The 61,533-nt window shown below is 35.8% G+C and overlaps 1 protein-coding gene and 1 long non-coding RNA gene across 2 annotated transcripts; both read right to left on the bottom strand.

Annotated features, from left to right (window-relative positions):
• Nucleotides 1–1,208: 1,208 nt before the first annotated feature.
• ALDH1A1 (aldehyde dehydrogenase 1 family member A1) lies at nucleotides 1,209–32,321 on the bottom strand. Its single transcript, XM_071448605.1, has 14 exons — nucleotides 32,232–32,321; nucleotides 31,814–31,932; nucleotides 24,515–24,619; nucleotides 20,299–20,439; nucleotides 17,368–17,497; nucleotides 16,221–16,282; nucleotides 14,076–14,204; nucleotides 11,523–11,636; nucleotides 9,832–9,934; nucleotides 9,094–9,278; nucleotides 7,446–7,610; nucleotides 5,476–5,633; nucleotides 3,857–3,931; nucleotides 1,209–1,798 (listed from the first exon to the last, which is right to left on the bottom strand). Exons 2-14 carry the CDS (start codon nucleotides 31,901–31,903, stop codon nucleotides 1,726–1,728), a joined length of 1,530 nt encoding a protein of 509 aa, XP_071304706.1. The 5' UTR covers nucleotides 31,904–31,932; nucleotides 32,232–32,321; the 3' UTR covers nucleotides 1,209–1,725.
• A 14,746-nt stretch (nucleotides 32,322–47,067) lies between these two features.
• On the bottom strand, nucleotides 47,068–48,444 carry LOC139600454 (uncharacterized). Its single transcript, XR_011682550.1, has 3 exons — nucleotides 47,833–48,444; nucleotides 47,514–47,594; nucleotides 47,068–47,101 (listed from the first exon to the last, which is right to left on the bottom strand). It is a non-coding gene; the product is annotated as an uncharacterized lncRNA (long non-coding RNA).
• Nucleotides 48,445–61,533: the final 13,089 nt, after the last annotated feature.

Genomic DNA, 61,533 nt, shown 5'->3' with positions numbered 1-61,533 from the left:
AAGATTTTTTTGTTTGTTTTTTACCTTATTTGTAATTTATTTTTATTTCTATGCTTTCTTCTGTTTACTATCCTCTGCGGAAAAATCTCTGATAATTATTTTACAGTACACTATTACTTCTGATTAATTCTTCCTTCTTTTCCTTTATTAGTCTTTTACTTGTTTCTTATATGAGACCAGAATTCAATTTGTTTGAAAACTATGCCTTATGAAGCTACTTTAGAAGCATGAATATGGGATTTGGAATGGATACGTTCGAAAAATAGATGGTATAGAGGCTGTGGAGAGAAATACCACAAATTTTTTGTCCAGTTCTTAATGGAAAAAGGCATTCTGAGAAGAGTCATAGGCTGAAAGTCTCATCTGTATTTTGTTCCAACTATAATATTCAAAAGAAAATTAATTAAAAAGTGACCAGTTTATCCAAATGAACAGAACCCTTTTTCCTTTTTATACTGGGCAAATTCTCCATACTTGCTGCTTAAAAATTTTTGTTGTGCCATGTTCTTATTACTGGGCAGGGCTTGTACTGTGCACCAGGTTGTCTGTAAGGCTGAGCCCATGTAACAGAGTTGACTTGTGGCTCTGGATTCAGTCCTGAGAAAATATGAGCCTGTCAGCAGCAGGCTGTGACAGGCTGTCTGAAGGCCACCATCCCAGAGCTTACCTGGTGGCTGCTGGTGCTGAGAGGCCATCGGGGGTACTGGCAGCTGAGCTGCTAGAGAGCTGTGAAAGGCACCTTGGGACACAGGTGCTTAAAGAGGAACTTTAGGAGAATAAGCAGCTGTAAGGAACAGAGGAGGAAACAGGATGATAAAAGACAATGGATTAGAGGAGAAAAGAATAGGGAAGAGAACAGGCTAGTTACGTGAAAGTATGTGAGTACAGGAAAAATGTAGCAGGTGTAAATCACAAAGGAGATTGCCTTCCCTCCCCTCCTCTTCTTTTCTTCACTGTCTCTTGCCCATAAGTCTGTTAAGATTTGTTATGCACTTACCATAGCCAAGTACTGGCTCTTTGCAAATTGTTTACTGTTCTGTGTGTTCATGTTTTTCCAGTTGTAATATTGGCAAAATATTGGGGTATTTATCCTCCATGTAGCAGATGTAGTTTATTTCTGATGACCTGAACATGCCACTGGTGCCTCTGGTACATTTTGCCCAGTGATAAACTGGTATAATAGAAAAGACTAATGAAGGGAGAAGTACTAGGTTTTGTAGGCGAACTTTAATATTTTTTTAACATACATATTACATTCATGTAGCATGATGAACAACTTTAATAGTCTGAGAAATGTATCTAGAGAAACATAGAAACATCTGCTAACTACTCTTTAGCGTTTTTGTTAAGACCATAAAGCAATGCAAGGAGAACTTGACATCTAACACTTACAAGAGCACATAAATTCAAACTGTACTTGCAGAATATACTGAAAAAGGAAAATTTTCATAACACTACAGAGAACTACAACTGCAAACAAGAGTAGATACTTCCAGATTTGGGTTTTAAAATGAGTTAGCTGTGAACCAGATAGTAAAGATTTTTTTTCATAATCACATTGATTTTTTCTATGCTACTCCTTATATTGTTAATGTAAGAAGGGTACCTCTTATACAGTCAGAAAGCAGAAAAGCTAATGCGTTACTTGGACAACAAGACAACTGAGAATTCAGATAGCCTTTGCAGATTCATTTGAAGATGTTAATTTCTGCCCCTCAAACAGCATTACGAGTTCTTTTGAGGAATTTTGATGGTGACAGTCTTAACTTCTGTGTATTCATGAAGACCATATTCTCCCCTAGATAAAAGAGAACCAAGAGTAGCATTTATGCTAATGCTTTTTATATGAGTTTTTTCTGGATGGGATTTTCAGAGGTAGTGTGCAATTGGCTGGATATGTAACAAGTACACTGGACACATTTAGAAGACAGCTGTGCAGCTAGACTGCTCCTGGAAACCTTTTGAAAAGCTACAGCAATGGTCTCCTGATAAAAATGGCAGAGAGAGTAGTTTTATTTCTGTGAGTGGTGTTTAATTTAGAGTATTTCTAAGCCAGATTTCTGTACAGCAGATGAAGAGCATGTTAGATCTTCACAAGTATGTTCAGCAAGTTATTTGTAAAGCTCTTCTTCTGATGTCAAGAGCTTTCTCCAGAGTCAGAGTATGAACTTCATCTCAAGTAAATGGGGGACAAAATTATTCCACAATGAAAACTGAGACAGTGAAAAAAAGTCTTTGACATTATGAGCATGTTTCACCTTTGTGTTTCCAGTGATGAGATGAAGCTTTTTTGTATTCCTAACTATTTGACGTCTGATGTAGTCAAACTAGATAGATATAATTAGATAGATATATTAGCAAAACAGAAATCTGTGCTCAGGACACTTGTGCTGGGTGAAAATGTTTACTGATTCCCTTCATTTGTTGGAGAGGATTTTTGTTGGTGTATGACATTTGGTAGTTTAATTCATAATGGTGTTATCACTCCAAGAATTATATGGATAATTTTATTTTGGGATCTAGGAAGTGAGTGGCTTAACACAACCACATCCTACTTTTTTCAGTGTAGGTTTGTTTCTCCACTTCTCCTAAAAATGATTGTCACATATTTACAAATTTTCTCATGACAGACATCTATCTGGTGATGAGTTTTTCCTTGTCCTATAGTGGGAATATTCTTATTGGTCTGATAATTGTGAATTTGAACCTGAAAACTTTGTTAGAATGAAAGATTCTTTCATTTAAAATGTACTGTTATAGAGAACATTTTTGATAGTCTGTTATTTCCAGCAAATAAATCCAAAAAATATTTCTGAAAAAGACTGTAATTCAAAATTGATTATCTCCCAATTATTGGCACCTGCACCCAACAAAGGCAAAGCTGTATTGGATAAAAATGGCCTAAATTATTAAAGGATTTCAATTTCCAGTTTTCTAAAGCTTTCAACATTGGCTTGACTGTTTCCTTTGAAGTCAGTGGGAGCTTTGCCATCAGAAGCAGATTGTGCCCAGTGATGAGCAAGTATGAAAGCACTAGCCTTTATCTCTGAAGAAACTACATAAAGAGAAGCTCTGAAGTGCCTCACCCATACATATCTGTTTTAATCACTTCCAAGGATCCTTAGGAGTGTTATGTATTTATCTTAATAAAAAAAGAAGGCTTATATGTACTAATTTTTACTCATTGCTTTAAAAATAGTTTGTTCCCCTACACATGATATTTTTAACAAAGAATACAAGTAAGGCTGGATATGATTCAAGTTGAAACTGGATTAAAACTCAGAAGTCTGAAAAAATTGGATTAGTTTGTAATATATGTATGCTACTCTGCTTCTATTCTGGAAAAAAACAAAGATCAAAAGACTACAGAGGATTATTTTCATCAAAACTTTTTCACCTGGCTGGCACGCACTCTAAAAACATTAGTTTCACAAATTTTAACTGAAAAATTTTGCTTAAATCAAGGATTTTGGAAAGTCTTGTGTTTTCAAAACCTAGCATTTAAAGGGGATTTCACAAACAACCCACAGATTAATCTTCATGAAAATGAGAGTTTCTCTATATATGCAAAAACTGTAAACCATAAACACAATGGTCAGTTTTGCTTAGCAGTAAACCCTGATATACTGCGAATTATTCATATTGAAAAAGTGTGCCCCTAAGAAATTTTCTTACTTATTTTGTAGAGGAATTGCTGGTTGATGTTGCCTCTGACAACATGATGTCTCTAAGCACTCTAGAGACTTATTTGCCAAAGTCTCAAACAGGACATCCTAGTTATGCATATTTTAAGTCAGGGTTTGGAATTTCATTTTGAATTTCCTGTGAATCTACAGCTTTAAAACTATTTACTTACATTTCTCGTCCATTTCCCGACATCTTAAAACCTCCAAAGGGACATTGAGCAGACAATGCACTATAGCAATTAACCCTAGAAGAACAGAAAAATTACTTTTGACAGTGCTAAACAATTTTTTTTTTCACTTCTGAAAAATCAGAGGTTTTCTGTCACCTCTAAAAACCTTATGGTCATTGTCACAAACTGCATTGTCATAAATCTAAGTATTTACTTGCAAAAATATATGTAGTTTGAAGTTCAGATAAATGAAGCATCAAAAACAACTACAGTTATTATCAGGGTACTAAAACTCAGCAAGGGTCTTCAAGCTGAGAGAATGTCAAATCTTTCTCTGATCATTGCAATAAAATTTCTAATTTGTATACAAGCTCTCTCACAAAAGGTTGTCCACGGATAAGTGTTCTGCAGAAGAGTTTATGTACCTTTCCAATAGATAAATACAGGATAACTTCACTATATATTTAGGAAGTTTTGTTGGGTTCTACTCAGTTAAACCTTATTCTGTATTGTGGTTGAGAATGAAGACACAATAATGAGTAAGAAAGGAATTTCACAGGCAACTTTTTAGGTATGAAGAATTTTGGCAGAATGTGCATCCCATTTCCTAGCTGAGAAGCTTTTTTTGTATTACAACTTTGTCAAATCAAATATTCTCTATTTTCATATCTTATATTCTATCCTCCTTGCCAGTCAATTGGTTCCAACAAAAGAGATTCTGTTCATAGCTAGAGGATTCCTAGACCACCAGTCATGTAAGAGCAAATCCCAAATATTCCACTTCTATTCTAAACTTTCTTCCATATAAAGAATACCAACTCTGAAGGCAAGATTGTTAGCTTATTTTTGGAAAGCATATGTTCTTAGGTCACAGGACTTGGGCAGGAATTTTTGCTGGTTGCAAGTGCTTCCAGATAAAATGTAAATTGGACACAGGTTTTGCATTCAAGTAAAATTGGTTGTTCTCCTTCTGATGCATTGAAATAACTATAGGGAAATGCAGGTCTTTGTCAGTGATTGTCATTAGACCCTGCTATGCCTCCAAGCTTTCACTCTTTCATTTCTTAGCTTTTTTTTTTCCAGCTCCATATAGGTTGTCTCTTCTTTTCTATTGCTGGAAATAGTTGGCCTTGTAGTAGTCCTCCCAGCTTGTATATCCATTCTTTGTTCAATCACATTTTATCAACCTTTCCCATTACAGAAATGGAAAAGGCTCTGCCCAGGTTAATGGCCACCGAACCTCACATAATTAACTTCTTTACACAATATCAAAACTGATCTCATTAATTATCCATTGGGCTATCCCCAGATCCTGAAGTAAAGGGCACTCTCACAGAATTTTCTTTTGTTTCCTTTCTTTTTAGCAAGTAAATTTCCTTTTTTTGGACTAAGTTTGTTATAAAATTGTATGATGACTAACAAGAAGTAATTATTTAGTAACACATAAAATAGGGAAACATATGGGAAAGATAAACAGAAGAGACAATGATCTACCTCTATAAAGATGACAAAGAATAAATATTAAAAAAACCCCACCCAAAATACTGTGAATATGTCTCACAATTAGTGGTATTGACACCTGCAGATCTAAAGTAAGAATTAAAAAAACCTTTATTTACCATACTGTTCCAGCCTGAAGGGCAGCTGCAAATGTCAATGCTTTGTCAATGTCTTTGGTAAAAACTGCTGCTGCTAAGCCGTAGGTGGTATTATTTGCCCTCTTGATAACTTCATCTATGGTTTTAAACTTCATGATTTGTTGAACAGGTCCAAATATCTGTATCAAACACATGTAAACATATGACATGAACTAGAATAACTTACTTTTTGAAGTAATTGAGGTATTTTAAATTTACTTCTGTCAGATGGCCTTATTCCTGAATTAATTCAGTCAAGAGTGAATAAAGTTCTAAAAAATACTATAAGTTTGCATAAAGATTTTTGCAATATGAAAGAACTCAAGATTACCTATTGTAAATAATTCTTAAAACCACAAATTAACAATAAAAACAAATAAACAGTGATCAAAAAACACCCATCATAAAGGTAGTTAGCATGGTGTCACAGTGTGCTATGTATCTATACTGGTTACCAACAAACTTGTGTTTTCTGGACAAGCTCTATTTTTAAAGTCAAGAAAGACATTCAATTTTTCATTCATCTAAATTTATTGTTAGAATTTTATCCCTGCAGGTAGCTGCACAACCGAGAATGCACTCCAAAGGAAACAACTAATTCTGCTTTCCATGTGGGTGTCAGGTAAGAAAATAGTCCTTCAGATTCAGCTCCCCTGCTACCATTGTTCAGAGTTCTCAGCTAGAGGTGCCTGTGCCTATCACACCAAGACTATGTGGGCTGAGGGAGGCATTACAACATCTAACTAATTCTATTTCCATAGACTGTGAGCTTTCTACTTGACTGAGTTTTTAGTCAGTGCTGGTTTCTAACTAGAGTTCTAAGGATTGATTTCCATAGATCAGAAAACCACTGAACATTTCTCCAATGCTCAAGTGGTGAGCTTCAAAACTCATTCTTTAAACATTAATATTATTTAAACTGTCTTGGCTACTCACAGCTCCTTTGTTCATTGCACTTAAAATAATGTAAGGACTAGTTCTTGTACTGCTGACCAAAGGGCAACTAAGAGAACTGCAAAAAAATTGTAACTGTGCTGTTTCCTACTTAACTTATAGTGTGGTGGAAACAATCAAAATTCTGTCTCGTACAGGTCTATCATGTTTTACAACCCTCTTCCTGTCACAATTAATTCTAAATGCTGTGGTGTTCATTTTAACTCAGGCTGTTGGCTCTTGCTGGATGTAGTAAATATGTTTAGGAGGCTGCATCAGCTTTATAATATGAAGTAGTATAATGGACACCAATTGCAGCCCAATTGCAGCAGTTATTAATTAAGATAAATGTAAAAAAAACCACAGAGAAGAAGTCATGACTTGACTTTGAGTCTTTATGTAGAGAACCAGCTCAGACGGCAGCTCAGCACTCTCAAATGTCTCTGGTTCCAGACAGTCACCGGTCCCCTAGCATTGTCATCTTAGCTGGGACAGTAGCAGATTCTTCAATGAAGTGTAGACACATCTGCAAACTGATCTAATTTAAGTAATCCCACAGGGGCAAAATGAAATGCCACAAACAAAATGCCTCTGGAAGCGCAATCCACCTAGTTTCTCACATGGCAAAGTAGCTGCCTAGTGCACACAGGCACCACGTTAAGTGGCTCCTTAGGCAGTGTAAAACATTCACAAGTTGTGCCTCCAAGGTTTACAGGTCACTGTGACTTTGATATGTGAGACATGGGCAGTATGGAGCAATGCAAACGTCCAAACCTCAGCATTTATCTATGCAGGAGCCTTTGCTAGCACAGCAGCCTCATACTACTCTCTCTCCTTGAGCAATCTGGTGAAATGGGCACCAAAAAACAACAGAAGCACTTTAAACACCGCCAGGATGGAACAACAGGTTTAATGAGAGGATTTTCATGTAGTCACTTGACCTTCTACATGAATATTTTGTGCAGATATTTAAACAGATGACTTCCAGTGAGAGAAGAGACTGCTGAAGATTTATTTACCTCTTCTTTGGCGATGCGCATATCATCTGTAACATTAGAAAAAACTGTGGGCTGGATGAAGTAACCCTTGTCTCCCCATGGACCTCCTCCACATTCCAGTTTGGCTCCTTCTTTTTTTCCACTCTCAATTAGCTCCAGGATTTTTTTATATTGCTCCTTATCAATCTAAATGAAAAGATATTTCAGGAATGAAAACAACACACACTGATAACAGTTGGTCTTCTAACTTATTAACCTAAACCCGTGTCCCTGAGCTGGAGAAAAATATGGCTTTTTCTCTGTGGCAATACACCACAGTGAATAGACCTGATACAGACTATTATTTTTTGTTTCTAGAAAACATTACTCTAGAAAGCATAACAAGGAATCTGATGACAAAGAGAGATATCTAACATAACTACCATAAAAGAAATGCAGCTGCACCCATAATTACAATTTCACATTAAATGTGACCATACCAGTTCTAAAAGGAGTACATTTTCTAATCTGTAAAATAATTAAGCTTCAGCTAAAGGTTGCTAAGGACAAAAATAGATCAAAAAAGGCAAATTATGAGACTGGAGGAGAAAAGAGTCTTTATGATCATTCAAATATTTTCATCATTGTTTTTTTCACATGTTTAACTTCCTAAATTTTTTAGTAAGAGTGTATTTACATCTCTCATTTAAATTGTTAGCATGAAATTCAAACTCAATAAAGCCACAATAATTTGAGAGAACATTTCTGTTAATTTTATATTAGATGTATACCAGACACAGTTGGAGTTTACTTTTTTGAATTTTCCTGTCCTTTGACTTTTAAATTCATTCTGCTGCATTAATTTTCTTGTATCAAAATATATTCCAGGGTATCAAAATAATATTTTTAAATTTGCCATATATTTTGTGGCTTGGAGTGTATTTTTTTCCAATTTACTGGATGTCTTTTATTACTCAAAATGACTGTGATAACCAATAAGGAATATGTTACTCTATCAAATGCATGGGAGTGGTTTTGTCTCCTACTTTTTCTTTTTCTCTACTACAGCACTTTTTTCTATGCTTTTATTCCATGTCCTGCAGTATAAGCTGATGTGGGAATAAGACTAGATAACTATTGTAACAGTGTTGAGTTCACAGCATTGTGATAGTAATACTTTTTAATGCTGCATTTTAACACTCATTTGATGGGAAAGCTGTTGCTATGATCTTTTTAACAAAAGGAGAAAAAAAACCTCTGGCATTTTAACTGTGTAATATTCTAAAACGGAAAGCAGCATAATAAAAGTCTAGTGCCTTGAAAAAGGGGAAAAGATATTGAAACTCTTATTTCTTCAAGCTAGTCACTGATAGTGGCACTATCTGAATGAAAAGTTAGCAAGTTCTAACATGACATAGGTGATTGTACGTGCACTTTTACAGATCTTGCATTAGGGCTTTTTCAAAGCATTATAGTTTTTTATAATTGCTTCCCTTCAATAATAAAAAGAGATCTTAGGCCTGTGTTATTGGCACAAATGACAATCACTCTGATTTCTTCCTCTTTGTACTCCAGACTAACCTCTACAAAACTGTACTTAGCCTTTAAACTTCTGCAACAGTAGGTTTAGTAGGATGTAAAATTGTGGTATCATGACAGAATTAGTCTGAAAACATGTAATATTACTCACTTGAGGGCCTTGCTGCACACCCGGTTTCAAAGGATCCCCAAGAATATACTTCTTTGCTCTTTCAATGCTCCGACGAACAAACTCATCATAAATGGGCTCTTCCACAAAAATCCTAGATCCTGCTATACAACATTGTCCCTGGTGATAGAACAGACCAATGTGGGCAAATTCCACAGCAGCATCCACTGCAAAGAAATGCAGAGTTCATCAGATCATAAACCTGAATCATCACATAATAAATTATTTACTAACCTTTGTCACCCATCTAATTTCCCTTTCTAGCACTTTTTATTTTTATGGCCCTTTAAAACACAGATATAGAGCCATTTACTTATGTCCAAACTACCCTTCTCAAGAGCATCATGGTACATCTAGCTGAACACACATTCAGAAATCCTGTAGATTTAACATTATTTGCCCTGTCAGGAGTATCAACAAAAGTATTCAGACAGGAAGTTAATAAACCTGTTTAAGATCCTTCTATCTTCTTTTCAGTCTTCATTCGTGTTTCATTAGGATGATCATTAATTACATTTAGGGTGAACAGGCTTTCAGAGTTCCACATCTATTCAGGAGCAATTGATTTTTGTGGCAATCTAACTTAAAATTATGGCATGACCAGAAAACATTAAAAATTACTTCTTTTTTGAAAAGATTAAAATAATTTACTGACAAAGAAAGGAAAAAGCATGTTGGATTTGCAATAGTAGTAGTTCATATAATAAAATTGCTACTAACAATCTGCATCTGCAAATATAATGTTAGGACTTTTTCCTCCAAGTTCCAAGGTAACTCTCTTCAGATTGCTCTTCCCTGCTGCTTCTTTAATCAGTTTGCCAACCTAAAAGGTAGGAAGAGGACAGCTTCATGTCAAAAAGTTCGTAATGGCCTCTAAGTACTTCTTTGATTTCCTCAAAAGCGAAAATCAGTTAAGAGATTTGTACTATCCCAGTAATAAAATGAAAAATAAGTTAAAATAAAACAACTGAAAAGAGTCAGGGTACAGGGCACCCTATGAGCTGGAAATGTTTTCTAGAAGAATTTCCCCCTGTAATGTTAACTGCCAAAGATACATGGTACTTTTTTGGTTACTACCACTCTACTTCCACGTATCTCTAGTCTAAAGCAGGCACGGGTTGCTGCTGCACCTTTTACTCCCGATTAAGTTAAAATTCCTTTGTTTTATGCATGAGAAGGCTCTTTAATGCACAAAGTTTCTGAGACAATCTACATTGGCTGCATGGACACTCTTCCTTGTTTCAATTTCTCTCTTGGATGCTAGAAGAGCAGGAAATGAACGCTGCAAGCTAGGACCCTTAGGCCGCCTTTTTCTACTGATGATATAATTGAAGGAACTACTTACTATGAATTGCCCTGGAAAAGCTGTGAAGAAAAAATCTGCTTGTAGCTCTTGTGGCTTTGAACTCTAGCTGCCTGTGTGTAACAACCATCAGGCAAACTTTCTCCCTCTGTCAGCCTTCCTGCCATCATTTCTCATTGCTAAATTGCACGGCTGGAAGAGAACAGTCACCAAACTCTAGAATACATGGGTCCATCTGCCTTTGGAGGATCACTGGGCACTGGGAATTGTAGTTGTCACTGTCTATTGGTAACATCTGCGGGATATTTCTCAGATGTCAGGGTTTTGGGTTGTTTTCATTTCTCATTACTGTAGAGATGAAGGTTTCTGAGAGTAAGCATAGCTCTTGCACTCAGTGTGTACTGATCCCTGACATGAAGCAATGATATTTATCTTTGGAGTCTATATCCAAGAAGTTAAGAGGCCAGATGGCAGCTTTTCCATTAGCATGCATTTAGACAGACAATATAATGAACTGTATCAAAGAAATAGCTAAACCTTAATCCTATATATAGCCTGCAATGAGAAATATTCAATTATAGCACTTCACAGAGTGAAGCTTAGGGAAAATTAACAGCGACCTTCCTTTTAAACAGATACATATTCAAACACCCAGACCACCCAGATGGTACTAAGTATCAATGAAATACAAAAAATCTGTCACCTCACCTAAACGTGTGCAGACTGAAGAATGAGCTTTCCTAGGTACCTTCCTGTCATCCTGCTGTTATTAAACTCAAAGATAACAGAATATCTTTAAAAAGGAATGTTATGAAAAAGTTTTGGTTTGAAGGAGTAAAGACTTAAAATACCCTTGGTGTACTAGGATCTACTGAATCTCACAGACTGCCTTTGTTTAAAGGTCTTTCCAGCAATACAAACATTGTTTAAATATGTTTAAAGTTAATAATAACCAACAAATCATTAAACAGACTTTGTTTAACAAACCAGCAGCCTTAAGAAAGAAGAGAGTTAAAATAATTACACAGAATAAGTTAGACATTAAATCATTGCTGGGAATCAGAGGGGCACATTTCCTGCTTATATTTTCTTGCATTGATTATAGTACCTCTGTAGAGCCTGTGAAAGCTACTTTGTCTATATCCATATGGTGAGAAATTGCTGCTCCAGCGGTGGGTCCAAAGCCTGGCACAATATTCACCACTCCAGGTGGAAATCCTGCCTGAATTGGAAAAAAATCCTGTAAATCTGGGGGAGAATTATAACTATAAGAACATGTGTTGCATGGTACTCCCTTTTCAGTTCTCCAGCCATCTTTTCTTAGCCATATATTTATTCTCAGCCTTAGAGCCCCACAAGGTTTCATTCTCACATGATTTACACCCTCTTTCTTTCACCTGTCTTTTAGGTTACTGAACTCTTTTTTTTCTTTTTTTCCCCCAAAGAATATATTACTTTCATTTTTTGTCAGTGCCATTTTTTAAGAAATATTTTTAAAAATTTTCTCCCTCAGATGTATAAAGAAATATTGCTTACTTTCATGTCTGCTTCATTAGAACTGTTTGAATCAACAGATGTGCTTGCTGACTTCTGCACATTTATGTCCATGCTAGATGGAATTTAATTAATGATCTGCTACTGAAGTTAAGAAAAATGATGGAACTCTGGATGTAGGTTGAAAGTATAGTGGGTAACGAGAGTTTACAGCAAAAAAGAGGCAGATTAGCTACCAAGCATGAACAAGCAGGCTGAGATAGGCATAGTTTCAATATCTTGCACATTTTTTATGCAAATAAGCTTTTCCTATGGTTCAAAACAAATGTATTAGTTCCCATAAATCCTGTATTAGATATGTTCCATTCACAGCAAAATAAGCTATTTTCTTCCAGTAGCTTGTCAGGCAAACTTCAAGGATGTGAGAAGAGTAGATGGAATTTTGTTGGTTTATGAAGCAGCTGCACAATCTCAATGACACTTGAGGAACACGGAATTAAAATATCAAATAGATTCATATCCTGCATTATCACTTCAATAAGTCTCTTTATAACACTAAACAGGATTTTGGAATTACGTGCTAAAACTCCATTTTTTTTTGGAAAATGGTGAATTTCAGGTGGTGAGTTGGAGCTCCTAAAACTCATGTCCTGTATTTTGGATACCAGGTTGTTACTTTTGTTCAAGCAACTTTTATTCCTTACAGTTTCATGCTCAGATACAGTCTGTCAATGTTTGTTATGCTCATTTAATTTTCCAGATAAATATTTACCCTGAAATTTAGACAATGAGGTTCTTTCCATTTGCTGAGCATTGTCTTTCTTACTTAAGTTGTGTAGAGAAATCTCCCTTTGAGCATTTAATTTTCATGTTTGTTTTAGGAGCTCTTCTCTATATATTAGTAAGGGAGACTTGTGAGTGTCATTAAGCAAGATAGTGAAGGTTACCAGAAGAGACTATATATATATATTTTTTAAGTGGGATTTTGGGAACTAGAAAGTTAAATTAGACCTTCAGATATTTTCATAAGTCCAAAGCAGCTATTGAAGTCACCACTGTCAGGGATTTGGCATCCAATGTACTTTTTTTATTCTGGATATTTGTCACATTTCCCACTTCTGAGCTTGACTTTCAAGAAATCAGAATATCACAATAGATATTTCATTAGATCAGAACAGAATTGAGTTATTTTTCCTGTAAAGTTACTTTTTTCAGAGAAATACACTTTCGGATACTTATTGTTAAAAATTGATAGAGAAGGTTTCTCTCATATTTTTAAAAGCTATTCCTCCTCCCCAGTATTATCTAATAGCATTTACTATGTGATGCAATAAGAGCAGGACATGGCTCCAGTCTGATAAAAAATTTGTTTCTGTGTAATATTAACACACAACCAATCAGTGGGCTGTGCTGAATCACTGTTTTAAAGCAGAATTATAAAATGTGCCAAGTCACTTCCATTAAAACTCTGCAAGGTTACTGCACGGGTGATTATTGACATCTGTGCCAACCTTTGAACAACTTAGATTGTATTTGTTGATTTTATTGGGAAGAAAGCTAAACTGTTTAACTGTTCTCTTTGGGTGTTTGCTGGACTGAGCATAATAGCTTTGGAGACACTAGCTTTCTGAAGAAACTAGCACACCCCTTATTCAGGAGCGCAAAGTGTCTTCTCACAGTTTCTGTGTGAAGAGAATTCACAGGTTTGGCAGCAGTCACCAGCTTGATTTTACAGCTCCCTGTTAATAATAAACTTAGGTGGATAAAAACTTTGTTCAGTTAAAAAAAAAAAAAAAGCTGTACAAACAGGTTCTTTTCTGTGATAACTGTACTAATAAAGTCATTGCCACCCACCTCCAAATACTCTGCACTTGACTCCTTGTTTGCTTTTGACTCTGAAAGGTACTGTGCTTTTGTAATACAAAAATATTTGCTAAAGAATGGAGTTTACTAAATTGATGTTGTGGGATTTTTTGTGTGTGTACTAGGCTGAAAGATATGCATGCTTTTGCCCTGGTTTGGCTTCTCTGGTTTACAGCAAGGTGAGTTCCACAGTGCAAGATTAGGCATGCAATGAGCCTGTCTTATATTACCTTTGTGGCATTTCAGCTGCAGTGTACTCTTACACTTCTGAGAGGGGCAAATAACCCTGTTGTTGGTGACTTACCTCTTTAATTAAGGATCCCATGTAAAGGGCACTGAGTGGAGTTTGCTCTGCTGGTTTGACAACCACCGTGTTTCCACAACAAAGGGCAGGGGCAATCTTCCAGATGAACATAACCAATGGGAAGTTCCACTGAAAGACAGATGAGAAAGTCTATCCTATTTCTAATACATCACCAAAATACCTCAGCTTTTTCTATTATAATAGTGCAAATTTTCAGCTGGGTGGTTGAGCTTTTTGTTGAAATCCTTTCAGAAAGAAGATGTTTTGAAAAAAACAATTGGCAAGCCACGAAGTACAAACTGGGGATTTTTGTGTATGTGTAAGTCCAGGGAATCCAAGGTATTAGTTACAAGCTCAAAAGACAATGAGTGTACTCCTTTAACAAAGTATTGCAGGCAGTTTTTGGATTAGTAGTGCAATTGGGAGTTTTGCTATCTTGAATGGTCACATCCATCACCAATTCAGCTTTCTAAGGGAAAGAAGGTAATAACACATAATGCTGCCCCTGCCCTCTCCCCTGGAGGTTTCACTGGCTGCTGTCTGTTGTGAGCAGTTCAGGCAGATTGAAGAGCAGCTGAATGCTTTGGATCCCTTGTTCTGCAGGGTGAGGGACAACATGACCAGGGGAAAACAGCTTTGTCCCTTTGAGAATACTTACTATGGTTTGGGTGACATTGAGGTCATGAGCCTCAGCTCAACAGATACCTTTTTGAAATGGGGGAAAAGGCAGTTAAAAGTTATCTATTATGTTAGAATAGCTAGGAGGAATACATGCAACGCTTCTTTTTTTTTCTCTCCTTGTCTCCTTTCAGACTCACCCCAGCCCCAAAAATAATGGGAGCATAAATAATGTAAAGTGAGGGATTACAAGGTTTCTGCATATTCATTGTTGAAGTTGTACATACAACTTATGCAGTTGTACATACAACTGCATAAGTGAAAGGAAGTGGAAATTGTGAGCTATCAAAAGTAGTTTGCAACATACACATAGTCCTCACAGTTTTGGTTTATATAGAAAACTGTAGTTTGTTGGTTCATGTTTTGATGGAGGGAAAATGAAGATATACTAAGAAATACTTAACATTTTATAAGGGAAGTCAGTGTTTATACTATCTGCTGCTTATATTTCCAGGAGATAATTATATTTTAAATGGCCACATCTAGTCTAGCTCTTTATCTTAGCTTGACTGAGTGTTTTACTTGAAATGCCTTGTGTCTGACCTACAAGGGGATCTAAACCAGCAGTTTCCCAAGCTCTTCTAGGGACTGGATACAACCATATTCAAACAATATTCTCTAAACCAATGTGGTGTCTAAAGCAAATTTTCAAGATCAACTTAAAAATGTCAGGAACATGAGCAGGACCCACATGTCTGAGCAGACCTTATAGACAGGATGACTTCCAGAATCTGTTGAGTTGTCAGGCATGTTAGGTGAGGCTGCTCATAACTACTGTGTGCAAGGTGGTGGGTGGATTAGGAGAGCCTAGTGCATATAACTATTTTCACCCACCAAAACTACATAGACTTCACACATAAATATAGAACTTGAGCTCCTCAAGTGTTTTGAATATCAGACTGAGGTAGGCCTTTTGAAACTTCAGTTGAAAAGAGCAAGTTCAAAACTGGGAATTCAGATGTGCTAAACAGGGGCTTTGTCTGACACATTCTTTGTGTTGTAACTTGTACCACCATCATGGTAAATGAGTCTTAGCCATAAACAAAGATCCAGCTGTCTGAATGCTGTACAGAGCATAACAGATCTTCTAGGTCTTAAAGAGCTTATTTTTTATAGGCTTATAGGCTTAAATATAATAGACTGTAAATATTACACTCTCCTACATGTTTGTTTCTAATTCTTTCAACAAAACACAATTTCATCTTTCAAATTATTTCATAAGTCAAACTTCTATTTGAGATTTATTTTCTCTCCATGTACAGGGAGGAGAGGGACAAGGTTGGACCACAGTGACTCATCACACACTGATGAATCAGAACTACAGAACTCCGGATCATCTCTATCTTTCAGGACCTGAAAAGTTTTGGTTAGTAATGTTTCACAAATGCATTAGCATAGGCAAAATTTCAAATGCGTTTCCATTTGTAGCAAGGAACATTTGTATTTACATAAATGGTTCCAACTTACTGGGATAATTTGGCCGCACACTCCAATAGGCTCATGTCTAGTAAATGTAAAAAAGTTTCCATCTAGGGGAAAAAGAAATAAATTAGTCATTCAGACAAAGCATTTGTGAGAAACAGTTAAATCAGAAACAGTTAAATCACAAAGATGATAAAGTAGGGTACCAAACTTAGCTGGATACAATTTTATTTATAAATGATATTTTCAAAATCTAAACTATGCAAAAAGCTATAAAGTACATCTGGATTCAATGTCTACTTGCTTCATAGCTCCAAGGTTTGATTTTTCCAGTCTGACTGTCTTTTTGCAGTGACAACCCTGTTTCTCAATATGGTATGCACAGCACACCAATAAGCATTCCTCATTTCTTTCTTTCTTTTATCACCTTTTTTTTTCTTTCAAAAACATTTCTTTTAAATCCTAGGTACATATCAGACATTTTTTAATATTAGATCTTAGCTTAAATCAAATCCATTAAATATAAAATTCTCTTTGATTCACATAAATATGTGTTCCATTAAACCTAGTAAGAAGGTCTACAGGAGGCAAAGAAGTTGGAAGTATTTATCACTCTAGTTTTCCTTAATTCCTTCTTTATTACCTTTTCCTTAATTCCTTCTTTATTACCATTCTTTTCTTGGCCTTGCTGAAAGAGGTAGCTAGAGAGACAATGTTTTCATAGAGCTGCTTAATGGGAAAGGGAATGGAATGAAATTTTAGCAAGTGCTGTTTCCTCATTCCTATCTCATAGTACTTTTCCTAGCATATTATCCAATCACTGAAGTAAATATTACTGCTTTGTGCTAATCTTTGCTTAAATATTTAGACACCCAGGCCTCACTACTGTAGCCTTGTATAAAGTATACATTGCTATGCAAAAGTAGCCTACCACATTTCTTAGATGTATGCACAGGTTAAATTTTTTTGGTTCATAAACAATACTTTTAGTAGTGTATAGAACAAGAAATAAATGTGAAGACTTACACTAAATGTTTAAACTGAGAACTATGACAACTCTTTAATAGCCTATCTTAAAAACTTTTGAAAATATTTTCTGTGTTGCACAACTTTTAGATAAAAGTCAGTTATTTTTTATTTACAGCTTGTGTTGGCCTCAGTTCTGTAGCTTTGTTATCTTGGAACTACTCACCCATTGGAACAGTACGCCCATGGATTTTATCAGCCCAGCCTGCACAGTAGCGTAAAGTTTTGATACAGGCACCCAAATCCATTAGATAGGCTGTGGAAAAGAGCTTCCCACCATCAATGGTTTCCATTGTCTGCAGACAACAGCAATTAAACAGTTAATATCAAATACTGATAATAGTTCTTTTGCTTGTGCTTTGTAATTTAGCTTTTGGAAGTTCACTTTGAGGATTTCAGCTTTAGAACAAACTTTAGATTACTCCCCTCTGAAGAACACATTTTGAAAAACTGAATGGAGCAATTTCAAAGTGAGAAATTTTCATGATGGTTTATTTGTATTGAGCTATGCAGATAGCATAATCACAATGCATTTGTAGTGGTAAGGTTTACTCAAAAAACTTCTCACCCATATGAATCAGTTACACAGTTCTACTTTATGTTAAATATTTTGCAAGCACAGATCAAGAGATTAGGAAGGAGATAGTGCAAATAACTGATGTAAATAAAATATCAGCAAGCTCAAGTCTTGTAAAAAATACCCTAAATACATCTTGAGTGTTTGATGTGCAAAGGAAAGATCTGAGCCATCTAGAATTCTTAAGTGAGAAAAATTCCTTATGAAAAATAAATACTTATATAGAAGATAGTCTCTAAATAGGGTCACTTTCCAGCCAAATCTAAGGAATGTGGTTTGGATTAATTTCCATGCCCCTGAATATTGGGACATAAACATCATGAAAAGTTCTTAAATGGTGTCAACATATTTTTGATGCTTCAAGAATATTTTTCTCAAGCTTTCCAAAACAGAGAGATTGAAGACCTTCAACTCTATGAACAAACCTGTTCAGCAGGAAGAGCCCAAACTATAGTTTTAAGATCTAAACTGTAATTTCAAGATATAATCAGGTTGGCATTCTTTATCATTTCCAGTCAGATCAACAGACTGATCTTTCAAGAAAAGTTTTTCACCAACAACTCCCCTGTGAAGTCCACATTTTTAGTTAACTGGACACATTTCAGATACCATACTTGGGGAGAGAACAGAACAAACAGAGAAGACAGCAATTGCTTGATGGCTCTTAGCAACAAGGAACTGATTAAATGAGATATGCCCTTGCCATTCCAGGCAATATATGTGGCACTGTCATTCAGTTTGGACATGGGAGAAAATTCTTCCCTGACCTCAAACTTATGAAATCTCTACATCTCTTCAACATCACAAGAGATTGAATTCTAAGTAACACAGTTCTCAGCAGCTCTTCCAGTACCTTGCTTTGACTTACTCTTTCAGTTGGCTATCTATAGGTCTGCTGAGCCTCTGAAGCAGCTTTTCAACAAATAAAGCACTGAAATGGAATAATTTTCATACTGGTCAAATGCATGAACACAGGAAAATGACTTTGCAATGAGCTTTGGACATCTGTTTTGATCTCTAGTCTGTAGGAGTATGTGTTTCTCTATAGTACTTGTTTTGCAGGTAGGATAAACTGAGTGGAGAAAATCTTGTTTCATCAAAATCTGGAAAGCACTTTACTCATATATACATTTTCTGTAAAGGGAAATAATTAATAAGTTGATTAGGTTGTAGGAAATATAAATGAAGTCAGTAAAATAGAGATTTGGGAGGGGCCCCAGAGAAATTGAATTCTTTTATATTATGAAAATGGCAAATGTAAACAAAACCTAATTCAATGTTTCATCTTTCCTGTGGGAAAAAAGATTGTATCTTTGCATTTGTAATGCCTTAGACTGTACAATGAAGAAAGAAATGCCAGCTCACCCAATTATTTAATGGACAAGAGGCCATGGTGCTCTATTTAGAATATAGATCTCTTTAAAATTTGTCTCTCTCAACACAAATCTAACGTTTTAAAGGACATGAGTTCCACCCACACAAGGTTTCTCCTGAGAAACTCTACTGTATAATGGGCAACAGATGCTTTGCTGATTTTACATATCTGAAGGTTTCAATTTTATGAGCTTATCTACAGTGTGTTTTGTGGCTAATGGCTAAATACTTCAAACTAGATCAGTCTGAGTGATCATCCTGGATGTTGGATACTCCTCCTTTTCTAAATTTTTATGCTGTTTACAGAAAACCAGGATTCATCTTCAGCACAATTATCCCTCCTAAGTTTTAATTCAAGAATGTGCTGGAAATAGCAGAGAAGTCACCTTAATAATAAAATCATAAGTGGAGTTTAAAGCAAAGAGGAGAGGATACTAGCCTTTATCAAATTGGTGATGTACTTCTATTTTATATGTAATTTCTCGCCTTAGTGCACAATCTATAGGTGAGAACATTACAAGTTATGTGTGTTCTGTTAAGTTTGGTAAAATAGGCAGTACACAGTGGTTTGTAAGGAGAGGGCATCATTCCCCAGCACTCATGTTATTGCTCTTTTTAAAATAATCTATTGCTGTCTTTGGTTCTCCTTAAGCTTTATCATTCACTGCTAGTTGCAAGCTGGAGTTAATGAAGGACCAGTGATGAGAAAATATAGAGTAATGAAATTAAAATTTTCCCAGTTCTGACTTGTATCGTCTATAAGCATGGAGCCAGGCTTTGAGTTTAGGCCTTGATTCAGGCTTTGATTTGAGTTTAGGCCTTGATTCAGACTTTGGTTTAGACAAGCATTAACCATGGGATCAACGTTAGTGTGCTCTTAAGAATCAGTGATTCAAATTACTGTGGTTTAAGTTAAGGCAGCTTAAGTATCGCTTTAAAGCTAATCAAATACTCAAGTACTTTGTGGGTATGGGGTGTTAATAGACCAGAGTGCAGGCCAGCTTAGAGAGGTCCATTTGCTAAGAGAAAAAGAGCAAGTAGTGAGACAGCCCAGCTTTCCAAAGAGTAGGCATGTTAAACTCTCTAGTATCTCTCTGTAAAAATGGGACTTTTCTCTGTGTCCTTTTGTTCACTTATCATACTCACAGCTAGAATCAGACGATCTCTTTCGACCAAGTCAGCTAGTTTATTCAAGAGCCTTCCTCGCTCTGAAGCATCCATTGTGCGCCAGGTTGACCCGAGCTCAAAAGCCTTTCTAGCTGCTGTCACTGCCTTGTCTACATCTGCCTGCGAGGAAAACAAAAACACTTATGTGATCAATAATTGGTTCTGTCATAAGCCTTTCTTTGCTGTTCCATGTGTAAAGTTTAGCATAAGTTCGACATAAAGTTGAAATAAGAGAAAAAAACCCCAATCTAATAAAAATTAGTACGAGTTATGTTAAATATAAGGGTTATTTTCTTTCAAACACTTCTGTTGCTATTTCAGGAATGTAAAATTCTATGAGAAACAGATGGGTTCTCAAATTTCCAAAATAAAAATATATATAGAGAACTCTATTTGTAAAATTTAGATTTTTAAGCTCTTCCTATATATCAAGAATATATATTCTTGATAATAATCAAATTTTCAAGATTAAGTTATATATTCTCCTTTCAGTTACTTTTGAATGTCTCATGAGATCTTCTTCCTAATTTTCATGAACATTTCATTCATTTATCTCGTACTCTAATCAGACTTAAGACTTCAAGGATCTCTTTGCAGGCTGGTTTCTATCTATTTCAGATATTCTAATTCTATTCTTACATATCTTTTAGGTATTGTTATAGCCATTTTGCATTAATGGTAGAATTTAATCTCTTTCACTTGGAAAAAAATGCCTGAGTCTGTAAGGTAAATGCTTAATTACTCCTCATCTGAAAGTATCTTACAGGGCAATGAAGACCAGGTTAGAAAAACCTGTTCCTTAGGATGTTTATTATTAAGGAAGACAAACCAATAAATTTATTTTTGAAAGTTTTAAGAAATATTTATGTATAAAATTACTTTAAAAATTAAAAATCAGGCATGTTTAAAAAGCTAAGCCTACGTATTTTGAAGTCTAAGCACTGTCTTTGCATATACCAGCTAATTCATTGGTCCACTGATTATTTTTAGCATATTTTGTTATTTATCATTTGGTTTCCATTATGGAAGAAAAATCTACAATGAAACTATGCTGTACAAAGGGTATTCCAGGATTTAAGGAAAAACAAGTACAATTTATTGAAAAAAGGCTTTTAGTATTTGGAATTCTTCAGTATTTAAATATTCTTGTAAAATTTACCAATGAAAATAGGTGACATAGAAAGGAGATTTAATACAGATTTTTTTGTCAGAAATGAAAAATTTTGAGGAAAAAAGGAATAAAAAGGAATTACTATATATGCTACATCTCCCAGAAAAAATTTGCAATCAATGTTTGAAGGATATCTTTCAAACATTTTTTTGTCCTGCTGTTTGCTAATATCTCCTCCAGGGGAATAATTGTCAAGGTTGACTAGATCAGCAAATTCGACTAAGTCAACACTATAGTCAATTGTTTAAAACATGAACTAGATCTTGAATCTTTTACTGATATTGTTAGACATCAACTAATTTTAGGAAGTTGTGAGTAGGGTGTGTTAGTGAAAAGCCCAGCACAGACCTGTGAGGCAGAAGGCCACATAACTTCCAAAAGTTTTTCCAGGAAATTTTGCAAAAGATAGGAAGGAACTATATGAATAACATAGCCATTACTATAGAGTGATACTAACCAGTCAGTATCAGATACTGACACCAGGTACCTAAAATATACCAAATTAAGAATTTATTTTTTCCAGAATCTGTCAGCATGTTGTCAATCACCTTATCACTATCTGTGACCCCTGTCATAAATTTTCTATATTGTTGCAATAGGATTCAAGGGTGATGGCTTGGACTTAACTGGAAAAGGAGAAGGGGAAAAAATATCATATGAACATGAATGACATAAACTAAAGCTACATTGTCTGGTGTTCTTTCTACTAGAAGTGCAGAAATAATAAAAAGCGAGAAAAATAATATAAGAATAATAGAGGGCAGTGAGTGAAAAGTAATAAAAAAAGATTGTTCTTCAACTGTATGAAATTTAATTTCATTACATAAATCTACACTATGAGTACAAAAACTCCTGTCTGAGACAGTTTAGATTTTTTACAGAAGTACATTTAGTTTACATATGCTGACTATAAGGTGAGCTGCTTTATTATTACTAGGGGCCTTTAGGATTAGGAATGTAGCTTGAAAGAGCCATCAAACTGGAAGAAAACAGTTCCCACCCACATATATGTCTGTTCTTTGTAATCTCCTCTTGTTTTTTAAAATACCACTGCAAGGCAGTGGACAGCCCTTTGTCAACCCTATTGTATGCACAAATTAAATTCCTAAAATCTCTTGGCTCATTATCTGAAGTCTAGCCTCTTGCATATTAGGTTCATAATGGCTGTGTAATTTACTAGATCTGCACAATTCACTAGGCAATTTAGTTAATAACAGTTGTCATTACACATTAGTTTGCAAAATTATTGAAGAGAAAGCAAACCTGTGTTTTGAATAGTATTATCTCTTTTATTTAATGAATTGTTGGAGAGTTTCTAAGGAAAGAAAGCTACAAAAATTATGAATGATAACTGAACAGTTGTAGGTTATGAGTAATTTAATTTAGGGATCATAAATTATCAGTGTCACAGCACTACTTCTAGTGGTATTAAAGAAAACAAAAACCTTTGAAAAACTTCAGGTGTTTTGATTTTTTAAAATTATTTCATTCCAGGTGAAATAATTAAAAGTCAGACTTTCTCAGCCATGTTTCTCTAAGAAAATGTTTAAATGGGACATCATTATGACCTTGCTAATTTATGGTCACTATTGCTCAACATTAGAGACAAAGATTATTAGATGAGATTACAGACCAGAGTGAGAAAGATGTAATGAGAAGATGATTCTGAGTGTATTTCTCAAAAGAGAATTTTATTTCAGTGTGAATTTCTGTACAGTAAATGAAAAGATTCTGAAAAAAGCATGTGCTTATTATATTGGCAATAATTTTGGTGAACTTATAACACAGACAAACTTACAAGTTTTACATTCGTTCTACTGAATAAAAATGTGTTTAACATTTTAATGCTAAGCTTAAAAAAATGCTTCTTGTGCACAACATTCAAGAGATGTATATTTCTTGACTAAAATGAATATATAATTTTGTGAGAAATGTGAAAAAAACTTTAATTTTTGGATGCAAGATTAACTTTGAAGTAGAACTGTAGAAAATTAAATATATTTGTGCATGGACCACACCAGTAATTAAAAAACCAGCTTTATTTCCAGTTACAGTCATCTCATAAAGTGGAAATAAAACCTTAATTTATTGTATTTTCTTTCTCAGAATGTATAAAAAAACCCTTTCTTTGGTCAGTACTTTTAATACTGTTAAGCACATTGTCTATCCTATTTAAAAAAGAAAAACAACTACCACCTTCCTTACATTCAAACTACATAGTAGCACTAGGCAAATCCTGTTCATAAGAAAAACACATAATGTAACAAAAATACAGAGATTAAGGCTTAGGTTTTCATTATATCTTTGATTGCATCTATCTGAAACTTTCCAATACAGAATCTCATAAGAATAAAAAAAAAGTTTCTTTGCAGTTTTGAACAATATTTTTAGTCATCTGCTTCATTGATTCACCGTGCTTTAAGGAGGTCAGTTGTGTGGAATTAGTGACTATTTGATAGGCTACCTTCAGCTTGAAAGTAATTTTTAGGACTATGTTCCAATATATTTTTCACAAAACAAAATATTTGTAGGGGACAGTACTGAGACTACATATAGCTAAAAATACTCATGGTAGTGATCATCACAGAATTTGTGGGAAATGGTAGGTATTTGTCCTTTTTATATTTTCTATAAGGAAAAGCCTTATATAAATGTGTAATGAACAAGATTATATTAATTTGTAATGAAGAAAACATAACAGAAAAATAAAATAAAATCCCACCTAAATTTTTAGAGGTCAATGACCACAGATAAGAAAAAGAAACAATAATATTAGTAAAACAAATCAGTAAAAAATATTTTTTCAGAACTTTTCTCATATGAGCCTAAGGTAAAGCAGTTTTTCAGCATCTGTTTACAAAAAATATTATGGTTTATTAAAAAAAGATTTTGTGAAAGAAGGTATACAGGATGAAGTAGGTCCATCTGAGGTGCTTTTACATTACACAGATTGCTGCTTGCCTTCCTACTTTTAAGATGCACTGAAATTAAAGTTACAGTTAAGGGCAAGAAAGAAAACCCTACCTTGTCGCCTTCTTCAACCTCACAGATTTTCTCTTCAGTTGCAGGGTTAAAGACTGCAAATTTTTTACCACTGACTGAATCATGCCATTCATTGTTTATAAATATCTGCAGGAGAAAGAGTGCAACAATATTAGTAACACACATATACCTGTTGTCTGTTTTGTGTTTTAGTGAATAAACCTACCTTTTCATAGCTGAGAGCTGCCAGATTGATAGATGTCTGAACTAAAACTGGACAGCTGTTATTACATTTTTCTGAAGAGATGAGTAATCACATTCACACTTAACCAGGACAAGTTTTTTAAAATTCACTCCCTTTGGAGAGGAAAACTTTCTCTTCATTGCACTTTTATCTTGTTTCATGTCATAAAAATATGCTGTTGTAAAGTGGTCCTTCCTGTCTCTGAAGTAGAAGGGAGGTTCAGCCCTAAATGACCTATGGAAAACTACCTGAGTTTCCCATGCTCACAGGGTTGGTAACAATGCAGGCCCTTTCTGTTATGTGGCCTGACAGAAGTAAACCAGTCCTTGGATTTAGTAAGTATAGTGCATTGAATTAAGAATATCTTGGAGATCACAGTTTTAATTAGCTTTTCTTTGACTTATCTTCAGTCTCTCCTGCCAAAAAAAGAAAATCCCAACAAAAACTAAACCAATCCATACCACCAAACAAACAAAAGCAATAGCAGGGCTTTTTGAAATTGAAACTGAGACTGAAAAAATTCCCTGTCATAGTAAATTGAATGAGTAAAGAATCATGGAATGGATAAAGCTGGAAGGAACCACAGTGGGGTCATACGGTCCAATCTCCCTGCTCAAGTAGGGTGATATTAGAGCACATTGCACAGAATTGCACCCAGATGGTTCTGTATGCTTAGGACATACAAAAGGACCTCTGGCTGAAATTTGATGTACTTATCTCTCTTCACAAATGCAAAACAGAGCCTGGGTCTTACCTGTAGGTGCACCAGATCTGTACTACTCTAGAGTCTGCCATCTCTGAGACACTGTTGGTAAAATGATCAAAGTGGTTTAATTTCTTTTTTAACTGCAGGTTAACCTTGAAGCAGAAAGGAAATTGTAATTTAAAAGACCCGATAAATGCACAGCTGTTGAAAAGAGGAGGATAAGTTGCTAATAAGTGCTTTGTACACTTGGAGTGGGCATGACACAGTACCCAGTCCAAAGCTAAGAGCACCTGTCCTTCTCTGCCTGACCCTCTGTGATCTCTGGGTTCAAGTCAGCGCTGAAGCAGGTGTGCCATGCTAAGCTGTGCCACTGTGCATTGAGTCCACCCTCCTAATGGTGGTGGGCCAGTGCACTCCCTTCTCAGTAGCTCCCAGTGCCATTGCATTCTAGGCATGTGTGTGAGATCTTAATTGTACTCACCTGCAAGGACATGCCAGGCTCTGACTCACTGTACCAGATATTTTGAGCTCAAATTGTGACTTTTTCTAGAGTCAAGGCACCTTGACCCACAGTTAGCACAGGAGTCTAGCAGTGAGATCAGCTAGTACTCTCCATTAGGACAAAGAACCTAGTGTTGCTGCTTAGAGTAACAGGAACTTTGAAATAGAAAACCAGAAAACACTTTGGTGTAGGCAAAGTAGATGATGGTTGACTCAAGACATGGCAAGACAGCATCAAGATGCCAGAACTGCAGGATAAATGCTTTTTGTCACAGAAACTTGAGGAAAAAATCCTTCCACCACAACCACATGTCATAAATATGTCACAGATTTCAGGGAATAAATTTTCTGCACAATATTAAAACTGGTTGAGTAGTTGTTAATACTTGGTAAATAGTTTATTGATACTTTATTAATATAATTTTATCATCAATATTGATAAAATTACTATCCATAAATGGATGTGGAAATAATCTTTTAATATATTAATATATTCCTGTATTGTATTAATACAGTTCTGTATTTTTCTGCTTGTTATTATGTGGGCAACTTATATAGTGTCATTGCCACCTCCAACCATCAGGACTAACCAGAAAACTCCTGATTTAACAAAAGCTGTCTGAAATAAATATCTAAGTCCATAGAAATTTCTGATAGGTGATAAAGCAAGTTATAAGATTACCCACACAAAATTCCAATGTGGTAAAAGGACAGAGACAGCAGTTAAATGGTTAATATGACAAAAGCCATTGCCAAGAAAAGAGAAAAAGTAAAAGGTAAATATTAACATAACACTGCTATGATGTTACAGTATTCCAAATTCATATCTGTCTGTGAAAGGAATAATAGAAAAACATACCATTTTTGGAAATATTTAAAGTGCTTGTTTGAATACTACATTTATTGCACCAATCAATATCACCCATAATATTAGTTTAGAATATATTTCTTATTAATGTTTCTAATACCATTCCTTTTTAAAATATAACTTCATTATATTTTTTATATATATATATATATATATATATATACATACACACACACACAATATTGTATCAGAGTTGTATAATTCAAACTACCCATATGTCTTTCATAAGCTAGATAGTGGCCTTGCAAAATAGGGGTAAGAAAGATGGGAAAGGAAAAACGAAATTCTTCTGTAAGCTGCATTAACACATTTCAGGCAGCTGTACTTATGCAGCCGTGCTCATAAAATGCTGTGGAGTATTTTCTGCAAACAGGATGTGGATCTCTAAGTCCAGGCAGCACCTAAGTACCAGCCAACAGCAGCCTCTAGCAACAGCCTTGACCTGCTGAGGACAACAATGCTTGGGATCACCTTGCAATAGGTTAGAGTGTTTTGTCAGTGAGTCAGAACTCCTCTGACAGCTCCTCAGACACAAATGCAAAGGACCTACCCCTCTGTGGCAAGTGCTGTGCACTGGGTTGTCTGTGGTGACTGTCTACGGCCCACCAGGTTCAGGGCTACAAATTTATTTTGCAATGATTTAGGAATATTGATACAGATGTTTTGTAACTGTTCACTGGAATTTTAGGAGAGAAGATTTTTTAAATTATTGTTTCAACAACCCAAAGAGTAAATGACTGTTCAGATTTCTTTGCAGTAGAAGTGAAAATACAGATTTCCAGCAGATGAAACTACACTGTTGGAGCTTCATATTTTAAATAAAGCATAGGCAGCATCAGTCAAAAACTGATGTCTTTATTCCTGAATGTCATGGGCAATAAAATCTTGCATTTCTGAAATTATTGATTTCAGTTCAAATTATCTAATACCATCCGTTTGGTGTTGAGGTTACCTGCAAGTCTACAGTATTTCTGTCCTTGCTTACACAGTTGTTTTTGTCACTCAGATGACCTGAGCAGAGAATAGAGAGAATGGAGACACAAGACCTGAACTTTGACTTTTTTGGGGTTTTTTTGCCATCTCAGTGGTTTCTTTTCCTTCAGTTCTGGAATGCTTTGAAAGAATTTTGAATTCATTTTGAAGTATCTGCTAGATGGGAAGTGCCATATTTGTGTCTGAGCTGCATGAAGGAAGAAAAAGCGTTTTAGTCTGTACAGCTTTGCTTCTGACAAACAACACCATAGCTCTGCTGAAAGAAATTTTAGGATCTTCACATTAGGTACCATCATCTTATGAATCATAACTTTTTGCTATGCAGTCTGTACAGGGTTTCAGGCTTCAGTGCCTCTGCAAAATAACTTAGAAGTACAGATTTGAAAGAAAATTTCTGCTGTCACATATTCAGCATCTTTCTGAATAAACTCACTCTTTGTTTGGGAGGAATTTTTATATAATTCACTAATTTTGATTTACATTATAATTCCTACAGGGATGTAGTCAAGAAAGGTAATGGAACTGACTAAAAAGTGACCTTGCCTAACTTAGCTTTAAGGATAGCTTTTTAAACATGGAAATAAAAGTCTAAGCTACCTTCTGTTTAGATATCAGAAATTTTTCCAAACTTTCCAAATTTTTCCAAACAGTATGAGAAAAAAAGCAAAGCTTCTTCCCACCTCAAATCTGCCCGTGGATATTACAAAACTTTTCTTGACAATACTCTTCAAATGAGCCCAGTTTCCTGTTTTAAAGAGATAAAAGTAATCACCAGCCCTTGCTCATCTGACTGGTCTCAAGCTTTCTCATGTGGACTGTGAAGCAGGGCATTTCACAAAGAGCATGATTTTACAGGCCAGGAACAATGAGGAGACACCAGGGCCAAGGCTGGACATGTGCTGGAGGCAGCTCAGCATCACTCGTGTGAGGTGGTGCACAGTGCTGAATAACTGTTGTACCTGCTCACTCCTGCTTATATAGATTGTGACAGCCATTCAGGGATTCTTGAGTACAATAACACAATGAAAATTTACTTGGTAGTAAATTTTATAGATACATCTAAGCCTTAAAGTTTTGTGGCCCAAGACAAGGCTCATTTCAAATGCTGGAAGTTCATATAATTTACTAGTCTAAAATTATATTATGAAATCCCACTGTATTCTTTGAGCAATAAAATTAAAATATGTGGCATTTCTTAAGGTACTACCTGAGGATGAAAATTTAAGCTTTGAAGAAACATGTCAATATAGATGCTGGTGTTAAATCTCTTTTTTTTCTCCCCCTCAAGTTTTTCCTTACAAGAATTTTATATTTGGCTAATATTGCATGTAACTTTCTTTCTCTCTCTTGCAATATGCTATTATTTATGCAGGAATTACATTTTGCTGCTGCAATGGACTAATAATCAGAGAACATACTCTTCCTATTAAATATTATGTAACTTTCTTGATTTTCCACTTAGTGACTCTGTGTCCACAAAGTGAGCTGATCTTAAATAGAGTACGTTTCTATAGTAACTTTCTAGCTCATTTTCCCCAGATATTCCTATTACATTTTTGAGCTTTTATGCCTGACCTTTGTTTGTGAGTCTAGTGGCTGCAGCAATTAAATGTTCAGTTATAATTTTTCTTTACTTAGAGTGTCTTACCCTTCCACACTTCCTGATACTCCACATGTGGCTGAGCAAGAGAATGTTCAGCCCTTTTCTTCCCCTCATGCAATTTGACAACCTAATAATTAACTAATCTTAGTTTCTCTGATTAAAGGAGTACTACAGGGTTTAGTGTATGTGAAAGCATCATGACAGAAAGCATTTGTCAAGTAATCATTGTCTAATTCCTTAGTGTTGACTAAGTAAAATATTTACTAACACATTTTTAGGTAGCTACCAAAACACATTGGGTTAATGGAAATACCTTTAAAGGAGGTTCATATATGAAACCAACTCAAGAGTACCTTATGGTTCAAAATCCAAGCCAATTTCAGTGTTTAAAATACATTTGATTTGATGTCTGAAAATCAAATTTCATGAAGAGTGTTAAGTGTTATATGATATGCAAAAGGCTTACTCTGAAATATATCTATACCAATCTATAGATCATTTAGTTAATGAAACTTGTGAAAAGCCATAAATGATCCCAAACACAGAAAATAAAATAGAGAGATTGTTAAGTAAAGAGAGTCCTTGGAACTTCTCCTGCAGATCTCTCTTCAGATCCTTTTGTGATAACTGTTGGTATTATGCAATGGTAGAAAAAGATAAATTGGAGGTTACGAAGATGAAGGATCTGGTTCTAGCTGATTTAGACAGAAATGTTAATACATCAGCAGTAATTAGTGCTTCCCTCATCTTGATCCTTCCAGTGTTACTAGTCGCCCACATCCCATGTTCCAACTTGTATGGTATGGGAGAGGAATGGGATGGGTACACAAGAGTGAAAAGGCCTTATTAAATTGGGGGATGAGTGTTATGTATGGGGTGACATTTCTGTTTTCCCAACTCCCTATCCCTCAATACACTTCTGGGGCTTTCAAACTATCCTATGTGATATTTGAAGAGAGGAGAAAAGCATTGCAAAAATCAAGCCTCAACAGACCTGTGCTAGATTTTGTAAACAAGGGCATTGCTTTTCTACACAGTTAGAATTTATATGCAGCTTTTAAGGAAATGGTACCTATTGTCAAGGAAAAATAAATATTTATTATGTGACACTCTCCTTGATTGTACACTACAAACTAGACTTTTCAACAATGCTGGCTGTCTTTTGATTGTTTTTTGGTACTAACAGAATAGATTCTTAATAATGAAATATTTTAGAAGGATGGAAATATTTACAGGAATTTGTGTTTTGCATATTCAGTTACATCACTTGGTGCTTTTTTTGTATTAGTTGTTTTCCTTTAGAGAACTAAAAAAATCAAAGAGTAAAATATTCTTTTTTTGAGACAGGAAGAGCAGTAGCAGGCTACTGCATGGCAGAACTACATATCTTTCCTGTTAAATATTTACAAAGTAAGATCCTGTGTGATTTATTCAAGAAAGACATGTAGTGGAATATGATTAAGATTTTTCCATTAGAGAAAAAGGATAGCATGGAATTTAAAAGAACTAATTTAGATGAATACCTACTTTAGGAAAAGAAATTAAGCAGTGGTTCTAGAAAATAAAATTATTTCCCCTGCAATGATATCAAGAAAAAGAAAAGAATAGTAACCAAGAATCTCCAGAGTTAAGATGTCCTTTCTGATCAATTCAAACCTGAATGTTTCAGAGGGCAAAGTTTCTGTCAACACTTTTCCAAAGTTCTAGCAGATATCTGTGTGCAATGATACAATATTATGGTATAAAACCAGCAGAGTGTTTTAAAGCTGGAAACACAAGTCTGGATTTAGAAGTTCTTTTTTATCTGCATATTTTTAACTCTATATGGAAAGAATTTTCTGTTTCAAGGAGCTTATGGTAATATTACATAGTTAGATCAGTAGACTATATCTAGTTTTTAGCTACTTTTTTACCTGAAAAACAAATTCAAAACCAGATTCATTTTCTCTAATGTAAACATCTGACCAGAATTAATTTATTTTAGTTTTGTTTTCACACATCCCTTTCCATGTAAGCTTATCTGGTATAATTATTTGAATCTGATTAATATGCTAACATTGTAATTTGCTGTTTTAATTCACTGTTTTGAAAAATAATATAGTACAAACATTTCCTTCTTTGTTCCATTTGTACTTTCTGGTACATTTATCACTGATGAAAATTTGTTTCAGGGAAAAAAACAACACCCACACCAAGTGGAATGTGGAACAATTCTATCATGCATGCACATATAGGTGCTTTAAATTAGGTTAAAAGGATCACTGAATATCACTTGCTAATATGTGTAAAATCATAATTTAGCCAGTATAAACATTTTAAGCACTGATTTACAGTGTCTTCCATAGTTCATATAAGGTTAAAGTGAGCACATCCTACTGTCTGAAGTGAATGTATAAGAAAGATTAGGAAAAGTAAGTGCTACTAACCTTGGTGTACTTAATTTTCAGATCTTTTAATGGTTCTGGCAGCGCTGGCATAACTGGAGCAGGATTGCCATCTGAGCCTTGTTTCTTCATGATTGCAGTTGAGAAGTTTGAGGATGTTCCTGAAACACAGGTGAAATAAGGTATAAAGTGAATACAGTGATTTTTGCCCTGACTGAGCCCTTGGCTTTATTTGTGCTTTTTATCTGAACCAGCCATGGTATATTTGCATACAGGAATATGATTGGATGAAAGGATTCATCGCAAAGAGAAAATGACACTACTTATTTTTATGACCAGAAGCAACAGCCTTTTCAGTGAGCTGAGACCTCGATGAAGCACATGCTGCTGAAATGATCTGCCCAGGCGGACACTACGAATTCCTAAGTGGAGAACAGAGCTTAAGACCTCCTCATCTTACCTGTAAAACTGCTTTCTCTCAGCAGGCAGGTATCCAGATTCTAAGGGAGCTCCTTCATGTACTTGAAGGCAGGTCTGAAGGTAAAGACAGACTTGCTATCTCTGAAAACAAACCAAGCCCTTCTTACTAGAAAGTTGATGAGAATAATTACCAGAGCTGGAAAGCATTCATTAAAAACAAGCTACCTGAGGTTACATTTTAATATGTTCAGAGTACATTAGAAGTAATGTAATTAATTTTTGTTTTGTAGATCACAGAGATAAGAAAAGACTAGTGTGATAGAAAATCCTTCATGTGTTTTTCAAAAATGTGAAGGTGGAAAACATAGTCAATCCAGGAAAAATTCTCTCTGAGTTGAACTAAACAAAAACTTGTTTTTTTTCTTCTAGACAACACCACAAATTTAAGGACAAAGTTTTTCACGCAGTATCCTTGGGAATATCTGAGTCCAAAACAGATTGTTCAATAAACTAGGCTTTTCTACCCTGGATAGAACCCACTTTTCTGTTCTGATTATTCAAAGAAAAACATATATCTTGCACAGGCAAATCATTTTATAAGGTACAAGAAACTCCTTTTTTCATCAAGTCCTGCCTTTTCTGATTAGTGGTCTCACAGAACCTGTTTTTACATGCTAGGCTTCTGATTAATGCACAATGGATCCACACCATAGAAATAGAATTAAATTATCTTATTGTTTTCATTTACAGAGAATTGGAGAATTCACAGCTCACAGTTATTTCATGTAGTTCATATTTTTGAGCAGCATTTTAAGATTTTAACATTTTGGGTTACAGTAATTTTTTTGCCTTAGAGAATGTCTTTGAGTCTCATGTCTCATGGAGAAAAAAGAATGTCTAAATAGGGTTTGTTTATTTTTATTTGGAATATAACTTTGCAATCCTATTCTTGTGTAGAATTTTTTTTTTCTAGACTTTCACACTAAAATCTACTCTATCAGTCTTCCTGACACTAATTTCTCTATTAACCACCAACAGTTTGTCTCTAGTTAATACCTCTGCAAATTGCTCAGATTTGCCTAACTGGAGATGTAAAACAGAGACCAGTGGATTTCTCTGGTTTCAGGTAAAGCAAAGGTCTCTCTCACAGATGAGAGTGTTTTAAATGCATTCTCATTTAGGTACCATTTTATTCCAAATTAAAAAAAGAAAATGTTTAAACAAGAAGTTAACTATTACAACTCCTTATGAAAATGATAATATATATCTTCTTTCCATATCTATAAAGGACAGCCTGAAATCTCTCTAATCAGGCTTTAAATATGCTGGATGAAAAGTTTCAATTTTTCCAAAAATGCGAGTAATCACTGCTTTGTTTTCCACACCATTTATTCATTTAAGACATACTCTAACCCTAATCCTAACCCTAACACTAACCCTTTTCTCTTTTTTTTTTTCCTTTTTCACCCTTGGATTTCATGAATCACCTTCACTTTCCTATTTATTTTCAGTCTAGGAATGCTTTTAGCCTAGTGCAGAAAGTATTTTATTTTCCTCATGTACCATCCTCCAGTTTATTCTAGCTTTCTGCTATTTTCATTCTAGGACTTTTTCCCCATCCTGAGTCACAATTCTTTCATATTTCAGCTAAATAATGATATGCAATTCAAGACTTAGAGCTAATTATAGGACTGTACTATTATTTCAAGTAGTGAATTATACAACAATTGGATAATACAGCTATTGAAGCTTACATAGTTTTGTTGTTAATGTTTTCTTGGAAATGTTATATTCTACCTAATTCTTTCCTTTCTTTGGTCAATAATTTGCTTGTTACTTGTTATCTTTTCACTGCCAAAGGAAGGATCCCTAGAGACTCCACACCCTGGCAAAGTATGTGATGTATTTTCTGATTTTGTGATAGCACTTTCTATATTCCAAAGTGTAATATTTATTCCAGTTCAAAACTACTGACTTCCCCTGTTTAATACAGCAAGTTCAGGGAGGAACAAGAGTAGAGGTCCACCATGCAAGCTGTGATTAAGCTGTGATAGGCCTTGCTGGGGGACATTGGCTGTGGTAAAATGTGACACCAATTGCTGCATGAACTTTTCTGACCTGAGTCACTCTGTGTTAGGAGGTTAAGTAAAAGTTTTATGGTAGAAAAAAGTTGTAAATAGTTTTCTATGTGTCTCTTCTCAAAGATTGGACAAAAAAAAATAAAATTAATAACCAAACACATCATACCAAATTACAAGTTCTCCTCATATGAGACCATACAGTGGGACATCAACAATGTTGTAACATTTTCACTGAGTTCATTGTAGTCTAGGTGCAAACTATTGGGCCTATATTGAGGTCACATTCATTATGTAAGATTTTATTTAATAACCAGAACTGCACAGATGAAGACAGAGCTTCTAGTTGGGCTAGCTGGAAATCCAACTCATGAAACCAGTGTGTCACAAGAACAAGCCAGATGTGACCTGTGAGTGGATTCTTTTCTCTAAACACAATCCTAGTTCCATCTGTAATGCCCTGGCCTTTCCTACCTGCCCTGAGATATCAGTCCAGGAGAAAGTTTTGATCTTACTTGGCATTTTTATGTCAGTGTATGCTGAACTAATACTGTCTGAAAGCCATGATTTTCTAGCATTTCATAGAGAAATATTTACCTTATATTGTAGAAGAAGATTATTCTGGGAATTTCATTTATTCAGAAATTACTTTGATTTTTCTAAAGGCCATAAACTCTTGAGATGTTACTCCCCAGAAGCAGGCACAAGCTTGTATTTTTTCTAATCAGTCTTTATTTTCCCTTTTTTCCCCTTTTCTTCTTTTCTTTTTTTGTTTTTTTGGTTTTTTTTAATGACTGCCATATTTTCTTCCAAGTTCCCACAGTTCAGGTGCCTCCATTCTCCAGCAATAGGAGACAATTGACTAAATCTTTGCATAAAGCTGAAATTGGAATCAGAGCAGTAAGAAAATCTGGTCCATAGGTTTCTACAGGAAAAAATCTTGTCCTTCATATATTTGATCATTAAAGAAATCTAATTCTTATTTGTTCTAGATGCATAGATCAGGTAAAATTGTATGTATTTATCTTTAACCACCTCTAATGTCAGAGGACATTAGAGTGCAAGGAATTTATTGCAAGTAAACAGAGAGTAGATGTTCTCTGCCTTTGGGTTTTGTCACTTACAACTCTGGAAACTTTTCAAACTAAATATCTCTCTCATCCAATGTCCAATCAGAATTACAACCTGAATTACACAACACCTTCTAAAAGGGAACATAAAAATCTAAGTAACCTCTACAAAGTTGCTGTAATTTAAAACACTGGAGATAAATAATCTTCCATGGTGACTTATACAGTACTGTCCAAAGTTCTCTGGGGTAGGGGTTGCACAGGATACACTGCTGCTCTCAGGAGTTGTATTGCATCATCTGTGTTGAATTCAGACTGAGTCTTGAATGCTGAAGTACATGCCTAAGCTTTATAAAACCTCACAGTTTAAATAAAAGAAAAACATATTTTGGGACAATATCATTGTTATTAAAAATCTTGATTACCTGAAATATTTCTTCCAAATTCAGAATATACAGGGAGTTCAAAAAGGGAATTATTCAGGGATTTGAACAGATCCCTTATTGATACTGACATAAATTGAGCATTAAGTTAGAAGTGGAAGATTTAAGGATCAAAAGCACCAATATGTGTTTTGAAAGTGGAAATCTCTGAGATTTGCAAAATCACTGGATTCTTGTTCTGAAATTCTCTATGCTCTGGCAATCTTCCTTATGGCATTGCATTAATGGCAGTAGAACAGAAACAGTGGCTGCTGTTTAGTATGATGGGGAAAGGCAGACACATCAGAAATGAGGCAGAACTGGTGTGAAATTCATGCTTTTTTTGCCCATCCAAATCGAGAGTCCAAATCTTGGTAGAATGTGCAAGTCCTCCTAACTCTAATTGCAAAGTACTGAAGTAAAAATGACAAGATTTTCAAGGCTACAGAGCAAATTCCTTTCCCTTTTTGCAGGACACTAACTATCCTGCATTTCTGAAAATCCAAGTGGTCCTTTAATGTAATTACCAGTATCTCTGAGCAAAATTAGCAGTTCTTCAGTCATCATAAAATTTTTGTAAAATATATATACTCATGGAATGAGACGGTAGACACATGGATATCTATCTATTTGAGTTTGAAATTTGAACTCTGTTAACGAAAAATCTTTCCTTTTGCAACATGGGCAATAACAGTGTACAAAGATATGTCTTGGAATATATTTCTCCAATCTCTTAATTCTTGTGGTAAGTGACAGGATTTAAGGAAATGACATGAAGCTGAGCCAGGGGAAGTTTAGGTTGGATATCAGAAAAAGGTTTATCACCCAGAGGATGATTGGGCACTGGAACAGGATCCCCAGGGAAGTGCTCACAGCACCAAGTCTTTCTGAGTTCAAGAACCATTTGGAGCACACTCTTAGGCTCATGGTGTTGCTCTTGGGGTGTTCTGGGCAGAGCCAGGAGCTGGACTCAATGATCCTTGATTCTAGCTCCATGGAATCCCTTCTGTGCTTCTGTGACTTCTATCTCACAATCACATTTCAACATTACAAGAATAAATTGAGACAGTGGGTAGGTTTAGGCTGCTGCATTTCATCTTGAAAGTTGGAGGGAAGGGATGCCATCCAGAGAGACTTGAACCATCCAGAGAGGCTTGAGAGGTGGACCTGTGAGAGCCTCATAAACTTCAGCAGTCCTGCATCTGTGTTAGGGCAAACCAAAGCACAAAAACTGTTTTGGCAAAGAATAGATTGGGGGCAGCCCTAAGGAGAAGGATTTGGGGGTGTTGGTGGGTGAGAATATCAGCAATATTTTGACAATTTGCACTGGCAACCCAGAAGGTTAACTGCATCCTGAGCTGCACAAATAGAAATGAGGCCATCAGGTCAAGGGAGTTATTTCTCTCCTCTACTCTGCACTAATGAGACCTCATCTGCAGTGCTGCATCCAGCTCTGGTGTTGCCAGCATAAGAAGGATGTGGACCTGTTGGATCAAGTCCATGGAGATGCTCAGAGGGCTGGAACACCTCCTGCAGGGAAACATGCTGAGAGGGTTGGGGCTGTTCAGTTTGAGAAAAGAAGGCTCAGGGGAGATCTCACGGCAGCCATCGGTAAAGGCAGCCGGGCACAAGGAAGCTGGAAAAGTGAAGTTTCATGAGGACATGTAGTGACAAGAGGTTCATGGCTCTAATTGAAAAAGGGCAGGTTTAGATTAGGTATCAGAAAAAATTCTTTACTGTGACAGTGGTGAGAGATTGCCCAGAGAAGCTGTGGATGCCTCATCTCTGGAAGTGCTCACGGCCAGGCTGGATGAAGCTCTGAGAAACCTGGTCTAGGGGAAGTGTCCCTGCCTATGGCACGGGGGTTGGAATCAGATGATACTTAATGTCCCTTCCAATGCAAATCATTCTATCATTCTGTAATGCCAAATACATTTTTAGAATTAGTTATTTCTCTTTCTGCTAGTTGGACATCTGCTCATTGTAGTCTACATTTTTGGCAGCATTACTCATAATGTATATTGATTTTTGGAAACAGATGTTTTATTTTTGTATATAGTGAAATTTACACACAAAATAATGACTAAGACGTGATCATAAAAACATAAAACTAAAATAAAATGAACTGGATATATTATGGGACATAATATGGGAGAGTGAGTAGTGATGCAGGAATTTTTACACCATTTTAACAAACATTTATCTGTAGAACCCATTTCAGTTACAGGAAATAATAGTCTTCATAATATAAATTAAAAGACTATCTATTTCATCATTACAGCATTTCTTAAAAGTTGCAGGAATATTTGGTAGAATATAGTATATTTCACTTCCTTAAATTGAAATGCCTTGCAACTGGCTTTTTTTTTTTTTTTTTTTTTTTTTTTTTACAGTTTATGATAAAAAAACTCATACAAAAGTAAAAGGTACTTTTACTTTTGTATGAGTTTCTGTGAGGAAGGCAATCAAGCAGAATTAAATGAAAAGAACTCAGTATAGTCTGATGCAACAAAACTGTACTTATGTCCTTTTTGCAATACTGGATGGAATATCTGGTCTGAGAACTCTTAACAGAACAGTATTATAAGACAAATGCATTAGTTAATAAATGAGCACAGTTTTATTGTAGACTATAAGTCCAGCCTTGGCAGCATAGAATGACTTCTATTTAGAGTATCTTCTTGTGAACCAGAACAAATTTATTCCTGTTTTTCCTGTTAAAAATTAAACTAATTTTTTTAAACTTTTTTTGGTACACAGTTCAAATGAGGGGGCAAGTAGTAAGTGATGCAATAATTTGAAGGTTTCTCAAACAATTGATTACAAATAAAGAGAAGGATTTTATGCCATGGGTCACAATAAAAGCTCTTATCGATGAACTTCATGAATAATTTGATGCAAATCAGTTGAAAAAAACTGGTCAGGGTTAGATCAGAATCAGACCCAATACTAGTTATTAACCTACATTGTTAGGAACAATTACTGCCAAGTAATTTTCAGCATTTCCTCCATGAACCTTTGTTTCAAAGCCAAGTTTTAGACAGCTTCAACTGATTTTACATAATTGCTATGTGTGCTTTTTAAGCCTCTGTGTAGTAATTGTGTTCTTCAGCCATGAAAGTCTCACAAGTGAAAACAAGCCTCTTTCCTTCTAATTTTAATGTTCTGAAGAGAATCTAAAAGAAGTCATTGTACAGCTAAAATTAAAAATAGTCAGAGGTATACTTAATGTCTACCTCCTTTTTTGGTATTTAGAAACAATTTTCTGAATGAATATTCCTTAATTTCTTTACATCAGTTTTTTTAATATTCATATTAATTTTATTATATTCATGTTACTATCTTATATTAATTATCAGCATCAACATTAGTACAGTACTTTTGAAAGGCTCATTTTTGTGTGTTTTGGTATAGGATGTATTAGGTTTTGAACTCTCTGCAGTGAAAAAAATACAAATCTTTTTACTCAAGATGAGTTCCTTTTCCATACATCATGGTAGTTAACTGCTAGAATAGAATTTGAAACTTGCAATTAATAGAAGGCATCAAGAGAATGTCTGCTGAAATTGCAACTGAACTGATGTAAAACTAATAAGAAGTCCACGATTATTCATTTTGGTCATTCTGTCCTCCCACTCCCCACTCTAACTTGCTATTTATCATTTATACTAGTATTTCCAGGAAGTTCCTACAGAGCTGGCCATTAACCATGCATCAGATAAATAATCTTGAGGTCAAAATTCCCCTTTATAACACTCGAAATGTAATTGGAACTGCTAAGAAGGAACCATATTTGCAGTAGGAAAGTGACTTATTAGGAATAAAAAGCTTGGCACAGTGACTAATCACACAGCATTTCCAAATTGACTGTGACACTCAAGTACTTTCCTTGTATTGTAATGTCAATGGAGGATTTTGATGGATTTCCAACTCCTCTGTTTCCCAACTTTTTAGTTTAACTTAAACAAACAAACAAATATTATGAAGCAAGACTGGCCTTTGTTTGCAAATTTCAGGGAGGTTTCTGTGGATGCCATCAGAGATTGCTGCTTCTAGCGAAAAGTGAACTTTAACCTGGTTGTAAATCTGCATCTCTGGTCTGGTGAGCTAGGACTCAGGATTCAAAATCCAATACAGAATAAAACTTTTGCAGCACCCTATGAAGAGTCTCTGTTTTCCAGATGATCGAGTCTAGTCTCCTTTTAAGAGAATTAGCAAGATTTTTATTATCTCATGTTCTGTAGTTAAAGCCTTAATTTCAAGTTTAGATGTAGTGAGTTAGCTACATTACCTTGTAATTTGTTATTCCCATTTCTTTCTACTTTGTCATGATTACAGAATCACAGAATCACAGAATCAGCTATTTTGCAAAAGGTCTTTGAGGTGATCAAGCCCAAACTGTGACCCAACACTACCCTGTCAACTAGGCCATGGTTAAACATCTCCAGGGCCAGTGATGCCACCACCTCCCTGGGCAGACCATTTCAATGCCCAACTGCCCTTTCTCTGAAGAACTTCTTCCTAATGTCCAAATGCTTATAATCAAATTCTCATGTGTTTGTTGGTAGAAATATCGTAGAATATTGTGTGTATGCTACTCATTAGTATCACTGGTGAATGAGAATTAACAGTTAGAGCAGTTGACTAGGATTGTTGAAGAGATGATGTGATCAGTCCAGCATCCACTAAATCCTGTCAAGAGCTTTCCTATTGTCTTGCAAATCTTCTGAAGGAGCAGTTTTAAGTCCTGGTAATCATCTAATTAAATAATTGCTTTTAAAAATGAATATGAGTTGTGAGAAATTTGAAGTGTACTAGTAGTTTCTGTAAGATGCCTTGAATGCATCTCAGGATGGAAAATAGGTGATAACATTGTACTACAGGAAATCAGGTTAAAACATACTTTGGGAACTAATCTTTTAGCTTTTCTACAGAAATGTGTTAGCCAGCAGAATTACAAATGCAAACGCAGCAACAGTAAATCTTGGAAGGAACCAAACTTATCATGAAGTCATACCTCTGTATGTTGTGTGTCACATTATTCACTTTTCATCTAAAATTAGAAATGTGTTTTGTGGATGTGCCACCTGTGTGTGTATTTGTTTTTTACAAATACAGATAGATAGAACAAGATTTACTTTTTGGGACTGATTCAATGAATACATTTCACTTCTCTTCTAAGAAGAAAATTAGAAAAAGAAGGGAAATTCCTTCTCAAAGGAGTAAGAATGTTTGAAATGGGAACATTTGTTGTCCAATAAAATGCTTCAGTATTTAAATAACTTATTGTAATTCAGAGGAATAAAAATGCTTGCAAATAATAAATTCTGATTGTTACAGAATTTATAAGAAAACAAGAGTAATATTTGGGGGTTTTTTGGTCCAAGAATTGTGGCATGTCTTTTGCTTGTCTTTCCATAAACACATGAAACCCTACAGTCTCAGAGTGTTTTTCCTCTTTGATGTTTTTAACATGAGGCTAATGCTCTGATCATCTGTGGATGCAACCTTGGTAAGCTATGTAATTGAGAATGTAAGCAAACTTCTTTTTAGATGATTTTTTGTAATGCCACCTGCTGCCAGAGTGTCCCTAGAAAAAGACTCAGGTTCAGACCTTTAAAGTAAATCTCTAAGGGGTTCAATCTCTAAGGGGTTATATTTTTTAAAATTAAGTTAAAATTATTTCTATTTTAATTTAACCGTACAAATTACAAGGCAGTAGAAAAATTTAAAACCTCCTTGTTTCTTTTAATTTGTAAGAAAAACTATGAGAAGTGTGAACATCAAGGTTTCTTATTCCTGAGATAAATAATTATGTTGATAAAATTTTAGTGCATTTTTCAATATGTTGCTGAAGCCTGCCAAATACATATTCTCTGGCATATTGCATTGGTAGTGAGAATTCTAGGGTTTTTGCACAATCATTATACTAAGTATTGAAAAAGTTCTTTGAATTATGCATTTCTGGGATGATAGTTGTATTCTGGGGTTATAATGATAGCAATAAACTGAAATTTACTTGGATGATCAGCACATCATGCTGGAAAAAGCAGAGGCAAAAATAAATCAAGGGCAGGAGACAGTGGTCAAAAACAGAGTTACTATATATTCCTTACAATTTTTTAATGAAAAACAAGCAGCATATAGCTAAAATTATAAATTTGGCTTGAAAAATTAAATTATTACTTGCCTTTCTTTTTTGCTTATCTTGCCAGACTCCACTGACACAGAAGTTTTGCAGACAGTGGCAGACAGTATTTAATCTTTCATAACCAACATAAATTCACTATTGTTTTGCTCTGGATAAACTCCTTTGTTACTTCTTTTTCATTGTCAAGAAAGATTTAAAATTTCATCTCAAAACTAAGTAAAATTCTGATGTTTTCTCAAAACGTCCCCTGAAATTTTGTATTAATTTGGCATAAGCAAGTAGGAAAACTTTTACTTAAACAGAAGGTAAAAACAAGAGAGATTGAAGGGAGAAGCAGCAGAGGAAAAAGAGATTGCCAAACTACATACAAGCTAAAGCTTAGAACACTAATCAATAAAAAGTTTTGATGCAATGAAGATTTAGCTACTGTGGGCTAAGATATTAATTAGAATAAGAGAGAATTGGATGTATCGATCTACTTAAACAACCTGGTTAATGTAAGCAAACTCGTTAGGAAAGATCTCAATAAGAAACGTATGTTTTTGCACCCTGAATATTTTCCCATTCTAGATTAATGTTGGCTAAATCCTCCTTTTGCCACCTTAGTGAGAGCACAAGCACACAATTTACGTTTCCTTGCAGTGGATAAACATCCACACCTCTGTGATGTGCCTTTTGAAGAGAAATGTCCCCAGAGCAATTGTCCAGTTTTTCAACTGCTGGAAGCTAGAGCTTGAGCTGAAGTTCCACTTTTCAGGGCAGAAACCAGTTTTTTTTTTCTGGGCAGAACAACTTTTCTTCCACTGTGCTCTAGTCAATTAATCACAGTAGTTGGGGGCATACCAGGGCACCCAGTCTCTTTTCTAACACTGAAACTTCTCACCTTTTTATTCACCATTCCTTGATAAACCTGCTTTCCCTATGTCTTGTTTTAAATTACTGCAGTACACTAAAAGTGTAAGGGGTTAAGCTGACAACTACACACTAGGTACATTAGAATCTGTTCTATTTTGTTCTTCTCTCACAGAAAACTGCAGTATCAGCTTGTCTATGAATCCTCACACTTTCTTGTCTGTTTTTCACAAGATTAACTTTCTGCTTTTATTCTTTCATCAATAGCAACTCTTTCAGCAAAATCCACATAGCTGATTTATTGTGACAAATCAAATTTAAAAAAAATAATTAAATGTGTACTTGCAATAATTATGTAGTACCAGCTGTCTAATATTTTCCAAGATTCTAAATTCTTAGAAACTCAAACCTCTCCTTTCAAAGTGCCCTTCCTGCACCACACTTCCTTTCAAAGTGCCCTTCACTGCCAAGGACACTTAATGATGGAAAATAATGCTGTCACAATAATGCTGTCTCTGTGAAAAGACAAGAAGATTTCTATTCAGTAGTTTTTCTGAAAACACTACTCAGGAGTGTTCTGAGAAAAACTACAGAATAGCTGTTCACTGAGGAGAAATTACATGAGATTCAAGTGCTGTAGTTTGCAATGAAAAGCAAGAAAAATTTTAAAATTAGAGCATGTTTATCTAGCTAGAAAAGTCATGTAAGTTCATATAAAGTCAAAGAGTACTGTTAAGTTGTCACAGGATGGAAGTAAATTTATCAATACTTTTAGTACTCACAGTTCAGGAATGTTCAGTGCTCAAGGAATTGCATTTCAGTTCACTTAATACAATCACAACTATTTAATCATAGACAGCAGGTTTTGGATGGAAAGACAATCAGTTTAAAATGTTCTGAAAGACAAAGTGGAAAAAGTTGCTTTGACAATATTTTTCTCATAATTTATTTTCCCATTTCTTCTCTTTGTGATAGCATGTAAAGCAAACTAAAATGAACATTTTATTCCATTGGACTTAATAAAGTCTTATAAAGTCTTGTCTTGTTTTAGTGTAGCTACAGTTTTACAACAAAGCATTTGAAAACAAGACAACATCAAATACACTTACTGTTTTTTATGAGGTAGAGAAATAGCTATCTTGCCATGCTACCTCTGTGACAACTGTAAGAGTGCATAAGGGTAAAATTTCAATAAGGCATTTCATATCCATCCCCTTTTTCCCTATCTAATCCCTAATTCCATCATGAACTGATGTACAGAATTAGTTAAATATACACTGAGAACATATTCTGAAGGCTATGTGCTTTTGTACAATATTTCATTGTTCAGTTTATACAAATACCACAAAGAAAATTTCTTAAAATTAGTCATGGCAATTTGTTTTCAAAAAAGCTTTAAAATTTCAAACACACAAAAATGTCATAACTTCACAAATGCATCCAAATAAAAGTTCTCTGATTTCTTTTTTATTTTTTCCCAGACCTGACCACAAAATAAGAAAAGCTGCTTCCTTTGATCTAAAAAGATATTACTTCTGAGGGCTCTAAATTTTATTTACTACTAATTTTGCTTTAATTTTGGAATTGATATTAATACTAATGGAAGTTTAAAAATACAAGCAATTAAATTCATTGACTCAAATTAAGGCTTAAGCAATACACTCGCAACTAAGAAACTATACTAACCTGGGTATCATGTAAAGGCATTTTGTCAAATAGGTTTGTGCTTGTAGCTTTACAGCCAATATGGAGAATTGAGAATGAATATTAATGATAGAAAGTACTTTGCTTGGTGGTGAACATTTGCAGAAGCCTGCAGTCTGTGTAATGCCAGGCAGTAGTTTAAAAAGGAAGTGTTTGTAAAAAGGGATGGTCAGGGTTCAAAAACTAAAAGGATATTTGGGTAGGTAAGGATATGCCTGCTTTAGCCTAACAATTTCAGTTATCTATCTCCATGATTAAAATATAAAAACATTCAAATATCTTTGGATAAAGGATGAAAAATATTTTTGTATAGTTTTTTATGCTACTATATGGAGATGCAAACATTTCTGTATACAGTAAGCTGTATTCACGATCAACTAATCTTTTTCCAGCATTCCTATTAACAGATTAAGGCTTATTAATCATCAAAATTTCCTACCGAACCTCTGGCTTTTGAGGAAATTAACAATCCAATTAATATTCCGCATGTACCTGTGCACAAGATGATTCCAGTTCATCATAGTTAGCATTTTTCTATATAACCTAAATATCCTTCAAATTCTTTGAGTTCACAAATTCTATTGCTACAGCTCAAACATTATAAGGTTCTATTTTTCTGGATTTCTTTTTTGTTCAGCTAGCAATACCTGCTTTTATATACTTTTTACTAATTTGTCTAAACATATAAGCAATGAATTTTAAAATAGTACTTAGTCTGAGTTTTAATTCTGAGGTGTATTTAAGCACTATATCAAATCCAAAAAGGTCATTGTTCCAAGTGTCAAAATACCACTGTATCCTACAAGTGTATGTATCTCTGTGAATCTACCTCTATATGTCTCAAGAGTAAGTCTAAATCAACTGCAATGCAAGCATAAGAATTAGAAGCACAAGATAAGCTATCATCATGCCTAACTGATTTAGAGAAGTTTTTAGCATCGAAGTTGTTGATCCACTAGGAGCAGTGTCTCTTAAAGCATAATTTATGAAACAATTGGCTTTATGTTTTTGTCTGGTTAGACAACCACATGTATGAGTCACTATTTGCTACTAATACCTACAGGACACAGACACCTCTGCATCACCTCTGCATTTTAGAAGTTATTTTTTGCTTGGTTCTGCAGCTGTTTATTATCTTACCCTGCATTCTGAAGCTTTCACAAAGTGTCATACTGAGCGTGGCTCAAGCTGAGCTTGCTGTGGAAGCTGTGTCTGAGCTGGACTTCAGGGGCAGCAGTGAATTGAGAGCACTGGGGACTGTAGATTCTGCTTTGTGTTATGTAACAATCTTCCAGTCATTCCTCTCAGCTTGTCACAAATGCCTGCCCTGGTTTATCAAATACTAAAATGCAAACTTACACCAAAGCACTATCTTTCTCCTACTCTTGCCATACCAGTTTATATGTTGATGGAAGACAGGGGTTTTATGTGCATTGTACAGAAAATCGTGCTGTTTTAGGCATGGAACAATTTCAGGGGCTAGCCTAGTGGTTTGACATGAGGAAAGCTACAAGATATGATAAAAAACATAGTTCTAATCTGAGCATGTGAAGGGATCTTTACTCTTGAAGAATCTTTACTCTTGAAGAAATACTAGTATGTTTACTATATGTGTGATAAAGTGGAAATTATTTCCTCCCTTTCTAAAAGTTTTTACTTTCTGGACACCTTTTTGATAGATTTTAGATTAACTTAGTTTTATTAATCTCCCCTCATATTTTTCTTTCTGACTAATAAATGGATTTATATGAGTTCATAAAGTTTTATGGCTTCTGTGTAGCATTGGAAGTGATATAGTTTCAGATGTCAAAACTTCATAAAGTTATTCATGTAATCACTACACAAATTATTAATGTCATTGAGTGTTGAGATTTTTAAAGTCCTGAATTTCCAATAAAGTCCATGTTTATACATTTTTCTTATGCATTGTAATCTAAAATGTATAGAGAAAGATTGCATAAATTAAATAGTCTTAATTGCCTGTATTGAAATGGAGGTGTTAATACAAATTATTTTAATTCCATGGGTAAAATAAAGAACAATTTTTCATCTGTGGTGAAAAGTAGACCCACAACAATCACTACATTTTTTGCATTACTTTAGAAAGAAAAGATCAAACGGAGGAACAGTATAAAGGCCAAATATATCTCCTTGCTGGAGTTAATGCAGTTTGCACGTAACTATACCAATAGCTGGGATAATAAATAAACAAACAGTATATTAGTAATAAATTGTAAAAAAGTCCTAAATTTCTTGCAACTTGCAACTTCTTGCATCTAAACTTGCAACTTCTTGCATCTCTGTGTGGAGATGTTTGATCTCATGCTATCTGTATCCAGCCAGAAACTTCTTGCCCCCCTACCTCCCAGTAAAACCTCCAAGGATGTCTTTTTGAGGGGATATTAACTTCTCCAGTGCTGTAGCACTCTGTTATGTTCTGATAATCAAGCTTATACTTTGTCATTCATTAAGCATTCCTTTTGTGTCTCATTAGTCTGATGCCTTCTCTGTCATAAAGAGATGTTTCTGGCAGAAAGGAAATTATTTTTTCTGAACACAGACAAAGACATTTTGATGGCAGTACTTACAATGTCTCTGGTTCCTTTTTTCCAATAGATTTTTCATTCTATAGCCTGGATATCAGATTTCAAAAAAGATCATTGAAAGTTGTGTAACTTTAAAGCTTTATTGCATTAGCATTGCTAATTAATGGGTAAATTATTGACAAAATTACTGCCACACAACTTCATATGCATGCAGGCACATATGTACCAAATTAGAAATTTAATCTAACAATTATTATAAATGTGGCTGTCTGTAGTTCATGAATCTTGCACAACAATCTTTGAAGAGAAAAACTTTACATAATTATGCATTTAAGTATACATATATAAACAGCCTCATAAACACTCAAAAGCACTCACATTTATGTTTAATGCAGGCATAAATTTTTGTAGTAGTTGCACAGCTAAACCTGGCTTTCCTAAGCATGCATTTCATCCAAAGAGCACCATATGTAGTCAGTCAAAAAATGTAAGGCCTTACCTTCAGAATCAGGGCTTGATTTCTTAGACGTGTTATAATTCACTTCCACAGCACACTCTGCCCTAAGGTCTGTGATCAGCACTACAGGAAAAATACCAGGCATGACCTTTATATATACACAATTCACTAATAGAAACAAGTGAATACTTAGATTCTTGTTTCAATTCGACATTTATCAAATGATATTACTGTTAGAAAGAGATCCTTCAAGCAAACAATCTGCATTGAATTGGGAGTGATCTTGATGATACACTTTGGAGAAAAATGGACCTTATTGTACAACACAGCAGATGAAAATACCCACAGCCATTGCACGTACCACTCATTCTGTTAACCATGTAATATAAATTGTCATTTTGACATGTAGACTATTTCTCTTCCTCTATCACCTCCATGTCAATCCAATTCACTCATTCTTGCCAATGATGAAATGGAAAAAAAAAAAGAAAAAAAGAAAAGGAAACAGGGAAAGATTGTTGTCTCAGATCTGCAACTGCGGAACATTTTAAAGCCAGTTAGGTTAACCATTGGGAAGATGTTAGTCTAGATAAGAGAATCCCCACTGGTTTTCTGTCTCCTTTAGACAATGAAATCACGTAGTTGTGTCTGTGCCTCTGTTTTGGATTGTTCTGTTTTAACACATAACAGATTGAGGGCTGCCTACTATTCCTAATTAACTCAAACTAATGAGAGAGTGGGTGGAGGGAGTGCCAAAAAAAGAAAAGAGATCATGTGTTGGAAGAGATTGAATTACAACTTAAAAGGGATGGAGAAAGGAAAAGAAAAAGGAAGAAGGTGGAGGAGATGCAAATACCATTAAGGCTGAAAAGTAGGGGAGAAGAATCACCTGAGAACAGATTTGCCTTCTATTTCTAACAAGAGGCAAAGAATATCCTGTAAAAACAGGACAAAGAAAACAAAAAACAAAGAAACATAAGCAATACAGTATTGCACTAATGTTAGATTATTGCTTCTTTTTAGAAACTACTGCTGACCTGGTTCTTTTCTATCTCTCTCCTATTACCAGTGAGTTAGTTGTTTGGCTGGATAGCACAGCCCCTAATTAAACCAGTTTCAAGATAAAGCAAATAAAAGAAAATTTTCAGGTGTGCAGATACTGTGTGAAATGTCATGTTTAGAAGGGTACCTTTTTTCCCCAGGCCCATAAGAAGACTCTGGCCAAAGCTCCCACGTTTCTGTGTCTGAGGTCTCCTTTCTCCAGGAGACAAGGTGAGGATGGGAGACTGTGGGAGGCAGAGGACAGCAGGAGTGTGTTTGCTGTGGCTGCAGCTGAGGCTGTAGGACTGCCTGGAGTGAGACCTCATCTCCTCCATGGATGTCCCTGCTCCGTTGATTCAGACTGGGCAGGAGAGAAGAGAGGCAGAAGGCAATGGGAGAGAAGAGGTAGAAGGGGAGACCAGATCATGACAGGAAGGAGGGGCAGGCTCGTGAGGGAGTCACTGGGGATCAGGTTAAAAGAAATAACGGCCATGAAGAAAATAGGTTGTCAGACCAAGGGAGTGGAAGACACAGAATGAGTCAACTTTTCGCATTAAAAATATTAGGGAAAAACTGGGAAAGCAGTGAGAGAGGCTGAAAGCAGAGTGGAGCTGAGTGAGGAGGAGTTTAAGCAGGCAGTGAGCCGTGGGGAGAGGAAAGGGGGAAAGCAGAGGGAGAAGCAAGGGCTGGGGATGTAGCCTAGCCCCCACCACTCGGACCAGAGCCAGGAGCTCTTGCTGGACCTGTATGTGCTGCACACACATCTGTACAGGCATGTGTGCAGTGCTTGCTTCTTTACCATGGCCCAGACTGGGGTTAATAGCAGCAGTGAATGGTTTAGCAAAAGCCATGGGTATATGACAGGTAAGCAGGACAAAAATAGCCAGCTCGTTTTGGCTGGCCGTGGTTATCTGCATGTAAGGAGGCCAGGCTGTTGCCAGGCTCTGTGCAGATGGAATGAAGCAATGGCTGCAGCAGGGCAAAGGACATGCCGCCGAGTCCTGACAGGCTGAGGTGTGACTTGACAAATCCTAACCACCCTGGACATCCTCAGGACACGAGGGGAGCGACGGCGTGAGTGCAGCGCCGGGACACAGCCTGGGCTGGGCTCTGGGAAAAGGAGCTGTGTGGGGAGGATGGGAAAGGGGACCCTACAGCACCTTGTTTTACACTGAACACAAATGCAAATTTAATTACAAATGCAGCCAATGGAGGACAGAATTTTGCACCAAGGTTTTCTTAAGATTTTTTTCCCCAAGAAAAATTTTGGCACACTTTTTTCACATAGTGAAAAATAATTTTAAAAATTCCAACATCTTTATCTCATTAGCAACAGAGGTTTTTTTGACTTGAGTTTTTGGGGTTATTTTTTGTTTGATTTTTTTTTTCAGTTTGCATTTATTTTCCCTTGGAGCAGGGGAAAGGTAGGTCCTGTATAAGAGAGCTACAAAAAATAGTTTTGAATTGTATTCTGCAACACAGGCAAAGGATATAAGAGCCTGATATCTGTGCCCCAGATATATGAGCACCTGTGTCTTTGTAATCACTAAGTGACTTTGAACATGCGCAGAATTTAACATACTGCATTGGTGAACAAGTATGGCCACAATAATAATAAGAAAACACATCATAGCTAGTGCAGCTGTGGGAATATTATTTTTGCAGATATGTGTATATTTCCAGGTTCACATGGGCCACAGAATTTACTTACCTACAAATGTATCCTTGAAAATTTTTGGGAGGAGCTGTTGCAGTATGCTGAGAGATGCTCTATTTTAACCTGCATCTAACACTAGCTGTTTAACAAAGCAAAGGAAAAAAGAGATTGTGAATTGTAGTTTTAAAATCAAAAGTAATGGAAGGAAAATTCTGGTTACCTTTAAACAGCTCCCACCATGGGAGCTACACACATACTGCTTGTAGGCCTAAAAGCTAGCCAACAGAGATGTGAAGGAAGAATACATGTGTAGGTATAGAACAATTGTGTTTTTCATTCTCTGCTATTTAATTTCCTAAAAAAAAAAAAAAAAAGAAAAGAAGAAAATAATGAGAGAACAGATTAACTGATTAACTCAGTCAGAGCCTGGTGCTAGCAATGCTAAGATGATTCTTGTGGCTCCCTTGCGCTCAGAATATTCTGTGAATGAATATTGAAGAGAAAAAAACCAAAACCCATATATACTACAGTTTATTTCTCTTAGTAATGCAAAGCCAATAGATTGTATTTTTGTTTTGAGTAAGATAGATTTGACCCAAAGAGAGAGGAGATGTCCCAGTTGACTGGAAGCTGGCTAACTTTGCCCTAACTTTCAAAAACAGCAAAAAGAATGACCCTGGAAGCTACATGTCTTTTAGTCACTAACAATGCCCAATAAAGTTATGGAGAAGGTTATTCTGGAAGGTATTGAAAAACAACTGAAGGACAACACAGTCATTGGTCACAGCCAGCACAGCTTCATAAGAGGGAAGTCCTGCTGATCAAACCTGTGATCCTTTTATGATAAGGTAACCCACACAGCTGATCAAGGGAAGCTGTGGATGCACTCTTTTTGGATTTCAGTTAAGCTTTCAATAGTGTCTCTCCCAGTATCCTTCTGGAGAAAATGTGCAGCACAGAGCTGGATAAACACATCATGGCATGTGTGAGCAACTGACTCACAGATCAGGCATGAGGGGTGATAGTGAATGGGGTGACATCAGAATGGTGACCTGTCACCTGTGGGGTTCCACAGAGCTCCATCCTCAGCCCTGTGCTCTTCAACATCTCCATAAATGACTTGAACCTTCCCTATAGAAGGGATACTGAGCAAGTTCACAGATGATAAAAAATTGGGACAAGATGTTGACTCCCTCAAAGGCAAAGAGGCCCTGCAGGGAGACCTCAGAATTAGAAAGCTGGACAATCACCAACCATATGAAGTATACAACAAGGGAAGGTGCTGAATTCATACCTGGGATGGGACAACCCTGGTTGTGTTATATAAACGGGGGAATGAGATGCTGGTGAGCAGTGCTGCAGAAAGGAGCCTGGGGGTCCTGGTCAGGGGGAAAGTTGGATGTGGGTTGGCAGTGCCCAGGCAGCCAGGAGGGCCAACCCTGTCTTGTGATTTCTTCCATTTGGTGGCCACTGACAGGACCTGAGGGAATGGCATGAAATTGTGTTGGGGAGGTTTAGGTTGGATATTAAAAAAACAGGTTCTTTACCCAGAGGGTGGCTGGGCACTGGGACTGGCTCCCCAGGGAAGTACTCACAGCACCAAGCCTGACAGAGTTCAAGAACCATTTGGACAACGCTCTCAGGCTCATCGTGTGGCTCTTGGGGCATTCTACACAGGGCCAGGAGTTGGACTTGATGATCCTTGTGGGTCCTTTCCAACTCAGTGGAATCCCTTCTGTGCTTCTGTGACTTCCATCACACAATGACATTTCAAAAGTACAAGAATAAATTGTGACAGTGGATAGGTTTAGGCTGCTGCATTTCATCTTGTAATCTCACATTTGGGAGTGGTATTTTAGAGAAGCCATATTATGGTTAACATACAGTCTTTTTTTACAGTCTGATTGTAGTCAGCACAAAGCACAAAGACATTCAGCTTAGTTCAGGATGCCAAAAAGGCAACTGTTTTACCATTTTTAGGCATGATTATTTAGAACATAACATTTCTGTGCACATGACACCATTGTGTTTCTTTTTACTGGATACTACACAGGTTAGAAATCTCTGGTTCTAAATGCTGATTAAGAATGCACAAAGAAAACAAAATAATTGGTCTGTGTTTTTGCCAGTTTTAACTGGCAGATCCTTTGGTATAGCACACCTGTGTGCACACTTTGGTAAATGAGAAAGATCAAACTTATGAAGTCGAAATTAACTTATCTTTCTGAAATGGGTTTTGTAAAGTGTACAATTGTGAGATGAGTGAGGGTCTGTAGAGAAACAGAGTCCCCAGGCAGGTGCAAAACATAGCTGCTTAATTGTTAAAGCCAGGCCTTTTTCAGCAGTCAGGCCTTTATCAGTTACATACTTTTAAATAACAGCAAACATAATTGAATGAACCACCATACACCATGATGTGAACACGTGATGGTTATATAACTTGTTTTTCTACTTCTAGTTCAGCTGAGTCACATTCCCATAGTCATTTTCTGCTTAGCTGAAGCAGCAGGCCTGGGCTGTGACTTTACAAGGCCTTCCCTTTGTAAAGTTTTACTTATATGCAACATACAATCACTTTTTCCCCTTTTTCAAAGAGACTTTTGCACATCTAGGTGAATGTTTTGTGCCAGCTGAAAAATTAAATTCATGAGAAAAACAGGAGAAAAGAGAAAAGTGAGGACAATTTTGCTGAAGTCCCTGAACAAACAGGCAAAGCTCTGTAGAGAACTGATATTAAACTTGTTGCATACACATATTACACTACATATTTACACAAACCTAGTGCAGACAGTCCTGTCTCACTAGACCACACCAGTGTATAACCCCTCTTTGGCTAAGTGAAGCTGTAACAGTCTGCTTTAACCATGGATAACCTTGCACAAAAACTCCAGAAATGGAGTTTTGCCACTGCTGTGTTACTTTGGAAATTAGATTGCCATAGGATTAAGCATCAAGTATTTGACTTCTTTTGCTCTCAGGAAGGCTGAAAATGGATTAAGGCTATAAAGAGGGGATACAGTCCCCACTTGCACATTTTGTCAGTCTGCTTGCTAAAGGAGTATTAGGAGATTAGTCTTTCCTTTTCCAAACTGACATAGTAATGGGAATGAAGGCAGACAAAAATAAAATCAGCTACCTGGAGAACTAAAGGTTTTCCAAAATATATGCAAGCCCCAAATATCAGTTTACACAAAGAAACACCCAACACTCAAAAAAGAGGAAAAAAAAAAAGAAGCGAAAATGTGCACTTCTGTTATAGTCCTAATGTAAAAAAAAAGGGAAATACTTATATCATACAGTGTAAATAATAAAAAAGCACATTCAGGTTGCTGATAAATGTTGGAATCAATGAAGTTACACCAGATTAAAACTTTAATCTACTGCACACCTATAGCGGTCCTTCATTAAAGATTGAATTCCACTGAATAATATAGATTTTTTCATTCCCTTCATTCATAGCAAAGAATTATTTTTTAATTTCTGTAATTATATTCAAGTTATTCAATCAACATTTGTTTTGAGGAGACTTGTGCAAAGTCAAGCAATTAATGTTTTCTTCGTGATAATTATTATAGACTTCTTGGGCAAATAACTTCAGAAATGAATTTTGCTTTTAAAAGACAATGAATATTCTAACTTTATTAAAAGTTTATCTGGAAATCTATAAACCCTTCATCATAATAGGAAAATGCCTTCAACATATACCTTACTGCATGGTAACGAATGTCCCATAGATATGTCAATTCATCAGCAACCACATGCACATTGAATTTTACATTTTACCAGGAAAAGTGTTCTGCAAATTCTGCAGGCTGGAGCTCAGTGAGTCTGTGTGGGTATGCATCTCTCTGAGATTTCAGAGAACATAAAAAAGAATCAGAATCTGAAGTATATTCTCTCCAATCTGGTGATTTACAAATCCTGAGGTTACCCAGATAACAAATCTAAGTTTTTTTCTAGAATGAAGATGGTGTGAAACCTTCAATTTTGTAATAATTATTGGATCACAAGGCATTCTCTTCAGCTGCTATTTTGTGTTCTATTACACAGTGCTAGCAGGAATTTCCTAAAGGAGTTTCTTTAGCAAAGTTAGTTTCCTGATACTCCTACTTTATTGTAACCCAAGTGAAATGCTACCAAGGTTATGAGATCTTTTGAAAAAACATATTGCAGCCCAGGTGGAATGCTACTATCATAACTAGACTTTGTGGGAATAAGTCCAGTAGCTACCAGCTGTGTTTTGGCCAGCATGGAAAATGACAGATGACTAAAGCAAATTGTCTCACAACCCCATGACCAACAGTCCAAGCTCCCCTCTGGAAGCAGCCCTCTGAGCTCTCCTGAGGCGTGACACCTGTGCCAGTACCCCCATCCCAGTGGGATGGCTCTTGGAGCCTGCCAGCTCTCCAGTGGACAGTACTTGAATGACTGTCACTGATTATGAGGCCTCAGCTGATACTGCCCCAACACACACATACTCCTCGAGGTGCAGCAGGGCCCATTAAGAGATGCTAGGGGATTTGATGTGAGCATTTGATTGAACTCAAAAGTAATTTTTGACGGGTTCCTTTAAACACACAGATGTAGGTATAGACAACTCTTTGCCTGTGTGCATGTGTAAGAGTTGGTTATGGCATGAATGTTCCTATCCTGAATTTGTACTTAAGTCACTGTTATAATTGTAGCATATCTTTTTGAATAAGTGTATAGATGTTAAATTAGTCAATGATTAAATGCTACTATACCCTTTTGAACCCTTTTGAACCCTTTTGAACCCTTTTAAACCCTTAACTTCTTGTACTCACATTCTTTGTACTTTAACCATCTTACAGTCTCTACATAAATCACCCTACATTGATTCTAGTCTGACTTCCTTATGATTCATCTGTAAGTGATAGAATGAGCCTTGCCACTGAGCTCTGTTAAAATGGCACTTTCTCAAATTCGTATAAAAGCCTGCTATTTTGCCAACAGCTTTGATGACAACTCCTTAAGCAGTCTAAAAATTCATTTGTGACATGAGGTTGTCAAGCATAGGCATTGGTGCCCAGACAGATGTGAACCCACGAGAACAGTCAGCAGTCTTAGCATACACTCTTAGCAATTCTGTACATACTGCTTAAATTATATCAGCACCTGACTGGACTGTGACTATCCTAGCCACTCATATACGCAGCAATTACCTGAATGATGCAGCATTTGCACCAAGTTTTAAGTTTGTTTATTTTTTTTAAACCCTTTCTACATCTTTCTTTTTCTGGCCTTGGAGTACTGAAAGCTCTAAAATAATGATCAGCACTCAATGTAGACTTTTGCCTGAAGATAATGTCACACCAAATTTACATCAGCACAACTCACTGAGTTTAGTCACACTACTGCTAAACTACTCCAGCAGTGAAACAATGTCAGATCTGTATAACCAGAGGTGACTTACATTTTGGTTGTGTTTTTTTTAGTATTTGGATGTGTTACAACCATTGACAAATGTTACAACACTTATTGTGTCTCCATTAGTTCTAGTGTGGGTTCCTGAGAAACATAAATGTGGTGTAACATTGTGCTCATGAAAGCTGAATATCTTCTGGTAGATAGCAATGCACTCTTCAGAGGGGAAGCCACATGTTATCATATGGAGAAATTGCCATATTACTCATGATTTTTTCATTCAAGCACTTGCAGATCAGTGGAGGATAAGGGGGTTTTGGCTTTTATCCACCAGATTTTGTCTTTGTTCTGCTGTAGAATGTCCTAACAGTTGCCAAGTCAAGCTAACAGGAGCTTAGGGAATTCAGACAAGTCCATCCCCTAAATAATGTCTGACATGACTGAATCTTCAGCTGCATCACTTATCATGGGTTAATTTCAGGTACTGGAATGTCCACCAGAGAAAGACAACGTATGTTAGTTTGGAGGAAATGCAAAAATTGTCTAATACATGTAGTATTTTTACTGATCTTTTTTCAGGACAAAACAGCATCTTGAAGTGAACCACATATCTGGTACTCAGTGTGTCGCATTCATGCAGCATACAAAGTGCAGTTTCCTTTAACTTTATATCTATTGGCAATTAAGGTGAGCAGCAAATGTCTGCTACCCTAAAGACAGTATTTAGCATGCTGAGAAATAGTACAGGTATTTAGCACATGCTCCACATTAACTGTAATTCAGATTTTCACACTAAGACAAAAATGCTTTAATGCTCAATTTGCTATAGAAACCTTGCAAATCTGGCTCTGAGAATCAGTTGTCTAGGAAAATTCTAGGCATAACACTGTTAAATTTGTTGCCAAGCAACAAACCTCTAGCTCCAAAACTCATGTACATATTTTTATAAAAAAATTCAGTTAGAGAACTGTCCCCCAAAACAAATGCAATGATGAGTCTTTGACAGCTGCTGGGAAACTAGTACAGCAGACAGTTTTACGGGAAATGTTTCAGTCCTTGTGTTACTTTTTACAATGTGTGGTCTTGTAGTTGTAAAGGACAGGAGCAGAACTGTCAGGAAAATACTGGAGCTTTATGAAGTGTCACATATTGGAGGAAGAGAGAAAAAAGTCCCCAGAGCCCATCACTACTCAGACTGGGGTAGTGTGAGAGCCAACAGATTGGCTCTGCCACAAGTGATGGACCAGGATTTCCAGAATGGGACAATCAGAATCTCTAAGGAGAGCAATCTGTCTGTCCTTCAGCCTGGAACTGTTTGTGTTAATTACAGTTTTAAAGTAGCCTTAAAATCTTGGAGTTTGTTGTTTCTGACTTTTTTATTGCGTGGCATGAATAGTTAACTGTGAGGAGATTGATTTGCAGCTTGTCATGGGAAGTTTAGTTGAACTGGAGCTAACCAAGCTGTGTAAAGATCCTGTCCCAAGAAGCTTTACTATGTACAATTTCTTCATACAAGCAAGGCCCCCTACTTTTTTTAACTAAATTTTTTTTCCTAGGGCAGCCTTTTTATTCTTGTTTTTCTTTGAAGAGAGTAGTGTGTCTGAATAAAAAAAATCTTTTTGATTGCTATTTCCTTTTGTGGATGGCCACCTGTGATAAATTTGAAGAGATTTTACTTATAAAAGGAATCTAATTTAGCTGATTATTTAGTCATTCTTTTAGGTGGAGTTTTATTACCTTCATGAACTCTCATGTTTTCCTGCATTTTTTATTTTTCCAAAGATGACTGCTTTCTCAGTAAAGTGTTACTTGAGTGTGACTACTAAAGTCAGCTATTTTCTATATTAAAATAACTTCCGTATTCGAAGAAGTTTTGCTCTTCCTGGGGAACTGGTGTACTGATTTTTTATTGGCTGAGTCCCAATGATATTTTAACACCATGTACTCAGCTGACATGATTTCTTTATGATAAGAATTTTAACATGTTTTTCTTAATAATTGAATAAATAGTACTTTGGAGTACTATAGAGATTTAATTATATTAATTTGTTGATGTATCAATGGAAGAATTTTGGTGTATACATGCTTAATCCTCATCACTTCTTGTATCATGTCTTCTTTCAAGTGGCAATAATAAGCTGCAATATAGATGAATGAATTGTTGAAGTGAATTACCTTGCAGTCTATATTTTATAGAAATACTTTTCTTCCTGACAACCTGATAAATTAATACAGTATATACTATAAACATTGCCTACAGACTATAACGAAATGTTTTGTAAAAGTACAGGTCTTTTCTTTCTTACTCGTTCACTATTTCCATTGGTAAGAATTTGTTGATTTCAAACCTAACTTTCACAGCTGAAATCCCTTAAACCTGAGGTCACTCAAGTTGCTTAAAAGTCTGCAGTGGCAAACAGTCTTGTGCTGCCAATTCATTACTGTTCATAATGTACTTTCAACATTTAAAATGCTGTGCATGTGGTGAGGATTTGTTAAGGCATTATTTGTATAAAATCTCTTTCGGAATAATGGAAAACATAGCAATTTAGGGCTCAGTTCTCATTTTATTTACATCCATAGTTAGAAAATTCTGACTAACAGAGAAATAATTTAAATTTATAGCACATGTAAACAAAATTAAGTTAGGATTTGTGATAAGGAAAGCAGTTGTGGTTGTATCTTTCAAGCTACATTGCCAAAACTGTTGTAGATTCCCAAGAGTTAATAATCACTTATTTTGGGGTTTTTTTTACTGTTATTTGAGAGTCATCAGTTATCAGCAGCATTTTTCAGAAAGTATTTGAAGTGGCTTCTCAATCCAAGATAACCATTATTTGGTTTTTTGTTCCATAGTAGCAACAGTTTTTCTTCTGAGAAGTTCTTTTAGTTCTGTTTTAAACTGCCAGGTTTTCATAATGATGAGATCCATACTTTGCAAGGAGCCATGGCAGGAGAAACCGTGAAAGAGATAATAAAGGGAGAAGCAAGAAAACGTCTGGAATCAGTCTGAATTCTAAATTCATGGGCAGCGGATCAAGCGTGCTCCAGAAAAAGAAGATTGATTGTGGAATGATTTCACTGTTAGAATTTGCTAAGTATGGATGTAAATTAAATGAGAACTAAATTGCTATGTTTTCCATTATTCCAAAAGAGATTATAAATTTCATCAGTTCTGGAAGTTTCTTATTCATCTCATAAAGCAATTTCCTGTTCATAGACTGGTAATGATTTAGTCAATTTTTTGGACCAAGTTCTGTATCTGCTTTTTGTTATACAGATAGCAGCTATAAAGTTTTCCACTAAATTCTTCTCACAAGGTGTTACATTGCAGACTCAAACTCAGTTTAAAGCTTTAAAGTGTGTTTATATTTTATTTGTCTTAAATTACCTGATAATAATAGTATTCAATAATTTAAAATTAAAAATTGATTATAAATTAATAGCAACACTGTGTTATCTGTTTTACTAAGCACAGTGGTGGATTCAGTAAAAAAATAGTGTAACACTGCAGAGAATCAGAAACCTTTGATGAGATCTGTGGCAGAGCAAAGTAAATAAGAAACTAAGATAATGAGATACATAGAAGTCAATAAAAACTAAGACTCCTGCAACACAGGCTTTTTGAAGACATTGCCAGAGATTTCAAACAATCTGTACTCAAAAGGCAAAGTTAAATATCTACTACTATTTAATGTGCAGCCATGCAACCTTGGGGTCTGTTCTGTGAATATTGCCAGAATTGAGTGATTGGCGACTTTGGGTAGATTATTTCAAAGGGGGAAAAAAAAAAAAAAAGACTGCTGGATGATTTCCTCTCTCCAGGAATGATGCTAAGAGAGCTATAAGGAATTTCTTTGCTTTCTTTCACAGTTTCTCAGTGTAAGCAGAATGTAAGAGCAAGAAATTATTCATTTCAGTGAGCTATATTGCGCTGAAGTGAGGAATAATTGCAGTATGACTAGACATTTTGATCTCATTAGAGGATAACGGCTTGGAATGCACCCACAGAGGATGTGTTAGAGCAGATCTCAGTGAAGGCTGGGTGACAGCATACTGTGCCCCTTTTACCAAGATGACTGCAGAATTAAGTAGAAAACATTTACTAACACTTCCAGCATTCATTCTCAGTAGTATAGTAATATTTAAAGATGCACAGTAAGGACTAAAAGAGTCACAGTTGCCATGGGGCTGTTTGAATACACAGTATGCCCTGACCTTGGAAGTATTAGAGTTACTTTTCTAGTTCAGGGATTGGAATTTAGCCTGAGGTGAAATTTCTGCTAGAGGACTCTTCCCACAGCACTACTCTGGCTTAATAAGGACTTTTTTTGAGAGAAAAATCAAAATGGTCTTTTAGCAACACAAAAGAATAAGAAAATCCTGACTGGAGTCCTGACTGTTAGTTTTCTGGAGGACTGAAATTTCTCCATGGAGTCCATCTATAAAAGCCCTGTAAGAGCTGAAAAGAATATCTAAGATTGTGTAAAAATCTGAAAACTCTGGTTCTTGAAACTTAAGTCCAAAATGTCAGTCAGGAGGCCATTATGTCTACTAAATCTAATATGGTTTGTAGAGAATTTGGAAGCTTCCCACTCCTTCCTCTATTTTTCCCATTGTCAGCCATTTGTAGTCCACACACTATTCCAGCTGAAGACAGAGTAGAGTAACTCACACTATATTTCTGAATTATACAATCTCTTAAAACTCAAGCCTCATTTTCCTAACCACCATGCTATGTCATGACACCTAATTTGTCTATTCATCACTACTTTACCTTGAGGGCTGGACTTTTCATGAGCTGGTTAACCTTTCTAATTTTTGATTGTCTATAAAATTTTAAAGAACAGAATTTAAATGAGAAGCAAAAAGTAGTATCTATTTGAACCTGAAAAATGATTCCATGGCAAATGTGGGAGCTAAAGTACCACTTAGTTCCCTGACCCTTTCCTCAGAATATGCCTACATAACTAATTGCTGTGGTTTTAAACTCAATTAGAGATGAAAACCATGTCCCCACTCACTCAAACTGTCCTCTCTTCCCCTCTCCACCCCAGTGGAGTAAGAAGAATCCAAGTAACAACACTTGTATGTGGAGTTAAGAACAGTTTAATAATTAAAAATAAAGTAAAACACAATAATAATAGCAAATAAAGTTAAATACAGTAGACAATAACAACAACAACAACAGGGGGGAAAGCTGCAAGTGCTGCACAATGCAATTTCTCTCCATCCACTTACCTGTATGAGAGGAATAAGAAACTTCCAGAACTGATGAAATAACATACCAGTACAATTTTACTATTGGCAGATAATGAATGAAGTTCATTCCTATTTATATTTCACCTGAGCTTAAATGCCAAACTTCCCTTCCTGAATCCAGATCAGTTTATCCTTCAGGTAATTCCTCCAGATTATATACTGGCCATGAGTTTCTATGGTGTGGAACATCCCTTTGGTCAATTCAAGCCAACAGTCCCAGCTATCCTCCCTTCCAGTTTCTTTTGTGTACCTCCTTCTTGGCAGATAAGGAAAAAAGTCCTTGAGTTAGGATAAGCACAACTTCACAAAAAAAACCAAAATATCAGTGTGTTATCAACACCATTCTCATTCTGAATCTAAAACACAGCATGGTAACAACTTCTGAGAAGAGATTAGCTCTACTCTACCTGAAACCATGAACACAATGATGGGAGCCACCCCTTATTCCATACCATATATGTCATGCCAAGTTTCACTCTCTTCAATATCCCATCACCTTTTCTATTTGTCTGTTTTGATAGATATACATATAAATATCATTCTGTAAGTCCATGGAACACCTTTGTCAAATGATCATCAAATGTCTAGACAAAAAAAAAAACCAAACAACAAAGCAAAACAAAAAAAAGACCAAAAAATGCTAACCAAAACCCCTCACAAAATTTTGAATTCATTTAGTCCATGATTTTGGCCTCCATTCTTGATAATAATCTTTTG

Source organism: Agelaius tricolor, unplaced genomic scaffold, assembly GCF_023055355.1.
Source record: "Agelaius tricolor isolate 1412-34295 unplaced genomic scaffold, bAgeTri1.0.p SCAF_27, whole genome shotgun sequence".
NCBI lineage: Eukaryota > Metazoa > Chordata > Aves > Passeriformes > Icteridae > Agelaius > Agelaius tricolor.
This window is presented reverse-complemented; position numbering and strand designations above follow the sequence as displayed.

Coding starts and splice junctions, on each gene's coding strand:
- ALDH1A1 (XM_071448605.1), bottom strand. CDS start 31,903: ATGAAGAAACAAGGCTCAGATGGCAATCCTGCTCCAGTTATGCCAGCG. Junction 16,283..17,367: donor TGGGCGTACTGTTCCAATGG/GTGAGTAGTTCC, acceptor TTTTTCCCCTAG/ATGGAAACTTTTTTACATTT. Junction 7,611..9,093: donor GTGTGCAGCAAGGCCCTCAA/GTGAGTAATATT, acceptor CTTTTCATTTAG/ATTGATAAGGAGCAATATAA.